We start from the raw sequence: 72,089 nt of genomic DNA, 5'->3' as shown, positions 1-72,089 counted from the left end.
GACTTCCATTACCTTCCTCCAAGCGGAGGCTCTGTTTCGATTTAAACTTTTATTGTTTCTTGACAACATGCATTACACCGACGGAGAGTAGAGAAGGACTGGAATAAACATTCAGGGATTCAAAATAAGTGCTGTGCGTGCGTGTGTGTGTGTGTGTGTGTGTGTGTGTGTGTGTGTGTGTGTGTGTGTGCGTGCGTGCGTGCGTGCTTGCGTGCGTGCGTGTGCCTGTGTTTGCGTGTGTGTGCGTTTTCCCCCAAGAAAATAACAATTATCCAGTCTATCAATACAATGCAAACATACACAATTGAAGTTTGGTGCACCAAAAGTCAAAAATACACATTATAGACTGTATATAAAGATGGATGACATGATGGACCCCGAAAGAGTGGTGATAAAGTGTCTGCTCCTTGTGGCTGGCAATAATATAGGTCATCAACCCCGCCTCCTCCGTGTAATCAGGTGGGACATGGAACAAACTAAGTATAAATAATCAATAGGATATATTGGCTTCATTTTTGTAAAGTGGGAGGAATTTGAGAGGTGTCATCCATATTTATTTACATTCTAGGATTCAAACCATCACTCAAATGCTGGTCTGTACATAAATACTATACTGTGCATAAAAACGTGCTGTTTCTTTGTTGTCCCATCATGTCATACATCTCATGCATGCCACGAAACCTATATATATAGTGGACAAAACTGTCAAAGCGTTAATTTCCTTTGAATGTTGGCTGAGGTTTGTGCAACTTTTTTTTTATCTCTGTGAAAAAGGAAGCAGCACTGCAGTAGGCCAGACTACACAATAAAATGTAAATCCCAAAGGGAGCAGCAAGTGGTCACAGCGTCTGACCCTCTAACAAAAAGTCTGACCAGTCAGTCCGGTCATGCAGGATGTCAGTGCACCACTCAGCACGCCCCCAGGATCCCCTCTTATTCCCTTTATAATATGGTATAGATAAGACTTAAAGCCAAATCTTCTTACTTTAAATCTACTTAAATCGACCCGACTGAACACATGACAGCTGTCCATACATAAAGTACTTCTAAGTGAATTAATTTCTGTTTGTGCACGAGTGTAATTCTCTGTCTTCAAGAAGGAAAAAACCTAATTAATTGAGTCTATTTGCAACTCCTAATTACAGGATTTATGGATCTCCCCACAGACGTTCAAATTTGACTCCGACAAACAGTAAACACATCGGAGCAGTAGAGGTGAGACAGTGAATCGTCGTGAGAGCCATAGTGTTTGTCGTGCTGTTGGTTCTGCTGCTTTGTAATTAGCTTTGTAATTCTAGAATTACATTTTTTTTTGTTTCTTGCACGTGAGATGATTTTCAATGCCGGGCAGAAGAAGATGTCAGTATGAGGAAGCCAACAAACCAGAGTCTTAGAACTGAACATCTCCATGTTTCTTTAACATAAGACCTGCTTGTCACTGTTTGTGCTTAACGACAGTAAAATAAAGACAGCAAACCTCCGCTAAGGCCCAACAGTGCCCTTAAATTCAATTAGGCTGCACCAAATGTCACACACTCAGATATCAGGTCCTTCAACATTACAGATCTTTTTCATCAAGATCCATTCTCCCTGGGAAAATGGTGAAACTTGAAGAACATCCTATCTCGCAATGTCAAAGAAAATGAAACCAAATTCCTGGATCCACCCCCTGATCCGGATATGCACCAAAATGTAATGGGTTCTCTCACACATACCACAACCTCCCACTAGGTTTCATGGAAATCCGATGAGATTTGTTTTGTTTAATATTGCTCACAAACAAACAAACAAACACACAAACTAATCAAACGGACAGGGATGAAAACATGACCTCCTCTGTCCCTGTCAGTAAATATTCAACAACGTACAGTATAGAAAAGTCTTTCTGCTTGTATTAGCAGGCCAGTAGTGACTCAAACTAAACTAATGTGGAAATGAATAAGGAGTAAGGAGAGAAATATTTTCAGAGTCTGGCTCCTCTTATAGGTTATTGCCCCAAATTTTTCATATTCAGTGACAAAACTGAGATGACCTATGTTCCCTGTACTCATAAACTACATGAAAATAATCACTATATTATTTCAAACATTCCTTAAAGAATATTTTTTTCCCGTTTGGCACAGTGTAGAGAATGTAAAGTAAGTTTTGACAGCTACAAATTCTCATCCTCTGACGAGTCATTTGGTTAAATCAATGATTTTAATATTTTATCCAAATCCTCACATAAATTATATTAACGAGGCTCTTTGTGGTAGTAAAAGTATTATTGATAACCCTTTTAAACTGCTCGTGTGGCACTGTTCACATTTACCTCTTGTGCAGACCCCAACCACGAACCTATAATGCACATTAGAAACATGTCTCTTCTGTCACATTAACCACAAACCTTCATGTAATTGCAGCAAACTCACATGCAGAGCATAAGGGGTGCAAACCTCACGTCAGACAAATTCTTACAGCTTCATCAGCGGCTGAATGAATATATACTCCCCAAGTAATTTTGACAAGGTAATCATTCAGAACACCAGGCAAAGCTTATGGCAAACCATCGGTTTATTTGACTTCAGCCCACTACATGTAAAAACATGGCTTTTCTGTGACCTGCTAATATGGTACAGTTATTAGCCTGGCCTGGGCCCAGCAGCGCGTGTGCCCGCTCAGTTCGTTCCACACGTAGAGCGGCTCTCGGTGCGCTGCGCGTTCAAAGGCAGGGTCAATGTGGTTCTGGTTAGGAAAGGAAACGGAGAGACAAAGAAGCGAGAGGACCGAGTGCAGCCTATGTAAATGTTCTCTTAAATCAACATGTCGGAGCACACTTTCCCAGATGATTTTGACATTCAGAACTATAAACAGTGTAAAATAAATATCTGCAAACGATAAAGCAGCACTTTTGGGGTTTATCAGTCCCTTTGTGTGTGAGCACGAGGAGTTGAGTGAGGAGATTGGTTGCTGAGAATGTTTATGTGTATTTTAATGTACACGTGTGTGTCGTAATGGGAAATGAAGGCAGAGGGTAGAGTGGCATGCTGTGCGATCGTCCTCCGTGCGGCCATGTGTCTCGTCGGGGTGTGGTGTTGGGGGTGGGGAGGTAAGTGACGGCGGTTTACTTGGGCGTCTTTTCAGGACTTGTGTGTATAAATATCCATGAAAGGCACATTTAGAGAAAGCAGCCAACCAGCTAACCAGGCAGCCAACCAGTCACACAGACTGCCAGACATTCCACAGCCCTCATTTCCCCCCCCCCAACATTTCCTCCGTTTTCTCCTTCACCAGCAAACAGCAACTCGCTTTGATTCCGTATCAACTTGTTATCTGCCCGGTTTTACAAGCAAATGGGAAACGTTACAAGCAGTCTGTGGTGGCTCGACATTACTTATGCTCTTTGAAGTGCATGTTTCCCCAGAAAACCCACCAAAAAACATCCTTCTCATTAAAATCATTTAATTCAGTACCAGAGTCATGAGATATTTCTTTTCATTGCTTGTCCAGTTAATCAAATAGAACATGGTATATTTTTTATTTTATGACAAATTGATATAAAATTAAATCTATATATATAAAGGAATATAAAAACATATTTAAAATTCCTCGCTGGTAGTTTTCATCAGTAGAGTCAGAGTCAGCCATGTATTTACGAAACTGCTGCTTTTTTCATTTGATCTCAATGTTGAATAATGACTTCAATTTAAACTTTATCAGAGTAGGACTTGGCAATTAACCGAAAATGTATCGACTTAATCTTGCTCATGTCAGTTAATTCGGTCAATCCTTTTCCCCGATGGGTGCATTCACGAACTGTCAGGTTTCCGCTGCGTTCATTTTGTGCTGTATTGTCGTATTACCCTGACGCATGTCCTCCCTCCTCACTCCCCTTAACAATAACCACCATCGCTAATCAGAAGTTATCAGGACCCGGACAGAACCGTTTACTTTGTGTTTGTTTGATTCGCTCTGGACTTTATGAGACATTTAAACACTTTTTTAAAAGTTCAACATTTTGCGTGCACGCATTTCTAAAGTGAGTGGAACGATCGGATTTATGATCCGACATCATCGATTGATAACTAAATGCATGTGATCCTCGGTTTGTGCGAAGATATAAAATAATCATTCATAAATCGTAATCGAGGTCAAAGTTAGAAATAATCATGATATTGATTTGAAGTCATTTCACCCAGCCCGATATCAGAGTTGCATCAAGTTACTGCTAATGCTGCCTGAACATGCTGCACATTAAAAGTGACAGTTAAAAAAAAGATTTATCACCATAATTAGCTATTATCTGTTAAAAAGCAGAACACATGCTTTTCAGTTTTAAAAAGCCTGTTCTAGTGAGACCTAATAACATTGATAAGCTACAGTGAACAATAGGTGAAACTCTGCGATCGACAGACTGCACCCTTCCGACTCTTTTTAAAAACTTAACTTAAATACATTCTAGTTTCTCTTCTACTGTATGTTCTGCAAGTATTTGCCTTAGAATAAACTGCACTAGCTATTACCACAACCAACCACAGGTGTCGCCAAATCAACTTGTACTGAAATCTTAAGCATTAGAACCGTCTGAGTTTTCCTCCCTGTATGAATCTGACTCGTAGACAAAATAATATCAACAAAGATGATAACATTTTTGACAAATCAAATCTTATTACATGAGAATATTTGGAAATATAATACAATTCTACGAAACTGCAGTATATTCCATTCAAGGTTCTTACTGTGGATTTATGAATAAATGATAATCATGTTAATAAATTGGATGTATCATAATTTGATTAGGGAGTCTAAATGTGTTTTGAAGAGAAAAGGAAATAGACATTGCACAGAGGAACACAACAGAAGCCTGATATTTGCATACACGTTTCCGTAGGTCACTGGTGTAAAATCAGCTCACAGCCCACATTTCCATATTTTGAGATAAAGCAGACCACGCTCACAAGTCAGTCGAGCGTTCTGCTCTACCCTGCGGACTTTCCATTCTCCTCTATCTGACTGACATGCTGCGGAGCAGGAAGGGTGGGATGTGCGTTCAATGGTTTTCACGGTCACAGTCCACTGCACGGGACCCTATAAATGTCATTCCGCCTGGTGGGAGGAGGGGGGGGCCGAAGACGGGGAGCTAAGAGCGGGATCACCCCGGTGATAATGTGTTTCACAGCCACTGCACTGTAACCACCTGCAGGTTTGAATCACAACCCACCGGTCCCTTCCCGAACAGTGGAGATTGCTCTTTGAATGTCTGCAGCACAAACCCGACATGCCCTCACACTCACATTCCTATAATTTGGAGATATATGGAAGTGGGGGAGAGGACGGACTAGTGGTGGGGTTTCTTCCCAGCCAAGGCTTCTCGGGAGAAGTACGGTTCCAAACCACGTTGGTGTCGCACAGCCATCTTGTGAACAGCTGGAGCCTGGTTAGTGTTGGTCGTAATTACAACGAGCAGCCATCACAGAACAGAGAACCTCGGTAAGATAAGCCAGCATCGTTCTGCTGTTGGAAGAATTGGGGCTTTCCTTTTTGGAAACTTTAAAGTGGCGATCGGGTTTCTGTTTGTGGGGATGTCTCTTTAGTGAGTAACACAATGAACACAGGAAAAATCAAAACTCATATTTCCGCCTGATTTACGGCCACTTTGAGCTTCTTTGGCGTTGACGGGCAATTGGGGGTTTTGCGTGCATCATAATAGCGGAACTGGCTGAGAATAACCAGAGTTTCATTAAACTGCGATTATCAAAGAAAACACGCTTGGAGATTACGAGCGCCATAAGACTTTATGAAGAATTTTCCAAGGGCTTCAGTGTGCTGTGTGACATTGTGCAGTGACACAGTGGTTGGAATTGGCTGCTTGTCATGCAAACTCCACCAGCGAAAGAACAAAAAAAACCAAAAGGCCCGGCTAGCAGCCAGGTTTTTTCACGAAGGCTTCATTCATTCATGCATATGCTGCGGTTATCAGTGTGCGTCTGTGTGTGTATTTATGTACATCTCAGCCTGTCACTAAGCATTAAATACAGCGATAATAATCAGAGGTGCTAATAGTTACTGATTGCACCGCCTGCTCTTACGCACACAAAAGCAAACACACGGAGAAACATAAACACACACACAGAAACCCCCCCCCACACACACACACATGAGTCTGGCAGGGCTAATCCAAACAGCAGGGCTCCTCACCAGGCTTCCTCAGGCAATTCTGGTGTCAGTGGCCCGCTGCCCTGAGGGCATCAGCCAATCACTCTGCCTGTGGGGCCTGACCGGACCTCCAAGCCTCGGGGGCAGATGCTCCCCTCCACCGTACCCCAGCCATCGGCTCCTCTCTGCTGCATTATTAATGAGCTCCTCTGCCCTGTGGAACTCTCTCTTACAGCCTCTGCACTACACAGGGCTTCTGCTGCAACAGAGTCTGAAGCAAGAAGAAGTTGGATTGGACTTTAGGAAGTGGAAGAGTGTATGAGAATGTGTGTGTATGATTGTGAGGGTGGATAGATGGACAAACAGGAGAGTCTGACTGCATGAGTGCTTTCTTGGCCTCTGCACCGTGCCCCGCAGGCCTGTTTAGTGAAACAGTGTGTGGTGTGAAATCACACATGTGGGTCACGGATGGAAAATGCTGATAAGCAACCTGCCTCCTTCTCTAACACCACTCATCGGGACTTTGAGGACTTGAAGAAAAACTCGCCTCTATATCACCACAATATCCAGAGGGAAGAGAAAAAGGGCTTCCGAGGGGATTTCTGAGGAAACTAAGCTTTGTGCGTAAGTCTGCATCCAGCTGGAGCAAACCCCGCTGGTGGAAAAATAAAGAAAGCTATTCTGCAGTGTGCAGGTATTGTACGACGGTCTGAGAAAGTGAACTTGTGAATACATTGTACTGTGTGGACAGATGACGAGTAATGGTCTTGTCTGAGAAAGAAAGTTCACTTCCAGCCAAAAAAACCTGGGAGCAACCCTGGGAGCCTTAAACTGGCAGGGATACCATAAAGCCTCTCTTTTAAAAGCCATAAATCAATGGGAGTAAACTGTACTTTTCAAATAAATACCGCTCTCAGGAGAGGGAGGGGGCAGGACCGGGGGGATATGGGGTCGGATTTTGGGCAGTGAAGCACTGGCAGAGGATCGAGGCCGTAAGTGAGGTGAAAGTTAAAAGTCATCCACAAGTGATGTTAGTTTGTTCCAGGTGGGTGACGTTAAATAAAAAATGGCAAATTCTTGACTACAAGCCAATGTGTTGTGTACCTGTAGAAATGTATGTACTTCTATAAATGGTACTCGTAATTCTACACATTTTTCGAGTAAGATTTTCTAAAGGAATTAGTCATTTTCAACTTTTGCTTTCTGCCAAATAAAAAAAATATTATAAAGATAAAAAATTAGGTCAGTTGTAAATTGTACATAACACTGATAAAAACTGTTAGTAGTTTTTAAGGGGTACACTGCAAATTATTTGTATTCTCTCATATCTTGCTTGTTAAATTTTGAATATAAAATTCTTCCACTCTTCTCACCGGGACTTCATTTCTGCAAGTCTTTACATATTTTTAGAAAGATGGATTTCTCTCAGGCCTTTCACTTTCACATTCTTGGCCCATGAAAACATGATCTCTCTGCTTCTTTGCTGTTGTTTTTCCACAGAATTCACACAATGATGTGATTAACTGACCGACAGAGAAGGAAAAATATTTGGCAGTGACAATGTTTGTAAAGGAGACATGAAACTCTTAAAACAACATTGAATATTTGTCAATTTTAATAATAAAATGTATCAGTATCAGTCATCATCGGTTTAGAGACAAATTCAGTAAGGCCAACTCCTATCTCGTACCCAGAATGCTGTGAGTCATATTGACACAGGGGATAATTAATTGACATGTACATGACAATTTGATAACTTAATAAAATATTGAAAGAGTGATGTGCAAAGACGGGACCTCCTAATAAGTTGACATAACCACATTTTGTAAGCAATTTACAACTTGTCAGTGAAGAGTATTTGGTCTCTGTGCTCCTCTTGAATTAAAAGCTCAGCATACAACACAAACTCCTTATTTCCTGCATGCCCACAGTTGCTTTATGTAATGAACATGTGCCAGAAACAACAACAACAATGGCGGCTGTCTACCCGTTTCTCTACACACTAGGTCTTTAGACGTTTGCAGCTAAATTAAGCATCGTTGCCCGACGCTACCCGCAGCGTTTTTCTCTGGCATTTGATGGATCATTGATGTCGACTTTACGTCCATCGGCTGGACTGTTATGCTTGTTTGAGCGACTGTGGTTGTTATTGTGTTCCCGTTTGGACAGAGACTGATTTTTAAACCGAAGGGAAAATTACCACTTCAAAAAAATACAATCTGGACAAGGCCTAAATGTCACCTCTGTGCTCCATTTGACCTCCTCACTGTGCCTGAGGGAATGTGTAACCTGTAATCCTCTCTGGAGCCCAACAAGCTCCCAGACTCTCATAACAAGCCACATTATGAAGGGATTTCCCTATTGACATGACTGATAGCTTGTCAGTGGGGCATCAGTTCAGATCAGAGGTAGATGGGCGGCGAGCAGGAGATACGACTCCAGGCAAACAGAAGACACATGGAAAAACACCAGCTCAAGGTCTAATCTGATATAGAGGGAGGAAAGAGGAGAAGCGAGGTGAAGGAGTGTGTGAGGGGGGAAAAGTGTGTGAAGAAGTGAGGGTAAGAGGAGGAGACAAATGAATGAAGGGACAAAAAAAGGAGTAGGAGACAACAGGGGAAACAGTAAAGAAGCAGAAAAAGAGGTAAATGAAGAGGAGGGATAAAAGCTCCCTGGAATACTCTCTCCTTTGTTTACTTATTGCGCTCGGTGAAATTATGGTCAGATGACGACAGCAGCCGAGCTCGTGCGCTGCAGCACATGGGCAGACACAACCTGATGTGTCGGGAAGGGAGCGGATTGTTTCTGGGCAGCGAGCATCGGTTTGCAGTTCGCCGCAGCCAAGCTCGGCTAATGCTGCCTGTCTTTCAGATTCCCGGTGCTGTTGCGGGCAGAGTGCCTGGAGACTGGAGCTGTCAGGGCCTCGGCTGAGACGCCAAGCGCTCTCCCCCGTCTCTAGCCCACCCGCAAATTTCCCTGGCTACCCCCCCCCCCCATCCCCTCCACCACCAGCGCCACCCCTGCCGTTACCTCAACCCCATCAGCCGGTAGGCCAGCACGGCTCCCCCAACCGCTGTTTTGACAAGTGCTTTACACATAATGTCACTGGGAACCCCCCGGCCTGCCAAAAATGCTAACTAACCATAACACTAATTAGTCAGCGGGAGAATGGGGTTGGAAATGGTAGCTTGAACAGTGAGCGGCGCTGGTGGTGGTGGTGGGGGGGGACTTGGACCCCATCCTGATTGACTGAGGGGGAAAAGAGAAGGGGGAGATGGGGGAGATGGGGGGGGGAGGAGGCTGATGAGTGGAATTTCATGGCTCCATTTCCCTGATTTGCGGACGGCAAGGTGAGCGGCGAGGCTTTCGGGGGGCGGGTTGAGTTTCATGTGGTGCGCTCCCCACCCACTTATCTGTGATACCATCAGTGTCAGCAGGATTACATCTCCCGTAACCATTTAATGGTTTCATCACCCGTGTCCCCAAGACATTTTACAAGACAAATAAAGTCCTTTCTCTTGTTACTAAGAGGTTTCTTGTTTCCTGCGGCTGTTGACTCTGCAGGACCTTTTGGCCGCAGTGTTATAGCTGCTGAAGAAGATGGATACAGTTTTAAATTAAAATTAATGAATCGCAAGACAATTGTTGATGAATGACCATTAATTCATGCCAAAAGGATGGTTCTTAAATTTGCAGATGGACGTAATATTATTGTGAAATTTGTATGGTATTAATACACAGAGAACAGAACAAGAAGTCGTGCTTATTGTTTTCTTGGGATGACAAAAATTTAACGATAGTCATTTTCCAATGTGCATCAATCAGTTGATCTGTCCAGCTTTGAAATAACTCAAAGAAAGACAGCGATTTGTGTTTTACTGGTTTATCCAAAACATGTGAGGAGAGGAGGACAATGCCCCACAGCTGCTCTCAGTAATGTACTGTCTGTCTCACTGGCCCCTCTCACTGACACGGGGACGACATTCGAGCAACAGACCCCCGTCTCTAAGCAGTTAAACAACGTATCTGCTTTTAAAGAGTCACGCGGCTGACAGAGAGAACTCCCCCCCGCCGCCGCCTCCAAAATCATCTTCATGGGCACGCTGACTTATTTGCTTGGATTGGCCCCGAGTGCAGTCAGTGAGGGGGCAGAGGCAGGAGACAATGCAGTCAGCGCACTCAAGGATATTTTGTTTTATAATGTGCCAAAGAAATACAACCAGAGTTTCGACAGTACATTTTTCACATGTCACAAATGTCTTGTGAAAATACACACAGGCCGACGGATTCCAGCACCATGTCCAAAAACATTAAAGCGGCTGCATCCAACGGTTTCGTAGACTTTCTCAAAGAGTCATGCAAGCAAGAAAACAATCTTTGGAAGCGGCAGAGATTGTGTGTGGTTTCCTGAACCACTTTATTCTGCAGCGTTTGACTTTATAGAGAAAACGTGATTAAGCAAAGGGCTGTGATGTGTTTAATGTTTAAAGCCGTGGGAGGTTTATACTTGTGGTTTGGTTAAAATAATATGCAACCGCTACCGGTGGTATATCGTTAATGGCACCAGCTCAGTTTCCAAAGTGAGTCACAGTGTCATCCTGTTAAAAAACTAATGTCTTCTTCTAACTGTGAATTTGAATATCATGACCTTAACATAAACTGTCCCAATCAACGATGGGAGCGAGGTGCCTGAATCATTTGTGTTTGGAAGAGGGAAAGTGTTTCTAGTGATGATTTTGTTTAGAATTTAAACCAAACAACAGAAAAAACAAGATGGGTCATTAGTCAAACATAAATAACCACATATTAACACATTTACAGGTGTGTATTAACACACACTATCACACAACTCTGTGCTAGCAAGGTCCCGTTGATACACACACTCGACCAATCAGGAGTCAGTCTCAGCTTTCAATCACGACTTTCCACAAATTTTTATTGAAACAAATGACAAATAAAAAATGGAAAAATTAACCTCAACATTGTTATGAGAATGATCTCACAAAAAATGAGAAAAAAATATTTGATGTGTACTTAGGCTTGAAGGAGGAGGCGGGATTTATTATCCCTACTGCAGCCAGCCACCAGGTGGCGATCGAGATGCATTGGCTTTATTTTTGTGGAGCTGCCATTTTGTCAATCTTTATATACATAGTGTGTATACACACACACACACACACACACACACACACACACACACACACACACACACACACACACACACACACACACACACAAGCCACTAATTATATTTATTAAAGCTGTAAATTATGCAGTCTGCACATGAGATGCTTAAATGATGAAAATGTTCATGCTCTAAGAAATATGCATGAATAGTTAGTGGAGAAAATTGTTGCGCGTTGATATAGAACATTAAATCACTTGTCTCTTGTCTCAGTCTACCCATTACCACAAAATACCCTATTTGGATTCTATAGGATTTTAATTCAGTAACGACATTCTTCACTGTGGAAATGAACCACAACTCAAAGATGGGCGGATTCTGAGAGGACAGATTCTGACAGAAATTCGATTTGGGAAACATTTTATTACAGGCTTTGGAAGGCAAAGGCACTCACAAAATGCATGGACAGACAAATGTATAGTATTGAAGAAAGTATATCAAATACATAAATGATGTCCTTGTACTCAGTAAAACATTACACAGCAGACTCAATGTACTTCTACTCAATGTTATTTGTGGAATGTGTTTATCAAGGCCTTCAATTTAGTGGTAAAATACAGTCATTACTCTGAATCAGTGCCACTTGCTGAGTATATGTTGTGTTATCATACTGATGCTCAGTGACTCCTCTGATCAGTGAGATAAAATATAATAAGAATTTAAATTGGATGGTGTATTGTCAAAATGACTGTCATTGTGATAATGTATTTGTAGTTTTACGTAAAGTGATGCACACAAACACAGAAACATGCATCACTGCTTCCAGTGACTACAGCCTCCTAACTCACACATTCTGTCTCCTACTCATTACTTCTCTACCACACGATGCAAATTACTGCAATCTTAATTCAGAGCTAATTAGCATCACTGCACCAAGGTTGTATGTCTCCATCAACCAGTGCAGCTTCAGTCTACATCATTTTTTTTCCAGACTTAGATGAGGACTCTGTGACCTTTGTCCTTTCGCCACTGAAATATAATCAGTTAATCTTTGAGTCCAATTTACAATTGGTCAGAATTTGAAGGAATTCTCTTAAAGCAGACTTTCATGGACAAAAAAATTTAGATTTTTGAGTCCACCATGACCTTGACCTTTGACCTCCCAAATTTATTTTATTATTCTGTGATTCTGAATGATAATTAGTGCATATTTTGAAAATAATCTCTCGGGCATTCTTAATGAGGCAAAAAAGAGTTGACCATTGACACTCAAGTTCCAATCAGGTCATTTTAGAGACCAAGTAAATATTTGTGCTAAATGAAATGAAATTCCCTGTGTGCTCCTGATATGTCACATTCACAAAAACTTTGTCCGTGACCTTGACCTTTGACCACCCAAATCTAATCTGTTCATCTTTGAGTCCAAGTTAACGTTTGTACCAAATTTGAAGATAATCCCCTCAAAGTGGACCTGAGATTTTGCGACCAAAAAAGGGATTTGAAAGGTCACAGCAACCTCAACGTTCGACCACCCAAATCTGATCAGTTCATCCTCGAGTCCAAGGGAACGTTCATACCAAATTGGATGTCACTTCCTCTAGGCGTTCTTGAGAAATCGTGTTCACAAGACTGGGATAGACCGACGTATACTGGATGAACGGACAAGCCCAAACCACAAGGCCTCTGACCACTGACTGTTGGCAGTCCGGAGGCATGAGAACTCACCCTACAATGACAGAGGGCTTTTCCTCTGTGGATGTGTGGGTTTCTGTAGCTGCACCAGCTCAGGTGTGCTGTGCTGACACTGTGAAGTAAAGCTGAATCCTGGAAGTTGGCTCACATGCTGATGAAATCCCACAGTGCCATATATGAGAGATGCGGCTTCACACAGAAAGTTAATTGAGCTGGAGATGCTGGAGATTCAACTCAGCTTGGCAAGTTTGCTGGGTTTGACGAGGTGAAGGTTTTTGTTGCCAATGAAGTTTTTCTTTTACATTTGGAGAGAAGTGAAGAAATAATCAGATGATACAAATCAGGTCTAAGGAGGCAGGTCTCAAATGGTCTGGGTCAAAATGTAAGTTCACCACCCAGGTTTTTTTTTCACGAGCCAAATACTGAGTTCCATCTCTCCGGGGCTTCGCTGCTTCATACACGTCATTAGAGTGTTGCAAGCTGTCGGATTGCACGACTACTGCAGAGCCTCTGACACAGCATTCAATTTGAAGCTACCGCAGGTCAGCCCGGCACTTGTTGCGGGGTCACATCCTGAGCACCGCGCTCTTCCAGGACATGGCCGCAGGCACAGCGGCATCACTTCCTCTGGGCCGAGAAATAACCCAACGTGTTGTTTTTCTGTTAAATCTGAACCATATGAGAATGTAACCTAAGGACCAGGATTATAGTAAAGGGTCGTCCCCACAGTGACTTATTAGTGGAGGAGGTCATTAGCACAACAAAGAAAATATTTAGTCAGTCGAAGAAACTGAAAAAGGAGCCACTGAGAGTGGAGCAGTGTTACATCAGTGTTTAATAGCTTAGCTTGGATTCTTCCTCTGTATCCATTGTTTCCATGAGTCCGAGCCGACAAGTAATTTCCCATCAGTTTAAAAGGGGAACTTTATGTCTGTCAAACTTTAAAATAAAATTTTAAAGTAGGTCTGTTGTTTGCGCCAAGTGTTATGGATGTTTCCTGGAAGCTGGTGAAAGGAGAACTCGGGCAGCAGCTGATGTCTTATGCAGAAGATTTTAATGTAGACTTGATGCATCAAGGAGACCAGAAGGTGGAACAATGTACAAACCCTAACACAGTAACATGAGCAATTGTCACCATGTCAGCATCCCAGTATATCTTCCTCTGCTTACGTCACCCATTCCAACAGCACATCCATGAATGGTTAGAATTGCTGTCACTCTCCATGTTACATGTAGGTGTTCGCAGCCTATTGGATAGTTAAGCCTAAAGTATGAATTCCTAAATTGTGTCCTTACCTCTTGCCACTGGTGTAATACGCAAAAGAGTTGAAGTTAGTGAGAGTTGAAGTTGGTGCCTCTCTGTCTGTCACGTCTGAGTTAGATATGAAAGTTGAGACACTACAATGTACTGTTGGTTGGCCCAACCTGACCTTGGGTACTGTTTAAAGAGAGAATGGAGTATCTGGAATTAGTGGAATTAGACAGGCATTATTCTCCTGTACAGATATAATATGTAATATACAATATACATAATATATAGTGGGTTATACAGTAATGTGTGAGGATGGTCAGAAATTCCTCAACACCAAGGAGGTTATGTTTTTCGCCCCTGTTCATTTGTTTGTTTGTCCATTGGTTTGATTGTTGCTTTGATTGTAAATTAGCTGGATCTACTCAAATCTACGGAACAGATTTCCCAGAATTCCCCTTGGTAGAAGGGTGCAGTATGGTTCATGGAAGAACTCAGTAAATTGTGGTGTGGATCCAGAAAAGGGGAATGTAGGGGAGTTTTCTTTTTCACATTGCAAGACATAGTGTTTTTGACGCTTTTAATACTTAAAGTGAATGGAATTTAAGGTGATATTGAATTCATGTGCTTTGACCAGATAAGGGTGGACTTTGTAGCCTCAGTTTATGTTTTGACATTGCGAGTGTCAGGATTGTGCAGTTTGCCTCCCTGCCCTGTCGTCTCCTGTCTGTGAACCAGGGGGCGTGGCTTCATGTCTCTCTCCTCCTCCTGCAGCTCTGGAGCCCATCCCACCTCCTGATCAGTTCACCTGCTTTCAATCATCCTGTCATCTTCTCCTGGTCTCCACAGTATAAAGACCCTGGCTCTCGGTCAGCTCGGCCGATATTTGTGCTTTCACTAACCTCACAGGCAGTGATTCTCGACATGTTTTGCTTTGGACTAATCCCTGTCTCCCTGCTCATCAGGTCCACCTATACTCTGCTGTTCTCGCTCGCCCTGGTCCAATCTCCCTTCCTGTGATTCTCCCTGAAGACAGTCTCATCACCTGCTGAGCTCTGATCTCTCCAGGTTCAGCTCATTCCAAATTACCTGCCTGCCACTCTTGTAACCCCTCGGAGTTTCAATGTGTTAATAAACATGATTGGCTTTTTGGAACTGCTGCTTCTACCTCTGCTTTCTGCTTCTGCACAGTGGGTCTGGTCTCGTGTTCCACATGAAAAAATCCAGCATGTTTGGGGAACTGATATCTATGAGCGTGTGGAATTTGGTGTGGATTGATTGAATTTAAGGGGACTGTGGAGCCTTGGTGGAGGTATGCGCTCTATACCGTGTGTCGTTCTAGTTTCAAAAACAAGAAGCAGGATTTCATGGATCGTAATATCATGACAAAGTTCGTTTTTCCACAAACATCAAACACCGTTTCTTTATCAAGGAACATAAATGTCAAAGATGTTGGGAAAATGTTCAGATTCACATTCTGCACGTACTAATCTGGAATTTGACAGTTATATCATCCCGCTTGGTTCCAGATGTCAAATAGTCACACTGACTGCACTCGCGTTTTCTTTCTTGGCTCAGTAAACGCATATCGTAGCCCATCTACTGATCAGATCCAGAATTTAGCTGATCATTCCCTGGGAGAACAAAACAAGCCAGTCAGGATCATAAATCCATGCTAGTGTGTCAAATAACTCAGTTTGTTGCTGTTTGTCAGTGAGAACTCAGTCTCCAGGCTTCACTATACACCGTACACATCCAAATATAGTTTGAGTCATAGCTCATACACAAACAAATATCCTGTAATTGATCAATTTACATCAATAGAGTCATGACTCACAGTATGAATATAAATCCTCCTCCACAGACATGATCGTCATTTCTAGATTTAGTGTTTCATTGGGATTTTATTATCTTCGATGTCCACTCAGATATATGGCCATAAATCCCCTATGAATACAAGGAGCAGTCTTATAACTTAACCAGTTATTGTAGCATGTATATCTACTGGTACGAACAGGAAATGCCAATATTTATATATTCATATTACTATATATATTTCTACTCACAAACACATGCAAATTGGCACACACAAGCTGAGCTGAGATTTAATGATCCCTGTGGGGAAATGAAGAATAAATATGTACACAAACAAGTATGTTTAAACATAAGAGGAGCAAGTACATAAACACACACACACACACACACACACACAGCACTCATATAAACACAGCACTTATTTCTGTTTGCCTGCTTCTGATCCAGCGGGGCCAGCAGACAACTCTGCGTCTGTGTCCTTCCAGTTTATACACAATCTGATTTATGAGGCTACGGCGTTCAGCCAGAACAACAACGCCTATGACCTCTTTTCCCACAGTTCTCTGTCTCTCTGTCTATCACAAGGCGCTGAGCAGAGAGACTTTTATAGGGGGTGCCGCAGCAGACCCGTGTCAAACAGTTGTTGCAAAAACACTTTGGAGGGTGTTTTAGTGCATTCACAAGGTGCACGTGGGGCCGGGATTTATGCACAGCACCACACAAACGCAGCCAGAGAGACCATTTATATGTGTGTGTTTTTAAAACTGCTAAGCTGTCACACAATCTTAATTGCCCTTCTGCAGTAAATTACATCTGTCCTGTAAGATAAACCACTATGTTTGCACTGCATTGCAACTCACCAGATAACACCAGACTGGGAAACTGAGGCTGAGGAGCATGAAATAATCTGTTGAACAGACAAACCCAGGAACAGGAAACAGAATCAGGTTCTGAATGAGAAGCAGAAACAGCCTCATGTTGAGCAGCGGGGGGATTAAGACCCGGAATGGAAGAGGAGCCGGTCACTGGCAACAGGAACGCTGCAGGAGACTTGAGACCGTCCTCCCATAAATAACGACCACTAAAGACCCAGAGTTATGTTTTTTCACTGAGCAACATCCAGCAGTTGTGTACGACATGTATTAGTTTTTTCATGCATTTACATGCTGGGGTCACAAAGCCCCCTTGTGGATGTGGCGATCATTACAGGAGCAATGGAGGAAGTCAGGTGACGACAGATTGGTGGACAGAACTTTGACATGGGAGATATGTATGTTTCCCATTTCAAACCGATTGCCAACTTTGTGGTTCCTTTTTAAAACAATCATTTCATCACCTTCAGAATCAGATATAAACATAATTTAATAACAATGATGTAAAAATATATAGATATAAAATAAAAATTGGGTTTCATTTCAGTTGCTCCAGCCAAGAATAGAAGTAGATACAGACCAAGACAACAAATAGCTGAAAGTATAAAATAAAAAGTTCTAAAAATATGTGCATTATCATACAATATAGAAATAAGAATATGCAAAATAATATATGTACAATACTTATACATTATATACAACAGAAGGTAACTTGACTCAGGGTATCTGAAACTCAGGGAGGAATTGTGTTTGTGTCTTATCATTGAAACAAACCTTTTAATAAAGCTTTGTCACTGGGTTGGCACGGTGGTCCAGCGGTTAGTGCTCACAGGAAGAAGGTATTTGTTCTCATCAGGTCTGTGTTGGTACTCCATTCCCCCCCCCCCCCCCCCCCCCCCCCCCCCCCCCCCACTCCAAAGACATGTAGGGTGAGTTTAAACTCTGATTTGCCCATAGGTGAGAATGTTGTTTATCAGTCCTGTGATGCGCTGGGATTGGCTCCAGCGAACATCAAGGAAAAAGCGGTACAGATAATTGATGGATGTCACAATCCAAAACTTATCACCGGATCAACCCAATTGTTTTTTTATTACAGAGAAAGAATTATTGGTGATATGTGTAAAAGAGAATTTCTCCTCGCTGGCTTTGATTTGGGAAAGATCACATTTCCCCAGAACAAACACACTCGTACAATCTTAAACAATGATAAATCTGTGAGGTATCTTTGTTTTGTGATGTTTTCTTCCACTTACGTGTAGTTTTAATGAAATCTTGACCCGAGCCCTGACATTTGGCGATCTGACTCCATGTGTTTTCACTTATCGTAAGTGAAAACTCTCAAAACACCGGCACAATATTTAATCTCCTTCCCTCGCTGTGATGGACATTATTTGTAGTTCAGAAGGTGCTGCGGAGCCAAAGCCGAATGATCCAGGCTACATGTTTGCAGGAGAGCCTCATGGGTAATGGAGCGTTTTTTGATGTTGGCTGAACAGACGAGTGAGGGGGGCCAACAAAAAGGCCTCTGAGGGGTTTTGCATCATGTGGATGGGTGTGAAGAGTCATCAGGGGTCGCGCTGACCCCCTCAATCCGATCGCGTGATTCACAGTTTCGATGTCCACACATCCCACTCACTCACTTTTCCTTCTCCTGATCTCTTGCCATCTGTCTGACTCTGTCTCCAATGTCATTTAGACTCAGACTATCTATCTGTAAACACACACACACGACTCTTGACAGAAACCCATGTCCTCGGAGCAACTTCCTTAGATCCCCCAAATTAATGCGGAGAGGAATCAAAATATTATGTTCCCTATTATAACTGCTGAAACATTAATGGAAGAACAACGGGAGGAAAAAAAAGGAAAAGCGTCTTAACTGTGTTTCCTCAATCTCGACAACTGCTGGGAAATCAACCCCGCGTCACCTCAATTTCTCCCCTCAAAGGCCGAGGAGGTTTTGCAGAATTACTGGAAATTACATGTTGAATTAAAAGTCAATTTCATCTATAAACATTGCGCCTTTTAGACGGAGACAAAATATTATGGACTGCTGGCAAAAAAAAAAGCTGTGTTGGCTTAACTACTCCTGCCACCCTACATCATTTTACATTACTTTATTGTCTCAGTAAAATAGTTTTTTTCCACCCACAGCTTTTTTCTTAATTTCTCCACTTTGCTTCTAATGGATGTCATTTGTCAAAAGGGAGAGAGATAAACACACTTTCAGTTTGGGGATTTAAAGAAGGGAAGACATTCAGCTCTTTTCCTTCTTTCTCTCTCCCAGAAGAACTTTTTGGATTAGTGTTGTTACTCTTCTGTTTTCATATAATGATTCTTGATTCCAGTTGCTGTGCAGCGAGACTCCCAGTGACGCTCGCGGGCTGTCGTCCAGGATGACAATCTGTTTGTATATTTAACTGTCCACGCAGTAGTCTCACACACACACACACACACACACACACACACACACACACACACACACACACACACACACACACACACACACACACACACTCTCTCCATCATCCTGTGCATGCTGACACACCAACGCTGACACTAAGCCACACACACACACAGAAACGAAGTCCTGCTGACCCACCCACACAGCCACCCACCGTACCTACAAACACGGCTGCATTATTTTCAACGTGATGAACTGTGTTTGACTTGTGCAATCTGTTCCAATGAACGGGCCCGCACCTCGTGTCACAGTCAATTATGAATCCACTGAATCACAAAATGTGTTTACATTCACTCTAATGATGCAGCTTTAACCTCAGGAAGATGATGGACCAAGTAATTGTCGTGTAAAAACCTTAAACAAGTTAGATTGGATCAACGAGGACTGGATACGGAGCCGCGTCCTTTCAAATGACTTTTCCTGTATAATCTTTAATCTTGTTACTTTGTGGCATTTCTGTTCGGCGTACTCACCACTTACCTCATGACATGAAACAGATGCAGAGCAATGGGTTTAATGAAAAAGTGGAATGGCTGGAGGTGGTTGAAGGATAAAACTTGTTTTTTGCGGCGACAGAGGAACAGCTGTGGGAGCACATCACATAGTGGAGCTTGAGTTAATCACTCTAAATGAATCAGAACAGCATTTAATGTATTATTAGCCCACAGGCCCACACACAAACTCCATCGTCCAATTGAACATTAAGCACCTCACAACTCAGGTTATTGAGTAAGCAGGTGGAAAGCTACTAAATACCTCTACTTAGGTACTGCAGTCAGTTACAGTTATGAGGCACATGTACTTAATTTGAATTATTTTATTTGATTCCATTTTATCCTTCTCCTCTTTTTAATCTCACATTCAGTGGGCAGTTTTTATTCAGCTTTGTTTATCCGAGAGCTATAGATACCTGTTAGTTAAGATGTGTTTGCCTTCTAAAATGTCAAATGTCAAATGTTTTCAAAGAGTTTTTTTTTAAAAGATAACATCAGTATAATAAATCAATAATATAAACTATAACAGTCTGAATGGAACCATAATCATGTTTGCTTGCTCTTCCACTGCACACATAGAAGTGTGCTTGAAGAGCACATACCTCTGCAAAGGCTAACGCCCTATCTCGCCAAGTTAAAGAAAATGAAATATTCCTGGATCTGTCCGTTTATCTAGATCTGCTCCAAAATGTAATGGATTATTTCATGGGTCATGCCCCACCCCTTTCTGTGTAAACCCGCTAAATAACAAACAGACAAAGAACCAGCAAATGAAAAAATCGAAAGATCATTTCTCTTTCGGAGCGTAACCTTCCTGGCAGAGGTAATAAAAACGATGTCGGTTGGCATATGATGCTGCTACAGGCGACCTTCCCAACAAAATTCATATTGCCTGTAAAAACAACTTTTTTCCTCTTTTACCTATCTGTTTGGATTTGAAAGTTCTGTTCAGTCCCTCGTTAAACTTGACAGAACGGGAGAGAGTCCAAGGTCTGTTTCATACACTGACTGTGCCAAATACAAAAAGCAGAGCACTGGGGAAGTTAAGCTTAGAAATAGAACAGAATCCAGGACTTCTGTTATTAACATAGTACATTTACACTGATTCTAAAAACTAAGCGGGACTGGAGTACATCATCCGCCCCTGTGAGAAAGTCAGGTTATTCACCATTTAGATGCCTCTATTTATTTTAGATTTATACAGGTGTAAAGTAAACGTCTTTCCAAACTAGCAAGAGAAAACAGTAAATGAAGGAAAGAGTGAATAGAATCTGGACAATTTTCACAAAACATGAATTTGGCATTTACCCCTTTTGGTTAACTGAGACTCTAAATTGTTTGTAGGTGTGAACGTGAGCATGAATTGCTGTTTGTCCCAACGGCAGCTGGGATTGGCTCCAACGACCCTCAAAGGATAAGCGGTATAGAAAACGAATGGATGGACCAAATCTAACCCCACAACTTCCTGCTAATTTTTTGTTTTTTTAAAAGCCTCACCGTGTAAATCAACTCCCTCTGACGTGCAGAACAACTCTGTGGAACAACTCGGAGGATTTGAGACTAAACAGAGCGATCCGGAGTCCTCTCTCCTCCTACGTAGTCGGGCTGAACCCACCTGAACCAGCTGGTTAATGCGTTCGAGAGGATACACCATCACACGGTCATATCTCACTCTCCAGCTCCTCCCTCGCCCTGTGTTTGCCCTTGTTTGTAGCCAACGTGTGTCTCCTCCAATCTCACATTTTTGGACGTGTTGGGTTTTTGGGTCATTTCCCTGAACATGTCTCTCACCTTGAGCTGTGCATGACGTGAGTGTCAGACAGAGAAGAGCACCGGCGGTGCTTGGAGGGGAATGTGAGCAGCCTCCTACGTGGTGTATTTGTCTTCAGCACAGCTCACTTCCACTCAGCGCTTAATGCCCACTTATCCAGACAAATAACGAGGAAAAGAAGACAGTAAATGAAGGAATGAGTGACTGCACAGTTACCCCTCTATAAACAAAAGGGTTAAATATTATTTTGGCATTGGCCCTAATCTAAAAATGAATGTTAACTAATAGCTACATCTAAGATATCATGTGTTTAGTGGTGTTGAGTTGCTGAAACCAGGATTACTTACAAGTGTGGTCATTAGACTATTTATAAAAATGGTAAATTCCGGGTCTGGAAAGTAAAGCCAAGGTGCAAGTGCCTGTATTCTATAGAATGACCAGTAGAGGGCGACTCCAGTGGTTGGAAAAAGAAGTCTGTTTCTATAGAAGAGAATGAGAAAATGACTAATTCTCACTTGATTTATAATGTCAGTAAACATTTCCATAAGGAGTTTATGGTCTGAATGACTAGTTTTAAGTCTTCTTCGATACAGCATGATGTTAATGATGTGAATTATGGTCCCATTTAGAGACAATAATGCACAGTATGCATTGGGACGTGGATTGACAGATAGACAATATGTCAAACTTGAGGCCACACATCGGCAGCTCACAAACTTTGTCACAAGCGAGCAGTAATGCTATTTTCTTGTAATCAAGCAATGGTGATGCATATTTTCCTCAGAGTAATGGATTACATGTACACTCATAAACACGTTGAGTGCATTTCCTTCCTAGTATGAAAATCAAACAGCCAGTTTTCAAAATATTTCCACTCACATTTTTTTGTGGATTTGCATACAAGCATTTTCCTGAGTAGAATGAAATGGCAGGATGTGAATTTCACCTTCCAGATGCATGTGCGTTCATCCTTCTGACAGTCAGCAGCTTTGCAGTGTTCAGCATGGATACAATTTAAACCTCACACTTTTATTCTACACACTATGTCTGGTTCTGTCAAGCAATAAACCTTAAAAACAGGGTGCATAGCATGTGTGGGCTCTTTAGTAATGAGATTCAGTTGATAGCGTTATAAAAGTTTGTATTGCAACAACGTGGTAAACAAATCCTGCAGCGCTGCAGGAGCAGTGGAAGTTTTAGTAACATATGAGATTGACAAGAGTTGTGTGTCCATTGGCTGCGGGGCATGTGGGGGTGTTTGAAACTATCTTTAGGAGTCAGACATAGTGTGAATTTTTATACTTTGAGTTCAGCTGTACATTTGCTGTGTGGGCGGATCAACATCACAACAACGTCCAGTCAGACAGAGTCGAGGATGTGAATCACAGAAACAGAAAATTGCAAAGTTTAAAATAATATCACTTATACCATTGGAAAGTAATGGGTATGTAGATAGTAAATAATATCCACCTTGCTGTTGCTATAGGGATGATGTTACTATGTCATTTAAATGGGCTGAAAACATTATGAAAACTATTTCTTTTATTATCATTTCCACCTTCTGCAAGAAGAATAAAACAAAAAAGAGATATCACAATGTAAGAACAGCTGAAATACAGCCCCCTGCCTTGCTCAAAGAGAAGTAATTGAGATGAAAGCTGGTGCAGAGGTTAATGTGGAAATAAAAAGGTACAGATCCAGCTGGTATGAGTGAAAAGCTTCAGTTCTGAGCTCCGTGTGCCAACAGCGCGCTGATATAATGAGACAAGAGGCTCCACTATCACCCCCCTGCTGTGAGCACAGTTCAAGTGTGTTAAAAGCTTTTACTGTGTTTTGGGATGATTATCTCTTGTGCATGGAAATTGGCCAATAAAAATAGAGAATGTACTCTAACAGAGCCGTAGTTACATCTCTCAGTAGGTCCTGATCATCGTTATTCAAAATATTATTTAGGCCCCAGGTCTCTGCTCTTTCTCTCCCTTGATGGATTTGTTATCACTGAGACTTGCTGAGTTGCAATGACAATCAATCTCAGTACATCAGCGTAGTCTGACATCATGTAGTTTCTATTCTTACTTTATTATAATAAACAGCTGATATAGTCACACATACAGTTGCCATTAACTTTATCTAGATCATTGAGAAGTACTAGAATAGAGTATTAGAATAGGATTAAAAAAGTACAAGTGGGGTGTTGTACACCTGTAAGATTTTGAAGAGATAAAACACAAAACATTCAATATCACAGATATAATGTAATAATTCATATATGAAAGGGACTTTCTAAAAGCAAGTCTGAACCTTTAAACATCTCGTTTGGCTCCTGCCAAGATGTCCTCACTTTCCCAGAATGTCCTCACTTTGCCAAGATGTCCTCACTTTCCCAGAATGTCCTCACTTTGCCAAGATGTCCTCACTTTCCCAGAATGTCCTCACGTTCCTAAGATGTCCTCACTTTCCCAGAATGTCCTCACTTTCCTAAGATGTCCTCACTTTCCTAAGATGTCCTCACTTTCCCAGAATGTCCTCACTTTCCTCAGATGTCCTCTCTCCATAATGTCTGTGTTTTAAAATGGTCCTCACAAAGATATTACTACAAGCACGCACACACACATGCACACAAGTTTGCATAACGATCCTTATTGGGACTTTGCATTGACTTCCATTCATTGTGCACAGCCTAACCAAAACCTTATTACTAACCTAAACCGTGACCAATTCATGCCTAACTCTAACCTTAACCTGACCACATCCACATCTTACCCTTAACTTTAACCAGGACCTCAGAAATCAAGTTTAGCCTCATTAGCTTTGTCCCTGTGAGGTCTACCCGTCCAGACAGGGTCAGTGTTTATACTGGAAGGGTCCTCAAGAGGTAACAAAAATGAGTACACACACACACACACACACACACACACACACACACACACACACACACACACACACACACACACACACACACACACACATAGATTTCTTCCCTCGCCTGCACAGTCTCCCTGTGACTCAATAAATCCAGTCTGTCTAATCGATTAGCCGCCCTCTCTGCGCGCCTCCCTAATGTTAGAGCTCTGAGAGGCCACTGTGCTGCTCACCTGTTCGCTGCAGATAGGCCACCATGACGCCTGCTACCGCAGATGTGGAGGCGTCCACTGAAAAGCGCCACGTGATGATGTGCGAAGGTTTTTAATGAATTCCCGCTGACGCCTTCCCTCTGCTCTCCCGTTGGTGAGCTTTGTAGGTCTGATGGGGAACAGTTTGCGATAGACGACCGATTCCAGCATCCGTCTGCAAAGCCCAGACCCTTCTGAAACAAACTGATAAGACTGAAGAACCCACCGAGCGACGGCAGCCGCTTACTAATTGAAGCCTCTGTCTCGTCTCCAGATTTACTCCTGACTGTGCGGAGCGTCCCTTTTGTTTTTGCATGATTCTGGCGGCTGGATGCCGGTGTGATTATGCATCTTTTAGAAAGTTGCCACACTTTCGAGGTGACTCCAACCTTGAATTGTTCTTTCTTTGGAATGCAAATGATGCCACTGAATTAGAAGAATAAAGGCCGCATTCTCAGCACGATAAATTTGTATGATTCAGTCAGTCCCAGTAAGCAACGCCCGACGATAAATGTCAGGTACCTGCACGCTGCATCGGCTACACAATTAAGTAATGGATGCACATATGTTTGTGTAAAACCTGTTTAGGACCTAAGCAAACTGTCGACTAACATAATGGATGAGAGACATCTTTGTTAACAGAGAGAGAGAGAGACCCATTAGCCTGGTATCAAACACTGACATCTTGGCCACTCTGCGTGGTCCGGGCGTAATATGCATAACACGAGCGTCTGTCAGGGATCCATGAGGTGAATTAGTCCGGACAGTTCAGCTTGGCAGCAGTGAAGGCTTGGCACCGCCGCCAGAGCTCTGTGATGAATCCATATTAAAGACAGAGACTAACAGTTGTTTTCAATAAAATAAAGAGGCACGGCTGAGGAGGAGGAGGAGGAGGAGGAGGAAGAGGAAGAGGTGGGATGATGGGGCTTGTTTTTTTTCATTCTCAGTTGATGCAGGGGTTGGGGACAATACTAAAATGCATGTTTAAGATAGTATTGGACATTTTGAATTTGTGGTGCCACTGACCAAGGGTTCTAATTTTATGTGTGTCCCTCCTCTCTCTTTACGGGACTCTGTATTGTTTTCTGTTTTGCATTTTCTCATGAGCTTGTAAAACTCTCTTAAGAACTTTTTATGGCCCTTTGTGACTCTGTGAAATGTGCTATATAAATAAACCTCACTTAATTTACTAAGTCATTATAATTGGCAATGGCGTTTATTACCTCCAACGATGAGGTTGTGTTTTCGTCTGCGTGTGCCGGTTTCTATTTCCATGAACCTTTGTGGAGGGGCGGGGCAGATCTGGATCAGGGGGAGAATCGAGGATTTTTTTATTCACTTTCTTTTTAACATGAGTTTGTTGATTTTTCCAAAAATAATTCATGGTAAAAAAAATCAAGCATGTTGAGAGGACTGATTTAGGAGTTTCTGCAATTTGGTGCGGATTAAAAAAATTATGTATCTGGTGAGTTAAATGTGGTTTCATAGCCTTGGAGGAGGCGTTTGCTCTACTGAGTCACATTCTAGTTTGTAATGAAATTAGTTTCTTTTTTTTTCAAGCTTTTCAAAGCCAGTATTTGCATACTTAAAGTGTAGCCTGGCTTTTCAGTAAGCCCGTCAATGATTGGTGAAGACTGCGGTAATGCTTGGAAACCTTCACGGTTGTAAAGTCCAACATCATCAGACAAACGACCCTGAGGAGCTGAACCACAGGAACAGAAACATACTTAAATGGAAATCAGGAACGCTGAGCTCGCCGTTTCAGATACTTGTGATTGGCAAGTGGACCAAGTATAGACCCCCGACAGCGTCTAGAGACGCTGTGTCTTTTGTAAAATACAAAAAAGGTGTGAATTATCAATAAACCATCAAATCACAAGTAACTGAGATCTTTCAGTCATCATTGTTTTTCACTGTACCACAATGTTTCCTTTGTTTGAACAGAGCTGGAAGAATATTCAGACCTAAAGTCATTCCAGAGACTAAACAATGTGTGCAGCATTTATTTTTAAAACACTTAACTCTGCCGTTGAAAGCATGTAGATTGGTGGTCTTTGGAGTGTAATTTAAATTTCAGTGCTGCATTTTCAAAAAGGTGCAGTGTAGACCCAGTGCTCCGTTTGGAAATGCCAAGAGGATTAATGGCACTGATAAGTGGGGTTGGTGGATCAAGCTAAGGCCTTTGAGTGTTGCCATTTCTGTTTCATCTGTGGTTTGTGGAACATGGTTTTAAAGTACAAGATGAGAAAAGGCAGAAGAGAGTGAGGAAGGGACTGCGCTTTTTATAAGGGAAACTGTGGAATGGTTCAGATCTGTGCCTCTCTGGGCTCGCTGTGCTCAGACGCCGGCAAACTTCAGGGGAAACAGACGGAGAACAAACGTGAATGCAGGCAGACGCACACTGTGATTTTTTTCTGCATGACTGGAGGTTACATATCAAGGGCTGCAGCAGGGGTAGAGGGCAGATGGTGCCTTTGAGGTGGGAGGTTGAAATATACAAAGGTAGACGGTGTGTGTGGGTGTGTGTGTGTGTGTGTGGTGTTGACACAAAGCTCTGGCTGAGGTGTCTGGAGCACAGCAGCACATGTGAGGTGAGATCCAGTTGAAGAAAAAGAATCCTGTAGTTTTTGACAGTTTCATTTTTTATTCTTTCTGCTTTACTCAAAATGATGGGACCAATATTAAACTTAACTTCCTTGAACCATGGATTCTTCATAGATTCTGCCCCTCTTCGTTCTGTTTATGCTATTTAAACACCTTCCTATTCACACCACAATGTTTCTTTCATTTAGAAATGATTTTCTTTTGGGTAAAGATGGAAAAATGTTCACATTTGGAGCGCTTATGGTAAAGTCACAAACCTTTCCACAAACTACAAATGTTACACAGCATTTTCACGAGAAATGAGGCCCCTCCACAGCTCGTCTGTAACAACTCATAGGGTTTTAAGGTTTTTTTTTAAGGAGCCTTTTATGCAACATGTGCAGCAGGATAAGTGGTTGGATGTCTCCATCTAGTGTACACCTTTTTCTTTTACCAGCTTTCTCTATGGAATTTTCAGGAAAAGGCCAATTGCTTGTTATCGTGACACTAATGATAATTATATAAATATAAATAAATATAAATATATAAATGATCATGAATACAATTGTGCAATTTATAACCTTGTAATATGTTTTCAAAACTCAAAGGGAAAGTTTGTTATGGAGCACAACAACATGATCAGCAGCAGGAATAACAGAGATAATGCAGGGAGCCCGAAGTTCCCTCACTCACCTCCGTCTCACAGATGTTGCACTTTTATAATTTCAGCAGTGACTTCATGTTAATCTATATAGTATGTATTTAGCTTAAAGACAAATTACAAGTATGGCTGTCTATATTGACGTGAATCTTTTTTGTACAAAGACTTATGTAAAGACTAATGTAATAGACCACACTGTGTTAATGCCTGGTTTTGTATTATAGCCCATATTTTCCCTGAGAGTGAATGGACAAATGTTGGACTGTGGGGCTGTAACGATTCTCAAAACAAGACTGAAATCGTTGTCCAAACGTCCCCGGTTTTGTGTCTCACCTCTTCCTGCCAAACCCCAACCGCTGCCACCATTAACACTATAACACGTGAAATTGTAGTGTTATCCCAAAATGATTTGTCACACCCGAAATCAGTCAATAATCCAACCACAACCCCACGTATTCTGAAGCACTATATGGTAGTGACTGGTAGACAGTAGAGCAATGAGTGTAGGGGTCGGAGAGTAGAGCCGGAGAGGGGAGTCTGATTTACCTTTTGAAAAAGTCGGTTGTAAAGTCTGGGAGCGCTGGACGTTGAGACTGTGGGAGACGCACACATGCATGCACACACAACCTCACCAATTGATGGATAGATATATTTTTTTTATTTATGTGAAGTCAAGTCCAACATGTTTTTTACTGTTCCAAAGGCTGGTGATTTAATAAACCAAGAAATGTTTTCTTACGCGCCAAATATGTTAAATAAAACATCCACAATTCACTGAAAAGTAGAGATTATTTATTTTATTTGTGTTGTAAAGAACCCTCAACCGTGTTATTGTCAACATATTGTATTAAAGAAAACCAAGAACAACAAGCAGGGTAATGTAAGGATTTTAGAGCAGTCGCTTTGCTTCTGTTTACCATACGTTTCCTGGTGGACTGCTCTGATCACATCCTGCAGAGGATCTCCATCCATCAATGACAGGTAGCCCTCCACGACAGGAGCGTTTTGCATATCCCACAGTTTATCGTCCCTTTCCCTTTTACTGTAAGGATTTAAACCTCCATGCTAATTCACGGAGACACATTTATTTCTTGTTTGAATGTGCTGGCGTCTGTGAACCACTTCTTCTCTACTTCTTTCTTGCCCAGCTCCCAGAGTTTGTATAATATCTGAGTCCCACTTTTGGCTGTGATCAATAGGTATTCCTTGTTGTCTGGGTATTTGTTGACATTGTACCTTCCATAAACCAAAGACTGGCACAGCCGACCGAGCACCATCAGGAAGAGGCAGTCCCTCTCGTCACTGTTGAGCAGCATGACGCTCTCCCAGCCTGCTAACAGTGCGCCACCTGCGTCCAAGGGACTGGGGTTCTCCAGCATCGTGTACATGATCATTATTGCCAGATCATACACGTGGCATCCGCTCATGAGCATTGAAAAGTCCAGGATGCCTGACACCTCATGGTGCCCATTGGTTAGTGGTGTGACAATGATGTTCTGGTCACTCAGGTCCCCGTGTATTATCCCTGTGTAAAGACAGGACACTTAGAACTTTAAAATGAAGTGTGGCCATTCATTTCTCAAGGTTGCTAGAAAGAGATTAGTAGCAGCCTCACACAAAGGGCCTGTCTCTATCGTAAAACTATAAAGATGGATGACGTGACATCCTCCCATAAGGGAAGCCTGATCATCTTGATTACCCCCTGGTGGCTGGCTGTAGAAAAGGTAAAAATGCCCCTCCTCTATATTACAGGATGGGACATGGACCAAACTAGAAAGTTAAAGTCCACATGAAAAAAAAATCTCAAAGACTGTTTCTTAAAAAAATTGGCAGGACCTCAATAGCGTAGCTCAACTCTACAATCACCACTGCTTAATTAACACAACTGAAATTTTAGCTTAATTTTTTAGTACAATAGAGGAAGTGAAGACACGTCATCCATCTTTATATAGGCTCCAGTTTATGGGATCTATTGCAATTGTAAAGACATTTTGCTTGTTATTTTTTTTTGCTAAATCAGTCCAACTAAAATAAAGAAATGAATAATCAAATTTACTCACTAATATAACTGAATCAACAATAGATCATTTTCTGCGAAACCCTTCTTTCTGTAATATCTGCACGTTGCAGCTGCAGTATGGTTGAGGTTAGGGTAAGATTGTTAAACTATTGTTTAAAACCTCCGATTAATCCTGCAAAAAAATGTTTTTGTCCATTTGGGATGTGATGTATTTTTACTGTAAACATTTTTATTAAAGCTACGTTTGTATTGTGGTTATGGTTGAAGTAAAACAAATGTTAACTAAAGTCATTCAATGTAGGGCTGTCCAATAGGATGATATACTGTATTTCATTGAGAATAACAATTGAATATCAACACACAACAATAGAATATGTTTCATCATTTGGATAACGCTTTGCAATCTTCAACATGGAATGGAAACATGTAGGAAATTTGCATCAAGTCAATATATTCTGGTTAAAAATTGACCTATATCGAGGAATGAGACTTTTTCCATATCGCTCATCCCCATTTCAATAAAAACTTAATTTCTCGGTACTCTGGCCTGGATTAGCATTCACACTGTTTGTACAAAAAAGTAATTTAATAAAATAAGAAAAATCACTAACAGGGTTTCACAGCAAAGAAAAACATTACAGCACATAATCAATGTTGACTTGTTACCTTTATGGAAATTGCTGATTTTGGGCTGCACATGTGATTGAAACTGTTGGATGACTGCTCGGATCACATCCTGCAGGGGGTCTCCATCCATCACTGACAGGTAGCCCTCCAGAAGAGGAACGTTTTGCATATGCCACGGTTCATCGTCCCTTTGTAACATATCCAGGTTTGGGGATGAAAGCTGCAAAACATTTGTATTTGTTTTTCAACTGTTTAACTGTTTTGGCAACATTGGGGCAGAACTCTACACGTTGAAATTTGCATATACAATAGACATAATGAGCCCTGAAAACAGGTTTGGCTACATGTTAGCAAACAGTGGATTAATAATTCATTTACATACAATTTGCATAAGTTGGGGGTTTTGTTTCTAAAACCCAAATGTTCACTCTCTTTAGATTATTTTAGTTCTTTGTCTTCTAACAGCATGTTAACGAACAATAGCACTGGGTCTTTACCACATTAATACTCCACTGTGTTCACCGGCTCAATGCAAACTTTGAACGTCTGCATTTTGGTGCAGAGAAGGTGGTGTACAGCGGGTATCTAGGTTTAATAGTGTGCTTTAAAACCATAAACAATGAGCTGAAAGATGCTCAAACTCTGTAGAGCTGAGAATGCCACATCTGGAAATGAGGCTACTATTATACTTCCTTTTAGTTCCAAAGTGCATCACTGCTGCTATGTTTTAACTGGCATACTGATCAGGAGTTTTCCAGCCCCTCAAATAGAGCTCGGAAAAGCTGCTGGGCCCGTTTTAGTTTGAAAACTCGGGGGCTGGCAAAATAGACATTTGAAAACTTTTCAACATTGCTGTTACTTGTTCGTAGAATTGTATTTACCTAAGCAACCAACTACAGAATAGACAATCTGCTTCCTGTCTACACAGACACACAAATGTCCACGTTGTACTAAAACAAAAACGTCTTAGTATGGATGTAGCCCAATTCACGATGGGTTAATCACCACTGAGCCATTAGCCGTATGTCATAGAAATGTCATTATGTGCAGCTGTAATTCTAAGTGGTATTTTTATTGAGCATTGTGAAAGAAAAGTCTTGCAGAGAAGAACCCACTGAGAAGCATCACCAGACTTTGAAGTTCCCACCAGCTGGAGCTTTTTTATTTTTGAGGTTTTACAGTCCACTACTCTGCTTTGGTTCAGTCTCACCACTATAATAGCTTCGGTTTCAGTCACAGCATGCAGTTGTTGTTTTTTTCCTCTTTTGTGAAAATCCCACTGTTTAACCCCGGCAAACTAATGACAGACAGAGTTCAAATGTGGAGGAGAAAGTCCTCCTGCATCAGCCATCAAAGGGATCTGAGGTTAACATGTACCTGAAGCAACGTCTTATTCAGGGCTGCACCCAACTTGCCCAGATTATACAGGTCGTGCTTCGTGACTGGAGACTTTGCGACGGTCTCTCCAGGGAGGTAGGTCAGCAACCTGACGCAGTAGGTTTGAGCACCTTGTCCGCAGTCTAAGACGATAGGGCGGATAGAAAAACCCAGTCAGTTCAGTACCAGGACATCGGCTGTGGCTGAGGGGTAGAGCGGTCGTTCTCCAACCTGAAGGTCGGCAGTTCGATCCCCAGTCTTCCCCATCTGCATGCCGAAGTGTCCTTGGGCAAGATGCTGAACCCTGAATTGCCCCTCATAGAACAACAAAGTGCTGCTAATAGATGCACTGTATGAATGTGTGTGTGAATGGGTGAATGTAAAACTGTACTGTAAAGAGCTTTGAGTGGTCATCAAGACTAGAAAAGCGCTATATAAATACAAAACCAAAACCATCGCTATCAAGGTTCAGTGTTTTGCTCCAAGAAAAGTGCAATTAAGGATTAAGATAAGATAAGGAAAATACAAAATAAATACATAAAAAAGACTATACAGGCAACTATATGAAAAAGAATATGCACTATTTAAACAAAATATATTATATATATCATATAAAATACTATTGTACATTTATACCGATTTCTTATATATATATAAACATACATCTTTATATAGATATACACAAACATAGATTATTTTGTAAACCATACATATATACTTATAACAGTCTATATATACATATATTGATGCATCTATTTCAATATCTCTTTATACTAATATAAAAATACAGTTTACAACATCCTTGTGCAGTTATCCTGTGCCACTGCACTTGACCTAATTACATTATTCTACAAAACATATTTCCCCAGTGAAAGGTGTATATTATGTATATTATTCCATGGATTTTTATTAGATCTTTTATTTTTACTACTTGTCTACCTCATTCTGACTATCTGCTGCTAAGTGACTTTCCTCGGCCAGAACACTATAACAGTATTGCACATATATCAAAGCATTGCATAGCATTGCAAATCAGAAACGCACACATGTGATATGACCACCACAAAAGAGTCAGTCATATAAGGTTGTGTGCTAGATTAATTTAATGCAAATGTGTTTCCTCCCCCTGTCTGCCCCTGTTTCTGGTCTAATGGGGTTTCTCTATGCCTACAAGTCAAGCAACAACACAGGTGTAGGGGTTTCAGTGGACAGAGGATAACTTTTAAATAAAATGTACACCTTTGCTTTGAATATATAAAGTAAAATGTGTCAGCAGGTACGTGAGAATCTATGTTAAGAGATATTACGACACGGCAGAAGGTAGATGGACCGGCTTTCCGATTTCTCAATCACTATCAAGCACCTGCTCCAGCATACCTGCAGTTTATAGTGCCCCTACGCTATCATCAGAGATTCAACTGGCACTGTGCTTCCCGTATCACAAGCCAATACACAACAAATATTCTCTTTGTTCAATCTCGGTGATTACTTTGATCTTCCACTTTGAAATGAGACCTAGCTACCTCAGAAAAAAAGTCAGGTAGACTACTATCAAAAATTATGGTTTTGGTTCAATTCAATAAAATACAAATTTGAGGGTCCAGTTTTAGTTTGACATTTTGAGAACTTCCTTGCTTTCTGGTGGAGTGGCAGACCAGTCTCAGCAAGTTTCATTTGTCTGATAATTACCAGATGACAAAATCAGATTCAAACCACATTTAAACTTTGTCATGATGAGAATATTTAGCAGTTTGAGCCCCTAATAAAAGGATTTCTTTTTCTAGGGGAGTTCTAGACTCAATTGCGACTTTTGGATGTTTTACCCATAACATAAAAATTATCTAGTTTTCTTTGTTATCCAAGTCCAACAAATGTTATTGTCTCAAAGTGAAACTTTATGTAACAGATATGTGCCTCAGCCCTCGTTTCATTTAAAATATTTGGGTGGTATTTTGGCAGTTGGCACAGTAAGATAAGATTGATAACTACGTGAAACTATGGTGGTCAGGGATTAGTTATGAGTTATGTTTTCATTTGAGTGAAATGTAATGCTGGAGAGATGTTTGGCTGTTACCTATTTCCTCCATACTCATCAGCTGCCCTGTGGTGGTGGACACCACCGTCTGCGCAGGAAATCCATGCTGGTGTAGGAAGGACATGGCGAGAGTCTGCAACTCCAGCAGGGCCGTCTCCTCACTCTCTTTTGAGTTCATGATCTTCAGGACATACTTGGAGCCCTCCTTATCCTCCACGAGGTAGTTCTGGTCCATGTAACTAGGCAGGGTGGTGATCTCCCTCACAGTCACTCCATAAAGCTGCTGCGTCACTTCGGTTGCTTGCTTGGGGGTGAGCGTCGGCCTCGGATCGGCAGCTGTGGGATTTGTGCACAAAACAGTAACAACACAACACGATTTAACACAAATAGTGAGAGAGTACGCGGAGTCTTGCCAGACTGTAAAGCTGAAGTTCACATCAAAGCGCATTGTTCAGTTTGTCAGTCACACAGGATTCATAGACATGAAGAACGGGTTGAATGAGACGTTGCAGAGTCAGAGGTTAGAAGAAAAAGGAATGGAAGTTGTTGAGGAATTTTTGACCATCCTCACACATTACTGTACTCTATGCCACTATATAGTATGTATATTGTATATTACACATCATATCTGTACAGGATAATAGTGCCTGTCTAATTCCATAGATACTATGGTATTTCACCAGTGGCAACACGTAAGGACACAACGTGATTTAGGAATGCATACTTTAGGCTTAACTATCCAGTAGGCTGCGAACACCTACATGTAACATGGAGAGTGACAGCAATTCTAGCCATTCATGGATGTGCTGTTGGAATGGGTGACGCAAGTAGAGGAAGATATACTGGGAGGGTGTGGAAGACATTGTCAGACTTGGGGGTGACAATTGCTCATGTTACTGTGTTATAATTTTTATATTGTTCCACCTTCTGGTCTCCTTGATGCATCAAGTCTACATTCAAATCTTCTGCATAAGACATCAGCTGCTGCCTGAGTTCTCCTTTCACCAGCTTCCAGGAAACTACCATAACAGATGTAACACCCAACTAGGTAAGTTAAAAACAACAACATCTTATAGAATCTGCCTCCATACTGGTTTTGAAGGCTTGAGTGACATTAATTCACTGAGCTTTAGGTCCTTCTGCAATAAATTCCATGTTGCAGGTGTAGAATAAGCAAAAGCATTTTCCCCAATTTCTGTGTAAACAATTGGAAAAGAGAAAAACGAACGCACAGAGGAATTCCCAATGCATTTTTGCATAACGCAGACACACAGATAACGAGGGAGCAGGCCCATGCAGAATCGCCCTATATAAAAAGTTGAGCAGGCCATCCTACCCGAGAGTAGAACTCACAGTGATTAGTCACAGCTTTACAATATGTAATGAATAGTACAAAGCGTATGATCCACACTGTTTCTAATTGGTAATATTCATACATATAAACACATATTTAACACGTTTGAGGTCTAACTGTCGTGTGGGGCTGCTGTTCCAACGTCTCTGCAGCCGTGTGCAGCACTTTCAGAGCACAGCAAACATTGACATTCTCGGTAAGACTCAGCAGCAACACTGCTTAATATTATTGAAGATAAAAAATAAGCACTTACCCATCATCTTCTGCCTAAAGATGTGAGGCGTTGCGAGACTGTAGCAGTACTCTATCAGAGATCGAAGTTTCCAGATAAACCAGTAAAGACCAGACGGCCCCACCCAGAAGCAAATGTTTTCTGATTGGTTGTTTTGGGGGTTGAAACATGTAATTATCTTTAAGGCTTTTAGGGACGGGGGTACTTTTGTATCAACAATCCCATTAGTCTACTGAACACACTCATCTCTCTAATGCCATGGCTGCTGCTCTCTGTTGAGGTGTCTTATAACAGATGGTCATGATGATGATGATGATGATGATGATGATGCAACTATCAGCTGGTTCTCCAGGTTTAGGTCGGTCAGCCTTGAGCAGTCTTTGCAGTAGTCTCTCAGAAGTAGGTTTTCCAAAACAGAGATGCAAACTTCCGCACGCCTCAGATTCCTCAGGATCGTGCACTTTGAGCTCGAGCAGCGGGATGTTGTAAGTGTCTAACTTTGAGTAGCTGCTATGCAATCCGGGGATTTCATGCTGTCAGAAAGTTCCCTATAATCATCTCAACCGGTATGTTCACTTGCGTTTGTTGGCTTTTCATTCTTAGGAACATTTTGCACAAGCACCAGCATATCCAGGGCTCACAACGTTTTGTTTCTTGCAGGAAAATACACAGTGTTTACACACAATGCACAATTTGTCAAGAGCAATTTGTCTTCTACATTTTTTGGGGGGCATGGTAATAACAATACCAATATCCACACAATGAGTAAATCTGTTCAGTTTGCGTCTATGTCAGTTTTGTGCATCAGATGGTCAAAAAAATGCACAGAATATTCTGAAATGAAATCAAACATTATTAAAAAAGACATATCATGCTTACAGATATCATGCTTACAGTTATGCTACTATGTTACCCCCAGCGTCATTATAGGCAGCATGTCTCTTGCATGTCTCTCGACTGTTTCCTGCCAGAACATGTGGCACTTGAAGAGAGAAATGTTGTTGGGTAACAAATTGGCCTCCGGGTAAATAATGTGGGGGTGAGACAGAACCTGTGCACCAAAGTGGCCTGTGGCTGCTTGAACTGCTCACACACAGCACAGGGACAATGTCAACTGTGACCTGATAAGATACATTTGAATAAAAATCGTTCTGCATCTGCTTTCGAAGTGAAGGCAATGCCGCCTCAATGGGATGTAGGAGGGTCTGAGAACCACCAGAGGGCAGTGTTACATCTAATTTTTAAATAGATAAACTTCAGTATAAAGTAAAAACACTTGATCAAACCAGTTTTAAAGCACAGTCTTTAAGAAAAGAATGCACGAGTAAACAGTGGATAGGAATCCTATTAAATATAAATCCGGAATTTCAGAAGCTCCTCGATGAAGCCATCCTACAGATGATATGCTCTAAAATATCAAGATCTTAAAAGTGAGAAAGTTGTATTACTTGTTTTAATTGGACACATTCTACTTGAAAAGAAATCTGACATGTCTGTGTATCTAAACGATCTATTCTGAACATGTGAGAACACGTTCAGTTTCTCTGTTTTATACTTTCCAAAAATGTATTGGCATCGTGCAGCTTTGAGGGATTTCTGTATTTGTTAAGAGATTTGCTGGATTGCTCAAAGTATTGTTGTTTGAGCACACACAGCCATCGTAGTGGTTTGGATTGGCTGAGTGTGATGTTGTCGTTGGAATATGTTGGATTAGAGCAGTTTGTGCAACCACAGATGACATCTTTGTCGTATTAGTGCGTTGGAACACGATCAAAAAAGTTCCCAAACCTAAAAGTGAAATCTGTGATCCTAATGTAAGCAGTTGCGAAATGTTGTTATTCAGAAACACTCCACGCTAACTAGTTACTGTCAAATATCACTGACACCCTCAGCTGCAGAACAGGTTTTAATGGCGGATTCAGATTTCACATATTTGCCTTCCTAGGCTGGGTTGTTGAGACATAGCTGCCATCATTGTTCCTTGTTTTTGTCATCAGATTGTAGGTTTCAGTGAATTGCACCCTCTAATGACCATAGTGGAGACATGTCAACTACCCATTTTATTATTTTATGTCAGCTACAGCCCTCAACATGGTTAATGACCCCCGCCATGGAGGTTATTACGTTTTTTCAGGAAGATTCAAGAATTCTTTTCATGTTCTTAAACAATGTTTTATGACAAAGAAATAATTAAGGTTATCAGATCACTTCCATTCTTACTTTTATATTGCTTCTATAAGAACTATATAATATTGTGTAGGATTGGAAACAGGAAATACGCTGTTGCTGCGATTTTTACCTGAAACCATTCTACAGAGAAGGAGGAGCACGACTGCGACCGCTACTGCCAGGTAATGTTAACTAAGTCCAGTTTATTAATGCTATATTGTGCTGTGTCACATGTTTAACCGAGAAACATTGTGTTTATTACAACACAATATAGGATTAATTCTAACCTTAAGTGGATAAACTGGACTTGGTTAACATTACCTGGCAGTAGTGGTCGCAGTCGCTGTTCCTCCTTCTCTGTAGAAAGGTTTCAGGTAAAAATCACAGCAACAGCGTATTTCCTGTTTAGCAGACAAGCCACGCCCGTAGGAACGTCCTGCTTCTGCATGCAGAAGGACTTCCTTAGTTAAACAGAATTATTAAATTGAGAGCACAGATTATTAAACCCAAGGCACGGATTAGTTAAACCGAGGGAACTGATTTTTTTTTTTTTCTTCACCTGATACCAGGGGGGCTCCGTAGGCTCTGAAGTTCAAAGGTCAACTCATTTGTTTTACAAGTGTAGTAATTGCAAACAGGTTTTATGATGTAGGGCTAAATTTAAGCTTTTACTACCACAGAATATTCTAAACGGCCTTACTTACTTATAAACATACAATGACAATTTCCCACCTACATCATCTCTGGCTGAGTCCCAGGTAATAAAAACAGTCCAAGGTCCATTTAAGCAACCGGAACATGTTTCTTTAAGGTCCAGTGTGTAAGATTTAGGTGAAAGGGATCTATTGGCATAAGTTTAGCATAAAATAATCCTAGTGATGTTTTCACTAGTGTGTTTCATCTAAATTGTATGAATTGTTGTTGTATTTACCCTAGAATGGGCCTTTTGTATATAAATACTTTATATCTACATCTGGAGCGGGTCCTCTCGACAGAGGCCTCCTTGTTTTTAAGGTCCACTACAGGTCCTCCACAGGTTCTCTTTCATGTTTGGAAGGGGAGGGTGAGCTGAGAGATATTTAGCTGCAACATGCAACTTCGCCACTAGATGTCACTACATTCTACACACTGTACCTTTAAATCCAACCTCTGGTCAGATACCGTGACTGATTCTCTATGGTTTGGTGTGAGTTGCTTCTGCAGTTATATCCTATACGTCCCTATTCAGTACTTTCCCCTAAATGCTTTAGTACTCGCACTCTATTGGTTCGGTTGCTGGCTACTTTTACAGTATATAATCCATTGTTTTCTTTTTATCGTGAGATTTGTCAGCGTTTCATTTGATTTCTCCGAAAATAATTCATGGATCTTGATATTTATGTGTGTGTGCAATGTGGTGCAGATCCATATAAATATCCAGATCGAGTGAATTCCATTGTGGTTTCATGATGAGTTGGCGGTGAATGCACTCGACTGAATATTATTCTAGCTTGGTTTATGTTGAAAACAAATCGGTTCTATATTCAAGTTGTCTCACTTATTCTAATCTATTGTTTTAACTTGTGCTTTTAGAATTCATTCACTTGTGCAAAAGCTTCAGTGGAATCAACTTATTGTGCTTAGAAATTTGTGAATGGCTTCCTTCACACATTCCTTACTTTTTGTCAGCAAACTGAGCAGCACTTTGGAACCAGGCCTTCTCTGCCTGCTTCTTCCCAAGCTCCCAGAGTTCACGGAGAATTCCGACGCCCTTCCTGGATGTAATCATCAAATACTCTTCATTTTCTGGTTGCAAGGTCACGGAGTAACGAGCTAACAGCAAAGACTGGCAGAAGCGGCACATCACCAGCACATAGAGACACTCTTTCTCCGCTTCATTGAGGGGGAGGACACTTTCCCAGCCTGCAAGGACAGGTCCACCCACCTCAATTGGGTTAGGGTGCTCTATCATCATGTACATGATAGCGATGGCTAACTCATGGATGTAGTAGCCGCTGTTCAAGTCCCCAAAGTCAAGGATACCAGAAATCCTGTAGCAGTCAGTCTCATCAGGCTGCATGAGCACATTGAGGTCATTGAAGTCACCGTGGTTAATGCCTTAGAAAAGAGAAATAAAAAAAGGATTTGTTAGGTGAATTGAAATACATTATTGACTATTGTATTCAGTGACATACAGGGATCAAAACTCACACTTGCGGAAATCAGGGTATTTTCCAACCACAGAGGTCTTGTACTGTTGAATGATGGACTTTATAACCTCCTGAAGAGGGTCTCCATCCAACACATAGAGGGATCGTTCCAGGAGAGGGACATTTGACAGACTCCAATTGAACCCCTCCCTCTGCAGCACACTGAGGTAAGGGTGTGTCATCTGGGGGGGAAAACATCAGAAGTAAGGCTGAGAATTAGAAGGAAGAAACGAAAAATGTACACGACAAGAAAAAGTTGAGAGCTTTATCGTTTCGTGGTTGATGAGTAGTGAAGACACTAAGACGATGGCATTGGGGAAAGTGAAGTGGCATAATGATGTGGTTGGTAGGTTCATCACGTGTGAACTATTCACAAAACAATGATTGGGTTTTGTCTTGCAGCATTATTACATCTACATAACATTGGACATTTTAAAATCAAAGTGAATAACATACCTCTTTCAGGATTTTGTCCATTCTGGCTGCTGTGTTGCCGATTTCATACAATAACTGTGGCGTTAAATGAAGCTTGGAAACTGTGGTTCCAGGCAGATAAGTCAACAGCCGCACCATGAACTTCTGACAGCCGTTGCCAAAGTCTGCCCAAGTTAAAAACAAACACATCAGATTAGTATTACAATCATTTCCCTCCCTCTTAAAGTCTCGTACAGTTATACATGTGTGCTGCAGCCTTGCTCAGAGGAACATCTATCATTCCTGTAGTGTAAATAATAGAGTGAAAAGTATTTGCTCGCCTTGAGGAAGGAAATGTCAGTGTACCTTCTCCGGTGGTTGAGTAGCCCATCACTTATCTTTGTGCTCTCTGAACCAGCAACTACCGTCTAACATAGTAAGCATGTCCACACATGCCCATAGAAATATACACTGATGATGGATAATATAAAATATATATATATATATATATATATATATAAAGTATCCCATAGATCTGTTCCCATTACTGAGGAACCTTGTAGAGCCTTCTAGACCTTCAGAGAAATCAGCACATATCTATACTTTGAATTATATATTTAAGCTCTTCATGTAATAATTATTCTCACATAATTCTAATTTCATAATTGCCATCCTGTAATCCTCATTGTAGCCTCATTTTTACGTTTGCTCAAGGGATAAGCTAAGTTAAGATAAGAAAGGATACAATAATCGTCCATTAGTTGTCTTTGGGGAAATTTGCCGTGTTTCAGCAACAAAGGGGACAGTGGAAATAGAAACATCCCTAAAAGTACCAAAGTTACCATCCTGCACAGAATCTGCACAGAAGTCTTTGGTTTTACTTTTAATTATTCTTGTGGCTACATATGATGTATTGTGAGGTGGACGATAGAATGAATTAAATGTATAAATGAAATGAAAATACTGACTGAGACTGTTGTGAGAAACTGTGCTGGAGAAGATGATTTAACTACCTACAGAACAAGGACGTAATTTTTAAAGTAAACATATGACAACTATCTCTAACATATCTCTAACGTGCTAGATGACATTATTCCTCAGGGCAGAGCAACGTGACTGAACTCGTACCCATTTCTTCCAGACTCATGAGCTTTCCCGAAGCGGTGGGCAGGGCTGTTTGGGCAGGAAGCCCGTTCTGGCGCAGGAAGGACATGGCGTACGTCTGCACCTCAATCAGGTTGGGGTCCTTGCTGTCCTCTGTGTTCATTATCTTCAAGACGTACTCGCCACCCTCTGCCGTGGCCACATAGAAGTTTTGGTCCTCGTAGCTGGGCAGAGGGCGAACCTCTGATGGCGTCAGGCTGAAAACCCTCTGCACCAGCTCAGACGCCTGAGGCTCACTAAGGCTGGGCTTGGAATGTTCCAACATTGTGCTGAATGAAAAAATGCCACGAGAAAAACAATGATTAATTATTTTTTTTTGCAACACAGTAATCTATAGCATGTAATAAATTATAATAATTTAAACAAATTACTGTCTGGCATGTCACCAATGAAGTTTTTTGTTTCATTGTGCAATTATTGTTTTTTGTTGCATTTAACTATTATTGCTGTTGTTGAGTGATTGTAACAAGGACTGTATGTTAATTGTTCCATCTGTGAATTCCCTCTCCTATTAAACTGTTTAGATAAACTGTGTACTAATGAGCAACAGTTTTAATACTCCATTACTTTTAAGTCATTTATCACAGAGAAATTACTAATATATATAAAAAATTATACAAATCTGCGACTTGTATCATTAAAAACTGAATTATTTGTTGTTGTTTACACCAAATCCTTTGTCTTTCGCTTTGTGTTTGTTGTTGTCCTCGTGTCCTAACAGTAAATAAAAGATGACATCTTGAACTCCAGAAACGTGTAAAAGCAACTTTTTAAAGTTTATTCTGGATATTAAATCTGAAAACTAAACTCGGTTGCGTCATCTTCATCCTGAAAAGGTTCCGAGCTCCTTTCAGAAGTAACTACTCCAACACTTTCTCCACTCTTGCACTTTTGATTGTGCTCGGTGTTTTCCTGCTGGATCTGCACGAGGTGACTCGGTTCAAATTGCAGCGGGTCCCTCTTGGAGCATTAGTGTGACTCGCAGTAATAACACAGGGGGTTAAAGCAGGGGAAAGATCATGAACTACACGCACAGTGCATGTGCATGCATGTGACAGCCGGTGCATTGTCTGTACATGTATGAAACATGCTACGGTGAGCAGCGTATCTTTCTGCATGAAAAAACGTGCGCTGGCTTCGTGAATCCACAGACTAACGCATGTTTCGTTATAAGCGGACTCGTGTTTTGTTCTGTACTCACCTGCGGATACACAAAAACTCCAGAGGGCAGGTCACAGGAAACGTTACGTCGCTTGACTACCGGACAACTTGCCGCCGCACTATTTATATCCGGTGAGTCATTTCAAAATAAAACCAAATCCTTTCCACTTCCTGTCCACGGCCCTGAGGTCGCTCTCAATGTATTGGAGGGAATGAGGGAAATGTAACTAAGTGAATGAAAATGAAACTAGAAGGACCCAACAGTCTGCTAATGAAACCACATTTGAATTCACCTATTCATCCAGATGTTTATTTGGATCTTCACAAAATCATAAATATCGGTCCCGTTAACATGCCTGATCTTTTTTCCACCAACATCCATGAATTATTCGATTAGAGATCAATGAAAATATTTTTTAAAAAGAAAGAGGAAAAAAAACATTCTGGATCAGCCCAAAAATGTTATGGATTCTTCGCTGACCCAGGCCGCATTGATAAAAGCCCAAATTTGGTGCTTGTGATACATTCCACTACCACTATTCCATATACTGTTCTTTATTATTACACATTTTAATGAGTTTGTCTACCTAAATGTTAACATGTAGTTAATTAGAAGAATTAGAAATTTGAACATTAGTATCTCATACAAAGTAGGAGAAAATTAATCGGTTTCAGGATAAATCCGAAATGTAACCCATGGATAAAATGTATGGTTTGGAGAAAGATATTCATCATACACATGTTGCCAAAAGGAGTTATACTTATTTTGAAAACATGATTTGGAACATGTGATTGTTCTGGTTCACTTTCTGTGTGTTTCTATGTCCCCACTCTGCTTCTTCCCCTGACAGTGTGTGCCACTCGTTCGGCCGTGACCTCCAGTTCCTGCCTCTCCCTGTCAATCACTACCTGCAGTTGTTCCTTATCTTGCAATCATCTACACAACAGCAGAGTTATACAAGCACAGGTCCGATCGCCACCTCCTCACCAGAACTTTAGCCTTACTTTATGGCATGCTTCGTCCAAACCCTGTCCAGTTTGTTGGATCATGTTCTTGTAGCTGCCTGCTTGTGCTGTAGCCCTGCTTCGTCTCAGGATCCCCTGATTACCTGCTCAGGTTGTCACACTGTCTCCTGGATTCACCTCACTGCTCGGGCGTAATTGACATTAGAAATGACGGGGCTAAAAAGTCAGAAGGTCCCAACTGAACAAAGTGGATGTGAAAGCGCTCATGAATGTATCAATTGGCTGCAGTTACAGTTTGTGCAGGCAAGTGAGCCCAACTAACATTTCTGCATCCTCCATCTTTTCTACAACAGTGTCAGCAGATGGTTTGCATTTTTCATGTCTTGTTTTAAGTTGCAGACAGTTGAAGTAAGTATTTCTGGCATTTGCTTTTAGTCCTGTTACTCAGCCACTTTTACATTTCATTAGGCCTAACCCTAACCCAACAAAATCATTTGTTGCTGTGATTGAAGACATTGTTTTTTGTGTTGTCGAGCAGTTTTTATGTTGGAGCATTACATTACATTACATTCCAGTTTGTCTTGTTCTGTTGGCAGATCACTTCCCATTTTCAGATGTTTCAGAAAGATGAAGTCAAAAGTTTGCCTCTCACATATGAAGGACGCAACAAAAGATTTTCCAGGTCAGACGCGTTCACATCGACAAGGAAACATTCAGGCGAGGGCTGGTGCCTAGGTAGAGCACTCAGGAGGCAGGACACGACGTATAAACTCCGCTGCGGAGTCTTGTAGCTTTCAGTCTCGATTGAACTTTTCAGACAAGTCTGAACATAAATAACAGATGAGAAAGGTGCCTCGGACCACAGGCTGGATGGACGAACCAAAAATGAACCCAACCAAAAGAGATGGTGTCTGTCCAGAACAAACTGAACCATAGTTTGGAGAATTTGAGGTATAAGAAACATATAAGCTTTGCTGAAAGTCTTTGCCTCCGAAGATTTAATGTCTGGTTTATTTTGATGGTTAATCAAATACAGTGGAAACTGCTTATAGTGATCACGTTTGTCCACGGCCAAAGTTATCAGTATGAGTGGTTGATTACTATAAACAAAATTGCGTAGCTTCTGTATGATAATCCTGGAATTTGAGGCAAAGGTAACCTTGCTCACACACACACACACTGACTCCGCTGCTCTCTCCCTCTTTCTCTCTCTTAGCTGACATCTCTGACTTTTTACAGTCAAAACACGTCAAAATATCAACACTGATCATCACATATTGATCGATATTATACCATCGTAGTGGTTTGGATTGGCTGAGTGTGATGTTGTCGTTGGAATATGTTGGATTAGAGCAGTTTGTGCAACCACAGATGACATCTTTGTCGTATTAGTGCGCTGCAACACGATCAAAAAAGTTCCCAAACCTTCAGATTGTAGGTTTCAGTGAATCGCAGCAACAGCGTATTTCCTGTTTAGCAGACAAGCCACGCCCGAAGGAACGTCCTCCTTCTAGGTTTTATGATGTAGGGCTAAATATTGTACAAATTAATTTACTGGTCAATAGATAAAGATAAGAACATGAGGGTCAGAACTCTTCTCAGTGCAAGACTTCAGTTATTTATGAATGAGACGGTTGAAGATGATTACATATAAAACTGATGATACATCAGTGACATAATGTTACATAATGTCGTAACGTAATACTTACACTATGATGTATTTTGCTTTACTGTCCTTTTGTTGTACCATTACACCTCTAAAGCACTTTGGCCAACCAAGTGGTTTTAAATGTGCTATATAAATAAAATTGACATACATTACTGACAGAGACACAGGTTGTGCTCATTTACTGTTCTAACAGATTTAATGTTTTGTAGTTAACTGGCTTGATGTGATGATTCACAGGACACTGACCTACTATATGAACAATTAACACATTAACAAAATAAGCCACAACTCAAATACAACATTATTCTTTGTTCATTTGCTGGATCATTCACATGACAAAGTACCTTGTTCTGCAGAATTTTTTTGTTATAGTCACTTTCTTAAAATGAAAAGTTGTTGTAGTTTATGAAAAGGATTAATAGCTTAAATATACTTTTGCAGCAGTAAATATAAATGTTATAATAGAACCAACAAGAGCCATATTGACCTGATTTATGGGTACACACAATCTGTAGTTTGACATCACGGAGAAGAGTCTAATGGCATTTCAAATAGAACTGTTTACACAGTGAGATTTCAAACAGTAAGTCTAGGAGCACTTCACTTTGAATGCAGGTGGTATACTTTATTTAATATTTGCAGAAGCGAAGAGTTGATTCAAGTGCGAAAACAACTAATAAGAAATCTGTCCATATAATGCTATTAGTTTTACTCACAACCTTCTTGGATTGTGAAGAAAAACATTCAGTGCACATCGTCCAAAAATCTCAACAATAGTGATTCTACAAAAAGGAGTTTCCATCAAAATTCACATCCAATCAACCATCTCACTTCAAACATGTTTACACTTTTCAAATTATTCATGACTCTTTTTTATAGGTTAAACAATCATTGATACAATCGCTTCAGAATATCTGTACGGCAGTATCCACACTACTTCATATATATACACAGATCGGAATCAAAGATTGAAATTTACAATCTCAAGCTTTTCAGTTTGCAGTTCAGTTCGTGGTGAGAAACAGGTAAAGTTATAACATTTAATTATAACTAAACATATTAAAAACTATAAGAAATGCTCTTGTTTATAGAGATCATTGGAATAGTGTAAAAGCTCCAGAGCATTAAATTTGTCTTTGGTAAACCAGATTCAAATTTGTTCTGAAGGCACAAAGTTTGTTACAGAGGAGTCGTGTCTGTTGACTGTTTGATTCCTTCAACATAATGGATGCTCAATGTACTGACTGATTTTAGTGGTTAAAAGGGACATATGAATACTGTACATTGCATCCATGTATCCCATCAGTACACTTCCAGAATCCAGAAGTTTCTGTTACTAATTAAAGGCATAAGATGTGGCCTGAACATTCTCCTCATCAAACACAGATCACATGAACTGGGCCAGATATAGAGAATCAGACCCTGTTTCTTTCTGGATGTGGACAGGAACTTTTACTACCACAGAATATTCTAAACGGCCTTACTTACTTATAAACATACAATGACAATTTCCCACCTACATCATCTCTGGCTGAGTCCCAGGTAATAAAAACAGTCCAAGGTCCATTTAAGCAACCGGTTACCATACAGAGGAATATTCTGTTACACAAGCACATACATAGAAATGTATAAACCCAAGCACATAGAAATGTATAAACCCAAGCACATAGAAATGTATAAACCCAAGTACATAGAAATGTATAAACCCTGAAGACCTTGGGAACTTACTGAACATGTTTCTTTAAGGTCGAGTGTGTAAGATTTAGGTGAAAGGGATCTATTGGCATAAGTTTAGTATAAAATAATCCTAGTGATGTTTTCACGAGTGTGTTTCATCTAAATTGTATGAATTGTTGTTGTATTTACCCTAGAATGGGCCTTTTGTATATAAATACTTTATATCTACATCTGGAGCGGGTCCTCTCGACAGAGGCCTCCTTGTTTTTAAGGTCCACTACAGGTCCTCCACAGGTTCTCTTTCATGTTTGGAAGGGGAGGGTGAGCTGAGAGATATTTAGCTGCAACATGCAACTTCGCCACTAGATGTCACTACATTCTACACACTGTACCTTTAAATCCAACCTCTGGTCAGATACCGTGACTGATTCTCTATGGTTTGGTGTGAGTTGCTTCTGCAGTTATATCCTAAACGTCCCTATTCAGTACTTTCCCCTAAATGCTTTAGTAATCGCACTCTATTGGTTTGGTTGCTGGCTACTTTTACAGTATATAATCCATTGTTAACATACAGTATCAATACTTCCTTTTGCAGTTTTTGTTAATCTACTCATGTCTAACTCAGACACACTTCAGTATTTCTATTTGGGTAATGTATGTCTATGTCCAACAAGGAGGTTGTGTTTTCCTCTACATTTGAAGGATTGTACAAAAAACTACTGAACTGATTTAAATGAAATTTTGTTTGAGAGGGCGGGATTTCTTTTTCTTTTTATCGTGAGATTTTTCAGCGTTTCATTTGATTTCTCCGAAAAATAATTCATGGATCTTGATGAAAAACTGCAGGCATGTTTAGGGTACTGATATTTATGTGTGTGTGCAATGTGGTGCAGATCCATATAAATATCCAGATCTAGTGAATTCCATTGTGGTTTCATGATGAGTTGGCGGTGAATGCACTCGCCTGAATATTATTCTAGCTTGGTTTATGTTGAAAACAAATCGGTTCTATATTCAAGTTGTCTCACTTATTCTAATCTATTGTTTTAACTTGTGCTTTTAGAATTCATTCACTTGCGCAAAAGCTTCAGTGGAATCAACTTATTGTGCTTAAAAATTTGTGAATGGCTTCCTTCACACATTCCTTACTTTTTGTCAGCAAACTGAGCAGCACTTTGGAACCAGGCCTTCTCTGCCTGCTTCTTCCCGAGCTCCCAGAGTTCACGGAGAATTCCGACGCCCTTCCTGGATGTACTCATCAAATACTCTTCATTTTCTGGATGCAAGGTCACGGCGTAACGAGCTAACAGCAAAGACTGGCAGAAGCGGCACATCACCAGCACATAGAGACACTCTTTCTCTGCTTCATTGAGGGGGAGGACACTTTCCCAGCCTGCAAGGACAGGTCCACCCACCTCAATTGGGTTAGGGTGCTCTAACATCATGTGCATGATAGCGATGGCTAACTCATGGATGTAGTAGCCGCTGTTCAAGTCCCCAAAGTCAATGATACCAGAAATCCTGTAGCAGTCAGTCTCATCAGGCTGCATGAGCACATTGAGGTCATTGAAGTCGCCGTGGTTAATGCCTTAGAAAAGAGAAATAAAAAAGGATTTGTTAGGTGAATTAAAATACATTATTGACTATTGTATTCAGTGACATACAGGGATCAAAACTCACACTTGCGGAAATCAGGGTATTTTCCAACCACAGAGGTCTTGTACTGTTGAATGATGGACTTTATAACCTCCTGAAGAGGGTCTCCATCCAACACATAGAGGAATCGTTCCAGGAGAGGGACATTTGACAGACTCCAATTGAACCCCTCCCTCTGCAGCACACTGAGGTGAGGGTGTGTCATCTGGGGGGGAAAACATCAGAAGTAAGGCTGAGAATTAGAAGGAAGAAACGAAAAATGTACACGACAAGAAAAAGTTGAGAGCTTTATCGTTTCGTGGTTGATGAGTAGTGAAGACACTAAGACGATGGCATTGGGGAAAGTGAAGTGGCATAATGATGTGGTTGGTAGGTTCATCACGTGTGAACTATTCACAAAACAATGATTGGGTTTTGTCTTGCAGCATTATTACATCTACATAACATTGGACATTTTAAAATGTGAATAACATACACTACCGTTCAAAAGTTTGGGGTCTCTTAGAAATTTCCTTATTTTTCAAAGAAAAGCACTGTTTTTTTTTGTTGTGAATAACATACCTCTTTCAGGATTTTTTCCATTCTGGCTGCTGTGCTGCCAATATCATACAATAACTGTGGCGTTAAATGAAGCTTGGAAACTGTGGTTCCAGGCAGATAAGTCAACAGCCGCACCATGAACTTCTGACAGCCGTGGCCAAAGTCTGCCGAAGTTAAAAAAGAACGCATTAGATTAGTATTACAATCATTTCCCTCCCTCTTAAAGTCTCATACAGTAATACATGTGTGCTGCAGCCTTGCTCAGAGGAACATCTATCATTCCTGTAGTGTAAATAATAGAGTGAAAAGTATTTCCTCGCCTTGAGGCAGGAAATGTCAGTGTACCTTCTCCGGTGGTTGAGTAGCCCATCACTTATCTTTATGTGCTCTCTGAACCAGCAACTACCGTCTAACACAGGGGTTCCCAAAATGGGGGTCCCGACCCCCCGGGGGTTGCGAGACACAGAGGAGGGGTCGCGAGATGCTGTCCAAAAAACAAATACAATTTTAAATTAATTTAAAATGGAATATTTAACCCATTATTGTATAAATATATACATAAATATGAGTTGAAATTAGAATAAACCCATGCAATAAAAACATTTCCATCAGTTTTTTCCTTTTTCTTTGTTGACCCATGAGGTTATTACGACACGGATTAGCGGAACGAGCGAGAGTTGCAAGGCCAAAAGAAAGTCCTTACTAAACAGACAGACAATCCCAGCCGAAGCTCAAAGGGCATCATATGAGGTGGCATATTTAATTACACAGGCAAAAAAGCCACACACAATCGGCGAAACGTTAATTAAACCCGCTGCTGTAGCTATAAATCGGGCCATGCATGGGGATAAATTAGCCCGTGATCTGGAATCAGTGCCGCTGTCTAACGGGACTATTGCTCGGCGCATCACCGACATGGCCCAGGACATAAAGTGCCAGCTGGTGGATAGAGTTAAGAAAGGGAAATATGCTTTACAATTAGATGAATCCACAGATATATTAAACTCTGCCCAGCTGCTTGTTTTCATCAGATAGTTTTGACGGAAAACGTAATGCTTTTTTGCTCAGCGCTGGAGTGGACGTGCACAGGTGGACATTTTTACAAAACTAAAAGAAGAGGGACTATCTTCGGAAAACTGTATTGGTGTGTGTCGGGACAGGGCTGGAGCGATGCTGGGGGAAAAGAAAGGACTGAAAGCGAGAGTCTTACAAGTGGCGCCGCACGTAAATTTCACACACTGTATTATTCACAGAGAATCTCTTGCGAGCAAAACACGTCCACTCAATATCAGACTTGCTCTTGCGGGGAAATGTGCTGAGCCGCCTGTATGAACTGCGGGACGAATTAGGGACAATTAGTTGTCTTTGGGGAAATAGAAACATCCCTAAAAGTACCAAAGTTACCATCCTGCGCAGAAGTCTTTGGTTTTACTTTTAATTATTCTTGTGGCTACATATGATGTATTGTGAGGTGGACGATAGAATGAATTAAATGTATACATACAGTCTCAGTCAGTATTTTCATTTCGTTTATATATAAACGAAATGAAAATACTGACTGAGACTGTTGTGAGAAACTGTGCTGGAGAAGATGATTTAACTACCTACAGAACAAGGATGTAATTTTTAAAGTAAACATATGACAACTATCTCTAGCATATCTCTAACGTGCTAGATGACATTATTCCTCAGGGCAGAGCAGCGTGACTGAACTCGTACCCATTTCTTCCAGACTCATGAGCTTTCCCGAAGCGGTGGGCAGGGCTGTTTGGGCAGGAAGCCCGTTCTCGTGCAGGAAGGACATGGCGTACGTCTGCACCTCAATCAGGTTGGGGTCCTTGCTGTCCTCCGAGTTCATTATCTTCAAGACGTACTCGCCACCCTCTGCCGTGGCCACATAGAAGTTTTGGTCCTCGTAGCTGGGCAGAGGGCGAACCTCTGATGGCGTCAGGCTGAAAACCCTCTGCACCAGCTCAGACGCCTGAGGCTCACTAAGGCTGGGCTTGGAATGTTCCAACATTGTGCTGAATGAAAAAATGCCACAAGAAAAACAATGATTAATATTTATTTTTTTTGCAATAATTAGCAACACAGTAATCTATAGCATGTAATAAATTATAATAATTTAAACAAATTACTGTCTGGCATGTCACCAATTTAAGTTTTTTGTTTCATTGTGCAATTATTGTTTTTTGTTGCATTTAACTATTATTGCTGTTGTTGAGTGATTGTGATAAGGACTGTATGTTAATTGTTCCATCTGTGAATTCCCTCTCCTATTAAACTGTTTAGATAAACTGTGTACTAATGAGCAACAGTTTTAATACTCCATTACTTTGAAGTCATTTATCACAGAGAAATTACTAGTTTATATAAAAAATTATACAAATCTGCAAATCTGAGACTCGTTTTTAAGTATCGATAAAAACTGAATTATTTGTTGTTAAAAAAGTTACTTTTCATGTATACTTTTACGATGTAAAGTTTTATTGTGGTAGGAGTAAAGGAAAAAATTAAGCCTATTTGGGTGTATTTTGGGCATATTCGATTAGTGTATAGCTCATTTGCATATTAAAATTCATTTTCAAAGAAACTTGTAATACAAAAAATGTTACTTTTCATGGGTACTTTCATTGTGTAAAGTTTCATTTTGATATGAGTAAAGGAAAACAATAGCCCCATTGGGGTGTATTGTTGCCTGGCCTTATTGGCACACATCTCGGATTGATGAGAATTTAACATATTTCCTCAACTAGGATTTCTTATGACTTTTAGTATGTTGTTCTGGACAACATACTATTAAAATTCATTTTCAAAGAAACTTGTAATACTGGTCTGAAAACTAAACTCGTTGCGTCATCTTCATCCTGAAAAGGTTCCGAGCTCCTTTCAGAAGTAACTACTCCAACACTTTCTCCACTCTTGCACTTTTGATTGTGCTCGGTGTTTTCCTGCTGGATCTGTACGAGGTGACTCGGTTCAAATTGCAGCGGGTCCCTCTTGGAGCATTAGTGTGACTCGCAGTAATAACACAGGGGGTTAAAGCAGGGGAAAGATCAGGAACTACACACAGTGCATGTGCATGCATGTGACAGCCGGTGCATTGTCTGTACATGTATGAAACATGCTACAGCGGAGCAGCGTATCTTTCTGCATGAAAAAACGTGCGCTGGCTTCGTGAATCCACAGACTAACGCATGTTTTGTTATAAGCGGACTCGTGTTTTGTTCTGTACTCACCTGCGGATACACAAAAACTCCAGAGAGCAGTTCCCAGGAAACGTTACGTCGCTTGACTACCGGACAAGTGTGATGCAAACAACCTGCAGCCGCACTATTTATGTCTGGAGAGTCATTTCAAAATAAAACCAAATCCTTTCCACTTCCTGTCCACGGCCCTGAGGTCGCTCTCAATGTATTGGAGGGAATGAGGGAAATGTAACTAAGTCAATGAAAATGAAACTAGAAGGACCCAACAGTCTGCTAATGAAACCACATTTAAATTCACCTATTCATCCAGATGTTTATTTGGATCTGCACAAAATCATAAATATCGGTCCCGTAAACATGCCTGATCTTTTTTCCACCAACATCCATGGATTATTCGATTAAAGATCAATGAAAATGTTTTTAAAAAGAAAGAGGAAAAAAAACATTCGGGATCAGCCCAAAAATGTTATGGATTCTTCGCTGACCCAGGCCGCATCCTTCAACCAAGTTTCGTTACAATCAGTCCAGTGGTTTTTGCCTAAATTTGCAGACTAATAGACAAACGCAGGCGAACACATGACCTCCTTTGTGGATGTAAACGTACAAATGTCTCTTCTTTTATCGTACGAGTGATTGCGGCAGAGTCGTCAAAGGCCCTTGAGGTCTAAGGAAAGTGACATTAACTGGAGTGATCATCTGAAGGAGGCCCAGCAGGGTCAAACCTGGCTAATGTACACTGATAAAAATGTCCTGCCATATCTACTTAAAAAAATTAATGGAACTTTTTGCACTATATTATTTAGTTCAAGCAAGATCGGTCTTTGTATGAACTACTTAATTTTTTGTACACAAGATCTAAAGTTTCCAAGTAAAGTCAGTTTAATTTTCCAAGTAAAATCACCTAAACTTTGCAAGTACAGTCAACTTAAATTTACTTTCATAATTAAGCTGACTTTACTTGACAAATTAAGTTTTTCAACTAGCAAAAATAAGCTGACTTTATTACAAAAAATTTAGTTGACTTTACTTGAAAACTCAAGTTATTCAACTAGAAAGATAAAGCTGACTTTACTGGCAAAATGTGCTTTATACATACAAAAAATTAAGTACTTCATACAATGACCAGTCTTGCTTGATGTACATAGTAATCTGATGCAAAAAGTTGCCTTAATTTTTCTAAGTAGATCAAACACTATTTTTCAGTGAAATATCATGGCAATTAAGTTGTTACATTTTTAAACCTTTTTTTAAAAAGCTGACATTTTGGTCATTAAGTAATCAAACTAACAGCGTTCAATATCTGCCCTTCAGATTTTTAGCTATTGTGTATAAGACAATATTGTGATTCATGGTGGTGCTAAAGGAAAATTCACAAAGTCATCAAAATTGACAGGGTTTATTGGCTCTGTCATGTACTCAAAATCATGACAATCCCTGAACAATTACCACATCAGGTATCAAAAGTTATTTAAAACACTTAAAAGTCCTTAAAAGTTGAAAAACATTTTGGAATGCAACTTAACCCACTCCTAAACACTTGGGGCTTAAAACAGGCTCGCACAATACACGTATGAAATTATGGTATTAAATTATTAGGGTAGCTTAGTTCCAAGGCATACATACAGCGCATCTCAATAAATTAGAATATCATGGAAAAGTTTGTTTATTTCGATAATTAGATTCAAAAAGTGAAACTCATATTATATAGATTCATTACACACAGAGTGAAATATTTCAAATGTATATTTCTTTTAATTTTGATGATTATGGCTTACAGCTAATGAAAACCCAAAATTCAGTATCTCAGAAAATTTGAATGTTGTGAAAAAGTTCAATATTGTAGACTCACAATGTCCCACTCTAATCAGCTAATTAACTCAAAACACCTGCAAAGGTTTCCTGAGCCTTTAAATGGTCTCTAAGTCTGGTTCTGTAAGCTACACAATCATGGGGAAGGCTGCTGACCTGACAGTTGTCCAGAAGACAGTCATTGACACCCTCCACAAGGAGGGTAAGCCACAAAAGGTCATTGCTAAAGACACTGGCTGTTCACAGAGTGCTGTATCCAAGCATATTCATAGAAAGTTGAGTGGAAGGCAAAAGTGTGGTAGAAAAAGGTGCAGAAGCAACGGGGATAGCCGCAGCCTTGAGAAGATTGTGAAGCAACGGCCATTCAAGAATTTGGGGGAGATTCACAAGGAGTGGACTGAGGCTGGAGTCAGTGCATCAAGAGCCACCACGCACAGACGTATCAAGGACATGGGCTACAACTGTCGCATTTCTCGTGGCAAGCCACTCCTGAACCAGAGACAACGTGGACTGCAGGCATGGACTGTTGCTCAGTGGTCCAAAGTCCTCTTTTCAGATGAAAGTAAATTTTGCATTTCATTTGGAAATCAAGGTCCCAGAGTCTGGAGGAAGAGTGGAGAGGCACAGAATCCAAGTTGCTTGAAGTCCAGTGTGAAGTTTCCACAGTCAGTGATGATTTGGGGAGCCATGTCATCTGCTGGTGTTGGTCCACTGTGTTTTATCAAGTCCAAAGTCAACGCAGCCATCTACCAGGAAATTTTAGAGCACTTCATGCTTCCTTCCGCTGACGAGGTTTATGGAGATGCTGATTTCATTTTCCAGCAGGACCTGGCACCTGCCCACAATGCCAAAAGTACCAATACCTGGTTTAATGACCATGGTATCACTGTGCTTGATTGGCCAGCAAACTTGCCTGACCTGAACCCCATTGAGAATATATGGGATATTGTCAAGAGGAAGATGAGAGACACCAGACCCAACAATGCAGACGAGCTGAAGGCCGCTATCAAAGCAACCGGGGCTTCCATAACACCTCAGCAGTGCCACAGGCTGATCGCCTCCATGCCACAATGCATTGATGCAGTAATTCATGCAAAAGGAGCCCCGACCAAGTATTGAGTGCATATATATATATAAGAACATACTTTTCAGTAGGCTGACATTTCTGTATTAAAAATCCTTTGTTTTATTGGTCTTATGTAATATTCTAATTTTCTGAGATACAGAATTTGGGGTTTTCATTTGCTGTAAGCCATAATCATCAAAATTAAAAGAAATAAACGCTTGAAATATTTCACTCTGTGTGTAATGAATCTATATAATATGAGTTTCACTTTTTGAATTGAATTATCGAAATAAATGAAGTTTTCCATGATATTCTAATTTATTGAGATGCACCTGTAAGGCACATCAGGAAGGCACAAGCATGTGCAACACCAGAAATACAGAAAAGCACCTCTTCTCCCTCGATGGCTATTCCCGTTTGATTGTTGAGACCTTCATCCTTGGCTTTGCTGTCCACAAAGATGTTCAGTACAAACGTACTCAGGGCCTCTTGGACAGCTGCAGCATCGTCATTGTCGTAAATCTGTAAAATATACCAGAAGAACTAAAACAGGGTATCTGCAGGTATCAGTAAAAAAAATGACTTTAATGCTTTAAGACCTTTTTAATAGCACTTTAATTTTGAAGGGATAGTTCACAGAAAATGTAAAAGTCACTCATTATCTCCTGACCACTATGCCGGTTAGGCTAAAAACATGGTGTAAATGACGCCGTTTCGAGTCGAATATGAATGTCGGGCTGGCGGACATCAGAGGTCACAGAGGTCACAATTGACTTCAATGTATTGGATTCGCTGCAACACAGTTTACCCCTGAGACTCCTGAAGTGTATTGTGGACTCAAACACAGACTGGATTGTCAAGACGGTTACTGATGAAGTTAGTCATACATTTAGTAAGGATACTATGCACACAGTGGGTTGTAAATGTAAACAGTGATTTTTTTTTCCAGAGGTAAATCAGATAGAGGTTTAGCTTTTATTCCCCACAGCTTCATCATGTGAACATACTGTTAATTTCTTCAAAAAACAATATATGACAATATATGACAACAGCTAATATCATAGATATAATTGTGACTACTTAGAAGCTACTATAGTAGCTTCTAACTAGTCATGGTGATATTGGTTGATATATAATGATATTCCCGGTTCTGGTGAAACCACAATATCGACGTCACAAATACCCAAAGAGAGGTATTTCACTACAACTGAAAAGGTGCATATCTAATCTAATTTGCCTATATCTGTTGTTTTTACCCATTATATCCAAAATCTTTGTATTTTTTGGTTATATTTTGGGGCTACAGGTCCTTAGTCCTGCATTCATTCTGGATTACCTCACAACAGTGGTGTAGTGCAGGGTAAACGCAGGTATACGGCGTATAACAACTTATTTTTCAATCAGCATATAGTACCCACCTCTAAATCGCCTGTGGTGCACATCATCATTCGTGTTCTGCAAGCCAATTTTTTCTGATTGGTTAGTTAGGACAACAATATCAGAATAAGCCAGTAGAGACCTGGAAGGGATGTCTGTGTTTGTCTTATTGATATTTTTTATCAATCCTCCTGATTAAAGGGAACTCATTAAAAAACGCAACTAAATTCAGCCTCTAAGGAAATTCAAACATGAAGCGAACAACTACCCAAACAAAAATTTCATCAGACGTGTCATTACGCTCTGCCTCCTCGGTGCTGCTCGCCAGCAGCTCAGGTAGTGATTGTAGTGCACGCCGTCCCCATGTCCCCCACCCCCGTCAGAGAGGATGCTGATGATGACAGAGATTCTACCTCTTGTATAACAATTTAAAGTGAAGACACCAACCACGTTGAGCACTTTTTAATGGCTGAACCTTGTAAATTATGCTAATAATATTCAGTGGAGTTATTTATATAGTAATATTGGCAAACTGTAATATGTATACAGTAATACTGGCAAACGGCCTCAGGTCAAATCATGTTAATTTTATAATGGTGGTTGTACGCTGTTGCAAGTAACAGTTTACAAAGAACCTTCTGGCCCATAGACGACTGAGTTGACTCAAAATGTCATCGCGTCGCTGCATCACCCGGAAGAAATAAATGCAAGAGTTGTCTTACATGTCACTGTTTTTACAAGTGACTAAAACTAATTAAAGGTAAACCAACTTCTCCAAACAACACTACACCACTGCAACGCTAGTGCCATCTCACATCCTGTAACCTGTGAGAATTGAAGTTCTCCCTATGTTGAAAATGATCTAATGCACTATTATTGTAAATAGACCGGGGGAAAGACCAAAATACGTCGGCATGATCAACCATAACCTCTCCACATTCCCTCCAGCCGCTCAGTTGCATTGCAGTGTGTTTGGACTAATAGAAAAAGCTAATTCAATTGTTCCAAGAGAAGTGAGCTAACTTTGTGAACAGACTCATGTAGTATCAACCCTGCTGCTAGCTGCTGTTGACAGTGATGGACAGTGTTTACCAGAGGCTGAGATTTACGATATCGACCATATTCTCTCCTGCAGAGATATTCAGGAGTTATACAAGCACAGGTCCGATCGCCACCTCCTCACCAGAACTTTAGCCTTACTTTATGGCATGCTTCGTCCAAACCCTGTCCAGTTTGTTGGATCATGTTCTTGTAGCTGCCTGCTTGTGCTGTAGCCCTGCTTCGTCTCAGGATCCCCTGATTACCTGCTCAGGTTGTCACACTGTCTCCTGGATTCACCTCACTGCTAATTGACTTTAGAAATGAAGGGGCTAAAAAGTCAGAAGGTCCCAACTGAACAAAGTGGATGTGAAAGCGCTCATGAATGTATCAATTGGCTGCAGTTACAGTGTGTGCAGGCAAGTGAGCCCAACTAACATTTCTGCATCGTCCATCTTTTCTACAACAGTGTCAGCAGATGGTTTGCATTTTTCATGTCTTGTTTTAAGTTGCAGACAGTTGAAGTAAGTATTTCTGGCATTTGCTTTTAGTCCTGTTACTCAGCCACTTTTACATTTCATTAGGCCTGGATTCTACAAGCCTCTGCATTTTCCCTGCAGGTCAGACAGACCTCTGTGGGTTTGTACAAGCTGAATACATTTGACTCACGTATTAGTTGGTTCAACTTTAATTATCAACACCAATAACTTTGTTAAATGTTCTCCAAGGATGTTTAGATTTTTGTCCATTTTGGCGCCTCTGTGGACAAAAGCGGTAGTTTTTCCTCTCCCTCCAATAGGCTGTTCTAGCCTGACTGGCTTAAATCGTTGCTCTGACTTCGCGGGTATTCCGTCCCGACCAGTCATTGAGAATAGTTTATAGAAAAGACAATTTTCTTCCTGATTGTCTCATTTGCTGTTAAAGGTCATAAAGAGGCAGCGATATTAAAATAAGGCCAATTTAAAACTCCTTGAAGGGGCTTTAAGATAAAGTAAGCGAATAATAATTTTCATCTATTAAAAGGAAAATCTACTTTCGGCTTTGGCATGAATTTTTATGACAGTAATTCTCAGTTTGAGCCGATATCAGTCACTTAAAGCTTATCACCCACTTGGTACACCCATGTAAACACTTGTCGCTTATGCTTAGCATATTATATATAGATTATTTATTTCATGATGTCTTGGCATTATATAGATATTGTCTGAGTGTGCATCTTCTTAGATGAATGGCAATGCTTTTCAAACATGGGCAGATGTGAGCGTGTGTGTGCATTTGGGGTCAGTGGCCTCGAACATGGAGTCATCTCAGATCACCTGTCACAAATCATCCCCCCATCACCGACAGCAGCGGCACAGAGAAAATGTCAGCTGGTCAACCAGCTGCTTTTGTTTCTGTGTATACCAGCCACTAGCTTGATTCTTCACTTCATCAAAATGATAGGACTGAATCCTGACTTTATTCATGACCTGGCTGTATGTTGGGGTTGAGGGGGCTAAATATGATGCTTCCTGCACATTGCCATGTTTTCAATGCCTGGATATTGTATTGCCACAGTTGAACCAATGCGCTTTCTTCTACTTTTCCCAAAATATCAAATTTACATTCCTTGTTTATACATTATACAGTAAAGCCATTTCAGTCAAAAACTCACCTTGAAGTGCTTATTGCAGCAGGGTTAGTGTTTGGCATCTGGGCTCCAGCTTCATCACTCCCCCTTGATATTATTACTATATTATTCATATTCATATTATTATTTTTATTATTTTATATCATAGGAGTGGTGAGCTGTGGATGTGAAGGTTATGAAACAACCGGCGGCGATACTGATGCAGCAGCAGCGGGGGAAAACAAAGGGAGTGATGGGACATTTTTTGCAGCTTGAATAAATCGCCACATTGGGAGGGTGTGTAATAAAAAGGATTGTGCAGAGTGAGCCACATCACGTGATTGGAGCAGTGCAGCTCCAGTTGGCCGCCTGAACTAGCTCGCAAACATCGCCACATATGTGATTACTGTTAGAAATCAAGCTTTGATAATCATGTTATTTCGAAGCATGTATTTTTGAAAGTCATGATTGTGATGTCAGAGGGCCCTTGATCCCCCCCATGATTTATTAGGCATAATGACAGATTAGTGATCTTGTGGGAAGCTGGATTTCTCCCAAGTGAGAATCCATCTAGCCAAAACTATTTGCTTGTGGCCAAACCGTAGATGTTCAGACCAATCAGCTTCTAACGAGGGAGGAACCATTGGCAGCTACAGGCATATCTGTGGTGTGACAACTGCGACTAGTGACTGTTTGTTAATGGCAGATGCTAAAGAGGTTAGCAAAGTTGCTACTATAGAATCAGTTATATCAGAAATGTAGATGTGAAGAAAGAGCAAAGAACAGCAAAACAGAAGGCTTTTCTCGATCTAAACTGTGATCCTTTCTGAAATAAATAAAACTTCACTGAACACAAGGTGGCCTCTGAGAAGGGAATGGGAGAAAAAGTACAAATGCATTATGTATGCAGCCTCCATCTGACATCCTATTCATATTTATGATTTGGCTTTCAGCTTGGCCAGTCCCAACCACTCTTCTCTCCCTCGCCCATGACTTGATCAAATGTCCCCTGAGCAACATGTGTCTGAAATGGCAGCTGTCACAGACACTGTTGACTCTCAGCATTAGTGTATTGCATATTTATCATCCAGTAATTCGAGATCAGTGGTCTCTGGCACATGTTCCAGTGACTGCTGGATGGGTTCAAATATGTGTACCGTGCCTATTTAATATCAACAATCAATTCCACAGTCATTGATCTATTCCACAAATGATTCTTTGAATGAAAAGCCTGTTTGTGTTTCTTGGATTAGATGGATCTGATGGGAATGGACTGAGAGGTGTCTGATCCTGTGGGCATCAGTAGGCATTTGGCTCATCCTGGGTTTATTTACGAAAGCACAGGTGATGTGCTGATCCTGTAGCGTGGAACTTTTCTCCTCTCTTTGTTTTTGGTAAACTCCATGTAGCATCCTGACGGGATTTCTTGTTGCTGCCGGCCATAATGTTCATGCCTCTTTATTCTTAGACACACTCACAGCAAAGCTTTGGTCCAGAATGAAATATTTCTACAAATATGAGAGTACCTTTTGTCGCCTTCTGATCTGTTGATAATTTGACTTTTCTTCTGCTGGGTGAACATTTAAAAAAAACGTATTTAAAATAAATCTCAACTACTTGAAGGTTTGCCATGAAATCTGGTGGTCTAAACATCTACCCTCAGGATGTGCCATCGTGTTCACATCAGCATGTCTTCTTCAGCCACCCAGAACTCTATCCCACTGCAATGCTACTATTTGTCCTTGTAATTTCTCATTTATCCGATCTTTCTCTCTCCAATTGACTAAGTGGTGCCTATTCACTCATGGTCTGCATCTGAGCTGATAAATTATACGTCAAGTCAAATGTTCCCTAATTGCTCTAATATGGAAAAACCAAATCAGCCATTTCCTTAGAACTGATTAAAGTCTTTTTTTTACCTTATTTGGTGAATGGCAGACATCTGACACTGATTGCTATGACGTAGTCTAATAATCTTACCTGATATTCTGAAGCAACTATCTGTTAATGTTCCAATGTGGTCCTACATGTGCCACAGTGAAATGGTGAACCAGTTCAAGCTACAAGCAGAAACCCTCATTTTATTCACAAGAATACATGAAAATGAATCATCATGCCACTACATGTCCTCAGAATTTTTTCCTATTCATACAACAACTGCGCTTTTCCTATTCATACACTGCCAATTCAGCCGTCAGGGGCAATTATGGGTTGATTGTCTTGCCCAAGGACACTCCGGCATGTGCCAGCGACAAACCATGGACCTTCTGGTTAGTGGATGTTTGCCATTATAAACGTGAATATATATGTGAAACTGCCTCGTGCAACTTCAAAGACACTCGACAGACACATCAGCTGTTGTGGTCTTGTAATCTCTAACCCTCAGGAGACTCAGCAAGCTTATATGTGGTCTACAGTGTCAGAAATAATGGATTGCACTGAAAGGACAAGCCATTATGCTGTCATGGTCATAACAGCCATGGCCTACACTGCTACAATGGGTGCACAAAACAAGAAATCTGACAGGCCAGCTCAGTGTGGCATCCTCTCTACCACACTGGGTAACTTGAATGTGGATGTTTCAGGTTGTCAGGTGTCAGTAATGTTTATTGGTAGAGGATAGTGTTTTTAAGAATTAAATGGGATCCCTGCCTTGATGCTGGAAGACAGAGCAAAGTTTATCATATAAATAGATGATTAAATAATAAAAAAGAAACATAGATATACTGTATATATAGATAGATTGAAATGTTTAAATATTCATCTGTGAAGGTTGGTCAGAGATGTGCAGTTAGCAGCAGCAGCATTGGCAAACATGGACATTTCATTTCGGTCAAGGCTCATATTGCCTTTTCTTCTTTTTACAATATCTTGCTCAAATATCATCATTATCATCTATCCATTATCTTTACAGTTTATTCTTTGAGGGTGTGGGGCTGAAGCCAATCCCAGCGGATATGAGGTCTGGCCAGGTCGTCAGCATACTCCAGCATATAGAGAGAGACAAACAGCACTCTCACATTCATAGTATGGGTAATTTTAAACTGAAAATAATACCAAACATAATACAAATATTGCAGGATGGAAAAGGAGGTGTCGAAGAAGGTGTTGAAGACGCCAAAGAACACTTTAACTTGGAAAGACAATGCGTTTCAGGAGCTGTTGGTGCTAAGGGCTGATGCTCTACCCAGAAGCCTACCCTCACCTGATTTTTCTGTTGTTGTGAATGCAGGTGACCAAAACAATCTCCTGCTGCGTTCTTCATATAAGACAAAGCCTGAATAATGTCCAGACTGTAGAGATTAACCGATTGGATCTAAATGGGGATCAAGATTTGAATCAAGAACCTTCTCGCTCCCATCATTGTCATTATAATTAGTAATAATAAAAAAATTAATCACGAATCATTATTCAACATGCAGGAAATCCTTCTGTAGATGTCATGTGGCGAGTGAGTGACGTACTTAGATTAAGTACTCAATATTACTCCCATGTGGGAATTCTCATGAAAAGCTGTGTGTGTGTGTGTGTGTGTGTGTGTGTGTGTGTGTGTGTGTGTGTGTGTGTGTGTGTGTGTGTGTGTGTGTGTGTGTGTGTGTGTCTGAGAGAGATAGAGCAAAAGGTCACTTATTAACATGCATCAGTCCTGTCAGGTTAACATCTGCTCAGCACAGATTGATTATTCATGAAAAACAGAAATGCTGTGTGATACCTGTGCGCTATTTAAATTATTCACTCTTATCAGCCGCCTCTGCTCTGTTTTTTTTTAACCTGGATTACTGTCTGAAAGTTCATTTGAAAAATGCTCCCCCACCATGAAGTTCCCTACCCATGTGAGATTGATCACTCCACAGGCAATCAGCACGTACTGGAGAGGGATTGAAAGAAGTCCCCACGATGCGTTGTTCGGTAAACTGCATGAAATCGTCTCGCCTTAGGCTTCTGTGTTTTGATATTTCAGAGAGTGGAAGCAGTTTTTTTTCCTGATTTGAATTAGCAGCATGGATAGGAAATGAAAAAAAATTCCCTGCCCTGTTGACTTTATAAATGACCGCAGTAACATAGAGATATAATGAAAATTATGTTTCCAGAACAATTAGTCTTCACATCCTCTGAAAAAGGGGTTAATGATGAATCACAAGGACATTTTAAAAATCGGGAATCAACAAAGAAGAAATGAGTTCAGATTGAAGTGATTGATTTTATGTTAATGCAGAGAACCTGAGGGATGGTTTGGAAAATGACAGCCAGGTAGTTTGGCAATTCAAAATTTAATCTAACTTTGGGAAAAGTACGTGATATGAGCTCCTCTGCCGCCTGCAGCCCGAAGGATGGAAGAAATTGTTCACTGCTCCTGCTGCAATGAGTCATTCCATCATTTCCACTGTCGTCCAGGGAAAGTAGAAATAATGTTTTCTTTTCAAATTTACAACTTAAAGGCTCCATTTCATTCATTTCTGATTCAATCTAAAAAAAAACATGCCCTTTACAGATCAGTGAGCATCAACACTAAAGCACCTTGACAGCTCCTCAGCATCCTGTTAGGGAAGAGACGCAGGACTGGAGGAGGAGATTAAGAGAAAATGACAGACAGGAGGTGGCGGAGATGAGAGACCAGCGTGTTCACTGTAGAATGAAATCGATAAGTGAGATAAATGCCTTCAATCACAGCAACAAATGATTGTTTTTTGTGTTGTCGAGCAGTTTTTATGTTGGAGCATTACATTACATTACATTCCAGTTTATTTTGTTCTGTTGGCAGATCACTTCCCATTTTCAGATGTTTCAGAAAGATGAAGTCAAAAGTTTGCCTCTCACATATGAAGGACGCAACAAAAGATTTTCCAGGTCAGACGCGTTCACATCGACAAGGAAACATTCAGGCGAGGGCTGGTGCCTAGGTAGAGCACTCAGGAGGCAGGACACGACGTATAAACTCCACAAGTCTGAACATAAATAACAGATGAGAAAGGTGCCTCGGACCACAGGCTGGACCGACGAACCAAAAATGAACCCAACCAAAAGAGATGGTGTCTGTCCAGAACAAACTGAACCATAGTTTGGAGAATTTGCGGTATAAGAAACATATAAGCTTTGCTGAAAGTCTTTGCCTCCGAAGATTTAATGTCTGGTTTATCTTGATGGTTAATCAAATACAGTGGAAACTGCTTATAGTGATCACGTTCGTCCAGGGCCAAAGCTATCAGTATTAGTGGTTGATTACTATAAACAAAATTGCGTAGCTTCTGTATGATAATCCTGGAACTTGAGGCAAAGGTAACCTTGCTCACACACACACACTGACTCCGCTGCTCTCTCTCTCTTTCTCTCTCTAAGCTGACATCTCTGACTTTTTACAGTCACAAACTGTGAAACTGTGAAAAACTGTAAAAAATGAATTATCTTCGGTCCAATCATGTATAAAAAGACCCCAAATCAACTCTGTAAGCAGATTACTTGATCACTATAACGACTTATTTAAACAGCATTTTTATAGGAACGACTCTGTCCCAAGCTTTTTGATCCATATCAGCTGATGATAACTATATCCATGATCACTCTAAGTGGTTTCCACTGTAGTAGACGGGAACTCCTTTCTTACCTCTGTGGAGCAGACTTATGTTTGGAACCAGCAGGGCACACGTACAGTAAGTCCACCTGCTGCGACTGTGCTTCCTCTCTATGGCCATATTATTATATAATATTATATTATTATCCATTAGAGGCAAAGCAATCAGCCCAGAATCAGGTGGGAGCAAACCATGCCTGTGATTATATGTTCAGTGAATGTGACATATTTTATATATAAGGTCACCAGAGGTTATATATGGAGATGTCCATATATTCCACCAACCAAATCTCACACAGGGTTCCTGGGTGAATTGATGAATCATTGATTATTTATAGTGGTGCACCGATGTGTCGGCCGTATATCGGTAGCGGCCGATATTCGCCTCGTTTACTGCCATCGGCGTATCGGTAATAAACTTGACTTTCACCGATAACATTGGCCGATGTTCATTGGTATGTTTTCTGCAGCCTGCCAATCTGGCATCCAGATTATGATACACTGACGCCGGGTTTACACCGGGCACTGAAGCAAGTAATAAACAAATATCGGTATCGGCTATCGGCTAGATTGTTGTTTTAAATATCAGTATCGGCCAAGAATTTCCATATCGGTGCATCCCTAATTATTTACAGTAGAATCTCCATCATAATCCCAGACACTCACTGGCAATAGGCCAATTCCTGGAGTATGGGAGGCTGGGATCATCAAAACCCATCTCTATCAAGGGACACTCTTTCCCATAAGTCAAGTAAAATGTATTCCTATAACACATTGCATACAGCATAGAGTCAATGTATATGAATATATGAATAATCCTCCCTCCATCCATATATCACCTATCCTTTTTGAGGGTCGCAGTTAGGGACTGGAGCCAATCCCAGCTGACGTAAAGCGAGAGGCCAGCATATCCCAGGGCTAACACATACTGAGACAAACAACCATTCACATGTAGAGTCTCCAATTAGCCTAACCCAGTCTACATGTCTTTAGACTGTTAGAGGAAGCTAGAGTAGCCAGGGAAAACCAACGTAAACCCAGAGAGAACACTCCACAGGCTGGGATTCAAACCAGCAACGTTTTTGCTGTGAGTAGACAGTGCTAGACACTGCACCACCATATCACCTGAGAATCATTACAATCAATAGTAATACATGCAGAAGTTTCACCTGTTAATGTCATACTTTAATCTAAATTTGCACACAAAAAAATATGTTTTTCAGTTGGTTTTAAAACAAGAAAGTGTTGTGGCAGAGTTCACGCGGTAGAGAATTAATAATGAGCGAAGGACTGATTTAGAATCTTTTCCAGGTATACTGAGGAGGAGGAGACCTTTGCATTATAATCAAGAGGATCTGTACGCAGCCGGAATAGTGACCACTTCATGCACAACAGCACAACACAGAAATAGACGAGGGAGGGACAGATGGCCGTGGTCTAGGGAGGTCTAGGATGCTTTTTTCTTCAACTTTCAGATTCTGGCTGTGTTAAAAGAAATGCTCCCAAATAGTGAGTGCAGGAGAAGGAGGCGCACATTGGACGCATCCTCTGGCCACGCACACGTTGTCTCTGAGGAACACCTTTAAGTGATGAGCCTTATTTTGGGTACGGGCCAGCTTGGATGCAGAAACTGATAAACAAGGTGCCAGTCTCAACAGGAGAGTTTGTCAATACTCCTTCTACTTATAGGGCCACATGAATTTGTATAAGGGCTTGTGCTTCCTGCAGTGCATCGCAATGCTTCACAGCTCTCGATCACTAAGTCTCACCAGATAATGTTGACGTCCGTCCGTCCGTCTCCTGCAACTCAGGCTCACTTTCTTCTCTTTCCAGGGTTGTACAGTAACACCACAGGATCTCCACGGCCCGTGTAGAGATACAAAATAATTGTTAATTAAATTGTGGGAGTCACTTCGACAGATCGGAAAAATAAACAAGCCGAGCTATCGAGGTACAAAGACAACTTTACATATATAGTACAAGAGTAAAGTGTGAAACATATTATGCATATATATATTCAAACATGAAGACTGAAAGCTCAATATTCATGCAGCATGTCATTATCCTATTACCATTACAGTCATTATACTTTAAGTGTGGGCAGAATTATAAGTGAAGGTTTGGATGTCTTCAGGTACATGTGTGGTATAGAGAGGGCGGAGGAGAGGGAGAATGATGAAGAGGAAAAGAAGACGAGAGAGAGAGAGAGAGAGAGAGAGAGAGAGAGAGAGAGAGAGAGAGAGAGGGACAGCGTGTGTGTGTGTGTGTTTGTACTAAATGTGCGAGTGTGTGATCATGAGTGAGGCTAGAGGAGAGGAAGCGTCAGAAAGGGAGCAGAGTGGACTGAGAGAGCAGCTCATTGTTAACCGACCTCTCAAGACACTAATCTGTGTTTACACCAGGGAATAACAACAAGGGAAGCACATTAGAGGTAAGTCGATTTATACTCTTTGGAAAATTAGGAGTTCTGGATTAATTCACTGTAAATCAATCATTTCCCATAGAAATGACGAGAGGATCCTGGTGGATGTCTTCATGTAATTAACCAATTCATTAACTTATATATCCACATTTTGAAATTATTGTTAATGCTCCAGTTATTTTAATTGTGTCATTTTTTGAAATAGATAATAAATGAGGTTAGAATAAACACTTGACTTAGCTTAAATAAATGTGAATGAATGTAGTGGATCAGTAAGCAGCCATAATATACTCTATTTCAGTGATTACTGTTATGTTTGACTTTCTTCATAAATAACTTGCTTTTTTCAAAAACATTTAATATCAAGGACACTGTACATTCGTATTTGTGCAAATAACCAGCAAAAAAAGGATTTGCTTGGGCTACTACATGGAGGCTATAATTTAATTTCTCGTGTGACCTTCATTTATCTAAGTGGTGACTTTCTGTTAAAGCAGTGCCAGGTTTAGTACAACTGGATTGTAGGGGGAGCAGCCTGTTTTAAACCAAGTAAGTGTAATTAGGCTACCTGTGAAATAAAAGCATCTAAACATCATTTAAAAAAAACTTGGTGTCCTGGTGACCAAATAAATATATCTAGGCTCTTTCTGCGTCCAAAAAGAAACTGTACAATAGGAAAATGATGATGACCAGGAAAACAACATATTGAAGTCATGATTGTGAGAAAAGTATCAGTGTGACCTGAAATCAGGAAAATTGCAGCATTTACCTGCAGAACAGAGTCGGGGATGTTCTGTGGAATCAGTTCGTTAAGTGATGGATCATAAAATGTGATGCGGTGTTATTAAAGTTCTTCCGTCTTAATACCATTCATACAATTACTGCTGATTAAACACATAAAAAGTGAACAACAGCGCAGGTTGCAGAACCTGGCGCTCAAACCCAATTTCATCCCACAAAGTCATGACACTGTTGACTCTCATCGGGAGCAGCATCAGCTTTTGTGCTGCTGTTCCAGTTATTTTGCTGTGTTGACTTCTCTCAAGGCAAATGCACACGACTTGAACTTGTGATTTGGATTATTCATGACATCGCTCTGGAGGAGAGTACAGAGATGTCGGGGCTCTCAGGACAAGGACAGAGACTGCAGGGCAGCAGCTTCAGGGCAAGGCAATGGATGTTTGCTCAGAATCAGACACAAGGCGTGTGAACTATTGAAGGCTGGATATGTTGTTGCATCAGAGTGAAAGTGGCTTACTGTGGAATACTGTTTGTAATGAGCGGTACAATGCACGGCTGCTGTGCACCTAATAAAAGCTGTGTGGAACATTGATTTATGTTCTATGTTTTAACCTGTGCAGTGCATGTAGTTATTTCATACACAAGGGGGTTATTGCTGACATGTGAGCGCCGTAGCTGCAGCTCATTTCATTCAAAAGCAGAGGATGAATTTCCCCATGGGGATAAATAAAGAATAATCAACTGCCCTACCTTGGAGATTTCTGACAGGTGAGCAGAGTGAATACAGTAGTTTCCAGAACTGACACTTCAATACATCGATTTTAGGACAATTCGTGTTAGGACTTCGTTTCACTCATTTTAGGTGAAAACAAGTCATGACTCTGAGGAAGGAAAAACAATTTATAGAAGCTGGAAAAAAAATACTTTAAAACACGATTGCTTGCCAATCTAATAATTCATGAGAGAGGATATTCCATTTTAGTGTGTAGTCATTTAAAAAAATTACAACAAAATAATCCAGAGTTACTGAGATTTTCGAAGAATATTTGTGACATGTGACTTGCAGAATGCTCATGAGGATGTGTCATCCATTAATGCATCAAATACACCGTAGATCCTGTCCTTGAAACATTCATTACAGTAGTGTATTCGTATTTATAAAGCCTGCGACTTTATTCCTTGAAATACGGCCAGTCAGAATGCTAATAAGCTGTTGCAGCCAACAGTCTGATCTGTAACAAGTGGCCTGATTGACAGCGGGCGCTGTGATGTGAAAATCCTATTGACAATCAAACTCATTTATGGCACAGCAGTGGCTGCACTCAAAGCCACAGGGGAACAGTCACTGGTATGCTGTTTGTTTTAATGCAGTGGATGTGGCTTTACAATACACGACCAACAGGCCTCACTTTCTGTCAAGATCGAGAGGGTTGACAGACATGAGCTGCATCCTGATGAAACACTGACACTCTGAGCCACAGACAGAAAAGGCCTCTGACTGATATATGTAAATGTATGGTAAGATCATTGTGGTATTTTTCACCGCTCGTCATCAGAAGTCATTCATATGTAACTGGCAGGAAAGCCCTTTCCCTGTCATTCTCATTATCCAGCTCTCATGTTCTAAATTGCAAATATCGTTCCACTTCACCTCCATGTCACAAGTTTGCATTCAGCTAAATGAAACGTGTTCCCTTACGTCAAGTGAAGAATGACAAAATGCAAAGACTTGGCCGGAAATAATCCCTCCCAGAATTTCCTCTGTAAAACAAAATGAAATTTTCTTTATGTAATAAACTTACAAACCACTAAATTAATGAAAAAATCCTTTACAGAAAAACAGTCATTTATTGAGGGAACTTTCATCTTCAACCAGGAATATCATTATTAATGAAGCATCATGTTGTGCTCAACTGCCATAAGCTGTCAGCTGCTCATAGGTTTATGGGGGCACGCCAGTCACTAACCAATCACAGCCCATTCTCTCAACAAAGTTGTTCCCTTTAAATACGACCTCCTCCTCACTGATCCCTGCTCAGCTACACTGCCACACATGCTTTGCCGGCAGCGGCACCTTTTAGCAGTTCAAACATGCTTGTGGTAAATGGTATTAATCTTGAACAAATGTATCTTGCCTGCTACGCCCACTGCATGGGTTTTTTTGCACGTGTTCCCTGTTTTATGTTAGCATGCTGCGTGGCTAATCCAGGGAACATCCAAAGAATGGAGCCATCCGCGCCAAGCAAATAACTATATTCTCATTTGTGAAATAAATGGTTAAATCATGACAAAGTGTTCTAGACTGAATTATTATCATCATCATTACAGTTCATTTCCATCAACCGGAGCTTCAAAAGCCTTCAAAGATTGTATATGTAATGACACTGCTTTGTGATCTGTTTTCCTTTGAACAGAAGGTAAAGTACCTTTCAAGGACAAACAGTATACTGCTGGCATTAATATGAATCTGCTGATTTGCCCCTGCACCTGTAATGCCCAAGCAGCAACCTAAAGGTTACAGAAAGGTCGTCTGTTTGATCCCCAGACTGGCAGGATAGATCTGGTCCAGGTGGTCAAAGTGCGGCGCCAGCACATCTTTCCAATAATGTTGACGCGCCCTTAAAGACAAATAGAAGCATTAGCCTATTAAACATTTTAATATTTGCATTTATGCTGGGGGTTAAATGAGTTTGATGGTTAGGATTAAACAAATAAGATAATGTGAAAATGTTAATTAGTCTGTTTAAAGTTTGTTTTCAGACATGTCCTGGGAACCATCTCCAGAGAATTGGGTCCGTACTTTCTCCGCAGTTTGCCCTTCACACATGCATGGGGCTGCGGGCGTTCTCTGCTCAAACACGCTCACAGCAGCAACTGATCCTCCACAGGATTCAGATGTCGGTGTCTTCTACATGTGTGGCTCCACTTTTTCATCCCGAAATATGTTTTCTTTGTTTTATTCATTTTTGCGCCTGTCGCCTGTTAGAATCCACCCTCCACTCGGCCTCAGTGAATCCAGCGGTGGGGATCCCCTGCTGTGTTCTCACCTCGACTTCTGCAGACTTTCAGCTGACTTTATAATAAGAGGCCAGGCAGAGAAAGAAAACTGAAGCTCCGGAGGCTCGCACTCGAGCCAATAGTTTGGCTCCCTGCAGGGTGTGACACCATGCACATAAAACTATTACATTTACCATCCGTGGTCAATTAAACCTAGTGAGTCAGTGGCACAAGGACTCACAGTACGGCAAATAAAGTTGCTCCCCCGACTGAGAAACAAACTCAGAGCAGCAGTGATGTTCATTATGTTGAGTCACATAAGTGAGGGAGCCCCACACCCCCCTCCCACTGGCAAGCTGCTCCTGCTGAGCTTCAAAGAGTCAAGGTAATCAGAATAATAGGAATCCTACCACAGCAGACCTTTCATCGCAGCTTTTGGTCGTATTGGCCTCATATGACCATGCTCCAGCCAGTGAAACAAATATACTGATTGGACAGTTCTAAGAAATTCTGAAATAGGGTGAATAATTCTTCCGTCAATAAATTCCATGAAAAGACCAAAGACAGCAAAGAAATAACTCTCGTAAGTATAGAGTTTTGCCCTCGTACATGAAGCGTTATCTGTGTAATAGACCTCCAATTTCCAAAGCTAATAATACACGTCAATGAGACACACAACTGAACCAGGTGCCGTGTTTCTTTATTACCATGGAGAAAGGCACTGTGACCATAAGTGTTGCTGAATGTGCATTTGTTCATGATGAATTTGTTTTCCCTCCATCCATCCATCAAATATCTATACCAATTATCCTTTAAGCACTGCAGGACATTGGGTGAGAAGCGTGGTGGAGCCTGGACGTGTCACCAGCATATCACAGGGCTGACATTGAGAGACAAACCCCCATCAAGAGACAAACAACCGTTCACACTCACAATTACACCTACGGGCAATTTGGAGTCTCAAATGAATCCAAGCTGCATATCTTTGGACTGTGGGAAGAAGCAAATCCTACTTAGAAACAGGGAGA

The 72,089-nt window shown here is 40.8% G+C and overlaps 4 protein-coding genes across 4 annotated transcripts in view; 1 reads left to right on the top strand and 3 right to left on the bottom strand.

The window, feature by feature from the left end:
• Positions 1-28,891: 28,891 nt before the first annotated feature.
• On the bottom strand, positions 28,892-35,913 carry LOC117760401 (hydroxylysine kinase-like). The gene is made up of 5 exons (XM_034583405.1): positions 35,641-35,913; positions 34,073-34,369; positions 31,999-32,141; positions 30,661-30,841; positions 28,892-29,499 (listed from the first exon to the last, which is right to left on the bottom strand). Exons 1-5 carry the CDS (start codon positions 35,645-35,647, stop codon positions 29,045-29,047), a joined length of 1,083 nt encoding a protein of 360 aa, XP_034439296.1. The 5' UTR covers positions 35,648-35,913; the 3' UTR covers positions 28,892-29,044.
• A 3,280-nt stretch (positions 35,914-39,193) lies between these two features.
• LOC117760402 (hydroxylysine kinase-like) lies at positions 39,194-42,820 on the bottom strand. The gene is made up of 5 exons (XM_034583407.1): positions 42,757-42,820; positions 41,520-41,824; positions 40,434-40,576; positions 39,979-40,159; positions 39,194-39,885 (listed from the first exon to the last, which is right to left on the bottom strand). Exons 2-5 carry the CDS (start codon positions 41,818-41,820, stop codon positions 39,443-39,445), a joined length of 1,068 nt encoding a protein of 355 aa, XP_034439298.1. The 5' UTR covers positions 41,821-41,824; positions 42,757-42,820; the 3' UTR covers positions 39,194-39,442.
• A 5,179-nt stretch (positions 42,821-47,999) lies between these two features.
• LOC117760403 (hydroxylysine kinase-like) lies at positions 48,000-52,584 on the bottom strand. Its single transcript, XM_034583408.1, has 5 exons — positions 52,464-52,584; positions 50,944-51,248; positions 49,246-49,388; positions 48,709-48,889; positions 48,000-48,616 (listed from the first exon to the last, which is right to left on the bottom strand). Exons 2-5 carry the CDS (start codon positions 51,242-51,244, stop codon positions 48,174-48,176), a joined length of 1,068 nt encoding a protein of 355 aa, XP_034439299.1. The 5' UTR covers positions 51,245-51,248; positions 52,464-52,584; the 3' UTR covers positions 48,000-48,173.
• A 14,627-nt stretch (positions 52,585-67,211) lies between these two features.
• Positions 67,212-72,089, top strand: part of nmur1a (neuromedin U receptor 1a) — an 8,321-nt gene continuing 3,443 nt past the window's right edge. Inside the window, exon 1 of the mRNA XM_034583944.1 lies at positions 67,212-67,332. The gene's annotated coding sequence lies outside the window, so the exon portion shown is untranslated. The remainder of the gene's footprint in view (positions 67,333-72,089) is intronic.

Source organism: Hippoglossus hippoglossus, chromosome 4 (genome assembly GCF_009819705.1).
Source record: "Hippoglossus hippoglossus isolate fHipHip1 chromosome 4, fHipHip1.pri, whole genome shotgun sequence".
Lineage (NCBI taxonomy): Eukaryota > Metazoa > Chordata > Actinopteri > Pleuronectiformes > Pleuronectidae > Hippoglossus > Hippoglossus hippoglossus.
This window is presented reverse-complemented; position numbering and strand designations above follow the sequence as displayed.

Coding starts and splice junctions, on each gene's coding strand:
- LOC117760401 (XM_034583405.1), bottom strand. Junction 30,842..31,998: donor TGAATAAGACGTTGCTTCAG/GTACATGTTAAC, acceptor AATGTTTTGCAG/CTTTCATCCCCAAACCTGGA. Junction 29,500..30,660: donor AATCAGCAATTTCCATAAAG/GTAACAAGTCAA, acceptor GTCTTTACACAG/GGATAATACACGGGGACCTG.
- LOC117760402 (XM_034583407.1), bottom strand. CDS start 41,820: ATGTTGGAACATTCCAAGCCCAGCCTTAGTGAGCCTCAGGCGTCTGAG. Junction 40,160..40,433: donor TGGACAAAATCCTGAAAGAG/GTATGTTATTCA, acceptor TTTCCCCCCCAG/ATGACACACCCTTACCTCAG. Junction 39,886..39,978: donor ATACCCTGATTTCCGCAAGT/GTGAGTTTTGAT, acceptor CTCTTTTCTAAG/GCATTAACCACGGTGACTTC.
- LOC117760403 (XM_034583408.1), bottom strand. CDS start 51,244: ATGTTGGAACATTCCAAGCCCAGCCTTAGTGAGCCTCAGGCGTCTGAG. Junction 48,890..49,245: donor TGGAAAAAATCCTGAAAGAG/GTATGTTATTCA, acceptor TTTCCCCCCCAG/ATGACACACCCTCACCTCAG. Junction 48,617..48,708: donor ATACCCTGATTTCCGCAAGT/GTGAGTTTTGAT, acceptor CTCTTTTCTAAG/GCATTAACCACGGCGACTTC.